The sequence below is a fragment of the Zonotrichia leucophrys genome, chromosome 1 (genome assembly GCF_028769735.1).
Source record: "Zonotrichia leucophrys gambelii isolate GWCS_2022_RI chromosome 1, RI_Zleu_2.0, whole genome shotgun sequence".
NCBI classification, from domain to species: Eukaryota; Metazoa; Chordata; class Aves; order Passeriformes; family Passerellidae; genus Zonotrichia; species Zonotrichia leucophrys.
The window spans coordinates 116,027,695-116,097,009 of record NC_088169.1 but is presented as its reverse complement, the minus strand read 5'-3'; the positions used below and the strand labels follow the sequence as shown (position 1 = coordinate 116,097,009).

At 53.2% G+C, this 69,315-nt stretch overlaps 2 protein-coding genes across 6 annotated transcripts in view; both read right to left on the bottom strand.

Annotated features, from left to right (window-relative positions):
- Nucleotides 1-18,292: 18,292 nt before the first annotated feature.
- Nucleotides 18,293-47,837, bottom strand: SLCO2B1 (solute carrier organic anion transporter family member 2B1). 2 transcript variants are annotated; one of them, XM_064728978.1, is made up of 15 exons: nucleotides 47,714-47,837; nucleotides 40,941-41,012; nucleotides 37,055-37,192; nucleotides 36,803-36,965; nucleotides 35,188-35,415; nucleotides 34,096-34,194; nucleotides 33,604-33,734; nucleotides 28,631-28,739; nucleotides 24,583-24,747; nucleotides 23,301-23,493; nucleotides 22,326-22,482; nucleotides 20,885-21,045; nucleotides 20,353-20,417; nucleotides 19,063-19,183; nucleotides 18,293-18,847 (listed from the first exon to the last, which is right to left on the bottom strand). In XM_064728978.1, the coding sequence occupies exons 2-15, from the start codon at nucleotides 41,007-41,009 to the stop codon at nucleotides 18,673-18,675; spliced, it is 1,974 nt and encodes a 657-aa protein (XP_064585048.1). In that variant the 5' UTR covers nucleotides 41,010-41,012; nucleotides 47,714-47,837; the 3' UTR covers nucleotides 18,293-18,672. The 2 variants fall into 2 exon arrangements, with proteins under 2 accessions (XP_064585048.1, XP_064585039.1); XM_064728969.1 differs by having other exon boundaries at nucleotides 40,941-41,018; nucleotides 47,713-47,804.
- Nucleotides 47,838-58,855: 11,018 nt separating this feature from the next.
- GRIK1 (glutamate ionotropic receptor kainate type subunit 1) overlaps nucleotides 58,856-69,315 on the bottom strand; it is a 97,610-nt gene continuing 87,150 nt past the window's right edge. For 2 of the 4 annotated variants that reach the window (XM_064729002.1, XM_064729020.1), the window contains 3 exons: nucleotides 66,608-66,858; nucleotides 64,481-64,646; nucleotides 59,107-59,234 (listed from right to left, as the gene is read on the bottom strand). In XM_064729002.1, coding sequence (XP_064585072.1) covers nucleotides 64,497-64,646; nucleotides 66,608-66,858 — 401 coding nt within the window. In that variant the 3' untranslated portion in view covers nucleotides 59,107-59,234; nucleotides 64,481-64,496. Of the gene's footprint in view, nucleotides 59,235-64,480; nucleotides 64,647-66,607; nucleotides 66,859-69,315 lie in introns of all 4 variants that reach the window. The other 2 variants (XM_064728992.1, XM_064729011.1) reach the window with 1 other exon arrangement.

Here is a 69,315-nt window from a genome sequence, read left to right as displayed (position 1 = left end):
ACCACTTTTTCAGGGAGAGGAAAACCTCCTAGGGCAGGAATATTGATGGAGTTTGTAAACTCTGTGCTGACCTTTCTCCTTCACGCAGACCTGGGGGCTGAGTCAGGACAATAAATCGGCTGCATCTCCTTCAGGAAGGGAAATGATTACTCATCTCTCCACGATGAAAGGGACTCCGTCCTGAAGCCTGCCCTGTTGGTGATTTGCAGCCCTGCCGTGGAAGGGGAAGGGATTTATGCAGCATAGGGATGCCCCTGTGCCATGTCTGCAAAAGGCATCCAGAGGCCTCTGCATTTCTGCTGGCCATGGAGGGGAGAAACAGAAGCAGGAAAAAAGATCCTGGCTGGGATCTGGAAATCATAGATGGATGAAGCATAGGAAGTGGAGAGCAAGGAAAAGAGGAATTTTGCATCAATCCAGAATAAGCAGGCACAGGAGCAGAGAAAGGGAAGAGAAGCAGGATCTCCATGGAGATTACCAGGGCAGGTTAATTGAATAACACATATTCTCACTGTGTGCGAAGGTTCCTCCCAGCACTGTTGGAAGCCCCAAGAAATGGAAGATGGGCTCCATCAGCCTGGCAGAGCAGGGGCTGGACATGAGGGCTCTTCCAAGGAGATCTTCCCTGGAGCAGAGGCAGAAGTGGGGTTAATGTTCTCCTTGACAGCAAGAACCAAGAGCTTATTTATGATGGACAGCAGCTTAGTGGAGCCATGTCTGGACAGCCCCATAAAGAGCAGAAGTGGTTTGAAAGCCCTGAATGGAAGCCAGTCAGGTTTTTTATATATTTTTTAAAGCCTCATCAGGCTCTAAGTGGAGTTTGGCTTTGGTGCATGGCAGATGGCTCAGGAGATGCTTCTCTGCTCTATACATAGCAATTTTTGACCTAAATCTACTTTTGCCTGTTCTAGAGAAAGCATACGTATTTTGGCTGGTGTGGGAGATCTCCAGAGCAATTCCAGCAATTCCAGGAGAGGTTTCCTGAGAAAGGATGGGGAAAGCCCACTGCCATCCCCTGGCAGGACAATGACCCACCCCAGAGACCATGCCAGGCTGTCTGCAGCCAGCAGAGCCAAGAGCTCTCCCCTCCTGAGGACACCAGTGCAGCTGGGCCAAATTCAATATTGCACCACTGGAACCTCTTTCTGCACCAGCCCAAAGTTTGGGAGCCATTCCTGGGGCGCAGCTCCAGGCCTTGGGAACAACGTGGGCTTGGAGTGTGGCTCCCCAGGAAGAGAATCACGGAATGGTTTGGGGCAGAAGGGACCTTAAAGCCATCCGGTGCCACCCCTGCCATGGGCAGGGACACTGCCACCGTCCCAGGGTGCTCCCAGCCCCATCCAGCCTGGCCTGGCACAGTTCCTGAGGGGAACTGCAGGGTTCATTTGGCCCCACAGCCCCGAGCAGGAGGATGCTGTAGGGGCACCTGCAGGGCTGGGGCTGTGCAGGCAGCAGCTCCTTGCTGTCCCTCGCAGGGTTTCACGCAGCTTTTCCCGAGGCTTAGCGAGGGCCGAGGAGCTGGAGCCGCCGGGGATGCTGTAACACAGGAATCCTTTCAATGTGCTAATGCGGCTGCATTAGCGCTAATGGGCACCGCCACCAGCGGGCTCTCGGGAGGATGCCGAGCGCTGAATTCCGCTAATGCTCCCTTAATCCAGCCAGTCTTTACAAGAGTAATGAAAAGAGCTCCTGTTTACAAATAACCAGGGCAGAGCAGGGGCTCGCAGCCGCTTCTTGCTCTCTGCCCAGGGAGGGAGAGCAGCCCCGGGCTCTGCCTTGCCAAATCCCACCCTCGGAACCAGGAATCACAAGTGTGTCCTGTTAAATAATCAGGTTGCCTAAGCTCGGTCTGATGTACCGGAACAACATTTGCAAAGTGCAAATCCCGCTGTCGGTTACGTAACTGAATTATCCTTCCATATGCCAGACAGCAATTCTACAGTTAATTGATTTTAATCTAATCATTTGTAGCCAGTCACCAGTTTTAATCAACCCTGCCCACCCCCAGCCCGTCGTTTTGCATGAGCCATCTTTCCAGCAATTACTGGTTTTAATTATATGAAAGTCTGGCTATGTTTCATTAATTCTTGTCACATTACCAGGCCTCTCTGTTTCCACATCCAGGGTCCAGCCACCTTGGCACGGTGATCCAGGGCAGCACACAGGAGCATCCTCACTCCTGGAGCTGCTGTGGGGCAATGGAGGTGTCGGGGAGCCCCATGGGGTGGTCCCAGCACCCTTCCTGCCATCCCTCTGCTGGTGCTGGGTCTGGAATAACCCCGGCCATGGGGCTGGAGGGTTTCTGTGTTTCTGTCCTGTCCTGTGCCTCCCAGGAGCCCAAGGAGGGACAGAAACCCCCACGGGCACAGGAGGCCGGGGGAAGGAGCCACAGGCACTCGGAAGGAGATGCCACACATCAATAATGGATGGCCAGCAGGATGGGCTAACGAGGCCTTTCTGCACAACTAATAAAGCAAACAGGAAAAGGCTCCTCCTGTCTGAGGCACCGCCGCCAGCACCAGCGAGTAATCTCGGCTCTGGGGACCACTTGGTGTTTAATCCTCCCTTTCCCCACTCAGGCCTGTTTTATATGGATATGAATTATTGAATCCCGCCAGATTTCCCTGCATTCCAGCTAGCCATGGCCTCTGCTGCTGAGGAATTGGGGCAGCACGGGTAGGGCCCCAGCAGGAAGGGTCTTGTGGGGCATCCTGTGTGTTCATAACCCAGCTGAAGTGATCCATGTGGCAGCAGGAAGGATATTGCCACCTTTGTGCTGGAACTGTGTGGATGACGATCCAATTTAGCACCTCTCCACGTGACGGGAGCATTTTTTACACATTGGTTATGCCGTAGATAAACACTGCGTTAATTATTCATTTATAATTCCTAAGGTTGTCTCTCACAGGGGAAAAATGGAGAATCCTGAGCTGGGTGTTGACATTGCAGGTGGAATCTGAGCCATGGAAGGACTGGGGATGGAGCAAGGTGGGGATAGAGAACATTCCTCCTTTGCAGAGGGAGCTGTCCCTACATCCCAAAGGCAGTGGCTGCCTGCTGCTCTACCTAAATCACAGGAAATTTCCCTTAATGACCCCACTGGAAAGGTGTGGGCTGGAGGTTAAAGCCCAGAGAGGCTGAGACTCAGGCAGGGACAGCGTGGGCAGGGCTGGCTGGACAGCAGAGGGCTCTCCATCCCCTCGGCAAGAGCAGCAGGGCCCGCTGACCTCAGAAACTGCCCGAGGAATTAAATAAACATCGTTGGGGGACAGAGAGGGCGAGAAAGAGAAAAAGAAAGTTGAAAAGTAGAAAGGGCAGAAGAAAGAGAAAAAGAAAAGAGAAATAGAAAGAGGAGAGGATAAAGAAAGAGAAGAAAAGGAAAAGGATAAAGAAAAAGGAAAAAAGAAAAAATATGAAGAAAAAGAAAAGTATAAAGAAAAAAAGGAAAAATAAATAGAAATAGGGAAAAAAAGAGAATAAAAATTAAAAAAATAGAAAAATAGAAAAATAGAAATAGAAATAGAAATAGAAATAGAAATAGAAATAGAAATAGAAATAGAAATAGAAATAGAAATAGAAATAGAAATAGAAAGTTCTGTATGTTTTCCCATGCAGAGAATGTGTCTGCAGGGAGCAGCGCTGTGGTGATGCAGTGCTGGGTCGTCCCCTTCCCACCCCAGGGATTTCTCACCAGTCTGCTTTTGGCTGGAATCTGAGCAGGGGAAGGAGAAAACCCCCTCCCTCGGACGGCTTGGGAAGAACCTGGAAGGTTATTCTGGAATTTCCAGTGGGAGTTGAAGGAGGATGCCAGACCGGGTTCCTCATCCTTCCCATATTCCCCATTGCCAAACAGGGAGGGTGTGCCTTCCCTAAGGCAGGACAGGGACCCCAAAGGATGATGTGATGGGATCGGGTAGGCTCAGGTTCACATCCCTGCACATCCCAGACCCTAAATAAAGCTGTTATAATAAAGCTGTTGATTTATAATAGAGCTGTGGTGGGATCAGGCAGGCTCAGGTGCCTGCCCTGGCAGGAGACACCTTGGGTTATCTCGGCCTGTGCAAAGCAGGGAAGGAAATTGCCAATAAGACCTGGCGGCCCGGGATGCGCTGTGGATATTTCCTGCCTCATTTATGTGTAAATAAGCCCTTTTCTCCGTGACACCGAGCGGGGCTGCGGGCAGGAGCTGATCCTGCAGGAGCTGGGGAGGGCAGATGGAGCCCCGCAGAACAAAGAGCTAATCCCGAGTGACCTGACACATTCCCCGGCACGGAGAACAAGGGGTTGAGCCGGCTGCCGCCGAGCACACCTATTAAACGCGTCCTCTGTGCCATGAATTATGCATCCCCGCATTTCCATTTCCCCACTGCCAGCTCCTTTGATGGAATTCTCCTCGCTGATAAGGATTAAGCCACCTTCTCGTGTGCTCCATCAGCCGGGGTGAGGATGCTGCTCCGAGGTGGGAAATGGGGAGCAAATGCAGGCCAAGGCCGGAGCCGGCTGGGAAAGGCTTGACAGGGGCTGTTTTGCACGAGGTGAGGGTGGGATGGAGGCTGGCACACCTCACCTGCCAGCTCCTCCTCTGAACAGGGTCACACACATATTTCATGAAAAATCCTTTTGTTAGGATCTTTTCTCCTGAGAAGCTGACAAGTTTCAGCTTCTCCCTGTTTTGCTGCTTTGGAATGTGATCTGGAGAACTGTTTACCCAGCATGTGAATTGTTTTTACTTGATGACCAACGACAGCCACCTGTGTTCAGGCTGTGAGCAGTCACAAGTTTTCATTATCGTTCCTTTCTATTCCTTTCAAGTCTTCTGATGCCTCCTTTCTCTATTCTTTTAATATAGTTTTAATATAGGATTTTCTGTTAATATAATATATATATAGTAAAATAATAAATCAGCCTACTGAAACACCAAGATTTTCTCATCTCTTCCCTCGTTCTGGGACCCCTGTGAGCACCACCACAGAGCAGCAGCACCTGGTGCTGGCTGAGGGGCTCTGGAGAATCCAGATCCCATCTCTGTCTCCATCCTTCCTCTTGTCTTTTCCCAGGGGAGAGCAGGCATCCCCACAAACCCACGGCTCTCCTGCTTCAGGAGGAGCCAAGCCTGCCCCCAGAGCACCAGTGAAGGAGCTGAGATGTCACACAGCTCCTGAAGTGTTGGTCAAACACAAACAGCAGAGCTGCTGCTCCCATCCTGGTGACAGGCTTGGACACATTTCTGAGGTGTGTGGTGACCAAAAGCGGGCTCAAGGACAGCACAGCTCTCAGTCCCCCCTGGACACTCAGATGCTGCCAGGACAGGAGTGTTTCCACAGCAGATCCTGCTGCCCAGAGAGCTCTCCACACAGAGAAAGGAGAAATTGGGCTCAGGGTCGGGAAACAGCAGCGAAAGAAAGCACTTTTTGTGGAAAATGGTGCTGCTTTGTGAATTTGGGAGGGGTCTTGTGAGCCAGGTGTTAAGGCTGTGGTGGTAAAGCAGCAAATTCACATCCTGTGTGGGGTGGAGGTGCCCTGCATCCTGGAGCAGCAGGCGCTGGCAGGGCTGGGTGCCCACCCACCCCTGCAAGCGCTCCTCCACGCTGGCAGCTTCCATCCCCACGGCTGTGAACAGCTTTTACTTTGGGTTTTTCCACGGTGTCCAATCTGGAGTAAAGGAAAGAGGCACCAGCTGCCATGAGGCTCTCACAGCATAGAGAAACCGAGGGAAAGAGGGGAGAACAAACAGCTGAATGAGCTCTCCTGGGCTGGGCCTCAGCAGGCCAGGAGGGGAGGCCGCATCCTCTGCCTCCCTACCCCCCCAGAGCAGAGCTCCCAACAGCAGACAGAGCAGGCCCACAAATCTGGAGCTGTGAATCTCTGGGAATGGCTGCCTGGAGCCACATCCACAGCACAGCACCTGCCCTCTGCAGGAAGGATAATCACTCCTTCTTGCCTCCCTGCAGCTGAGGTGCCCTGTTTGTCCCCTCCCTCCGCCCCAGGCCTGTCCTGTTCTGTGTCACTGTCCCTGATGTCACTCCTGGATAAGCACAAGGCAAACAGGAGCACAGCCCCAGCCAGGGCTGATGGGGAGGCAATGTTTGCTCTGCTGTTTGTTTCCTGAGGCCAGGGAAGATGGATGGGAGGGCAGGCGTGCTGCTGACAGCCACCCTTGCCTGGCCAAGCCCCTCTCTGTGCTCAGTGTGGGGGTGAGCACGCAGGGTTTGTCCAGGGCTGGTGACAGCAGAGCCCTCCTGGCCTGACCCCGCCACTGCTGACCCAGAACATCTGAGGGTGCCAGACCCCCTAAATGGGTTATTTTCCTGCTGAATATCAGGTTGCTGAGGCTGGATTTCCCTTAGCCAGGATCCTTTTATTTCACTGGACTTGGTGCCCTCAGAGTGAGCTGCGTAAAGGGGGGAGCAAGCAGAGCCAAGCACAAGGGGTGCTCCTAAACATTCTTGGCTTTCTGCTTAAATACTGGAGGCAAAGTCCTTGCACAGTGTTCAGAAGGAACAAAAATCCCCAAAGCTCTTCAGCGAGCTGTGAGTGGTTTTCAGGCTGTTCTTGGCCTTGCATCCTCGCTCACACCTCCTCAGCCTCTGTGGATGCCTTCACTTTCCACAAACCCCCGTCCTTGACCTCTCCACGATGTTTTCTCTTGGCTGCTGTTATCTGAGGACATTTTCCCCTCCCTTTCATCAGAAATCAGCACAACTGCTCCATGCAGTGTCTCTCAAGTTTACTGTATGTGATGGCACACAGCAGATGGGCTCCATGCCTGCAAAGCTGCCAAGTCCAAGGTCACCAGCCTCATCCTCACAGAAAACGTCTGCGTGGACACGTTCCTCCCCTGCTCCTCAGAGGGCACACAGCCAGGGATGGTGGCAGTGGGAATCTCACAGGGGACACTGGCAGGTTGGCACAGCCACGTGTGGTTTTGTTAGTCCTGAAAGAGCCTGCTGCTCTCCCCCAAAGTGCAGGAAATTCTCCTTAATGAGCCCTCTAGAAAGGTGTGGGTTGGAGTTAAAGCTCACCCAGTGTCACCCCTGCCATGGACAGGGACACCTTCCACTGTCCCAGGCTGCTCCAAGCCACAGCCAGCCTGGCCTGGGACACTGCCAGGGATAGAGCAGCCTCACATTCTCTGGGAAACCCTCTGTGGGAATGCTCTGTGTCTGGTGGTGTCCCCAGAGGAGCCATCCCCATGGGACAGCAGCATGAATCTGCTCCCTCATCTCTGCTTCCTTTCCCCAGCAGCTTTCAGCAAACCAGAGAAGTCAGATGCTATCAGCACCTGCAGCTCTTCTCCTTTGAAGCTCGTTGGTGACTTGGGGAGTGCTAAAAAAAAGGGAACAAGAGGTTAATAAACCTTCCTTTCAGCAGTGTCCATCCCAGTGTCCTCAGCCCTTTCCTGACCCTGCAGAGAGAGGTGGCACCCACTCATCATTCCTCAGCCCTGCTTTGGGCTCCCTCCTCTCTTTCTGGGGGAGGGAGAGGTGGCTGTGTCTTGGAGAAGGGGAGTCACTGCACGGGTGGGTTATGGAAGGGAAATCTGCTCAGCCATCCAGTCTGAGTGTGACAGAGCTGCTGCCCCAAGAGATCTCTGTGCTCTGCATCCAGCATCCAGCAGCCAGACCCGACCTTCCCTCTCCTTTGCACTGCCCAGGCTGTTTCCAGGAGGGCACCTGGGCCCTGGCAGGGACCTGCCATCCATTAATTACCTGGGTGCCTGATGGGTGTCAGCATCCCCAAGGGAGTTGGGAGCAGCGCTGAGAATGATGAAGGGCTGGGAGGCAGTGATTTATTGGTGGGAGATTAAAGGAGTTAAATATGAGAAGCTCAAGTGAGTGATGGCAAAGGAGAGTCTGAAGCCTGTGCAGCGTGGTTTGAAGGGTATGAACACCCAAGAAGAAGGGGTGGAATTGCTGAGATGGGCAATTTCAGGGCAAAAAGCCTTCAGGAAAGCTCAGAGAAAGTGAAGGGAATTGCCCTTTGCCAGCCTGAAGTTATCAGGGTCCACACTTAGAAATCCACCTCTCTAATCTCAATGCAGTGAAGGATTTTTGGCTGTAATCAAGCAGAGACGTTATCAGAAGGGCAGGCACTCAGTTTTCCCCTCAGTGCCCTGAGTTCCTCTGTGCTCAGCACCGTGGCATCCCCTGAGCCCCAGAGAGCCCTCAGGGCATTGTCCTGGTGCCAGCCCAGCTGGTGAGTGCCAGGCAGGGGCACAGGGAGCTAAACCTGCTTTCCCCTGGAGCACTCCACGGTGCTGTCAGAAACTCGCTTGGTCAGAAACTCCAGTTTGTGTGTGCTGCCTGTGCAGAGAGGCGCAGGAAAGCCAGGAGTTATCCAGGCTGGAAAACCCCTCCCTGTGAGCTGCTGAGGCCTGACATGGGTTCTCAGGGTGCTGGTGGGTGCCCCTGGATCCCTGGCAGTGCCCAAGGCCAGGCCGCACACTGGAGCTTGGGGCACCCTGGCACAGTGGGAGGTGTCCCTGCTGCCCGCGGCAATGATTTTGGGAATCAAGGATTCTGCTGCCACGGGAATGATTTTGGCTCCCAAACCCTGTGATCCCATGGAAGCCCTCTCAGGCAGGGCTGTTAAGGATCCAGAGGAGCTGGGGAGGGGCTGTGCTTCCTTCCAGGCGGGATCCCGCTTGGGTGCCCTGCAGAAATGCGGGTTCCCAGCAGTGCTGGCTGTGCTGCCTCACCCGTGCCCCCTCCGTGCCATTGAACACTCAATAAAAACCCTGCTAATGACATCCCCGTGTCACTGGGTGTGGCTGAGGGGCACTGCCAGCCCCTCCAGGGGCTGGGCAATTAAGCATCCTGCTTGGAGCTAATTGCCCCAAACTTCTGAAAGGTTAAAGGAAAAAAAAATGTGTCCAAGTTTTTCTGGTTCTTAATATTTTTTTTCCTTCAAAATGTTCGTACCTTTTAAACCAGTGCTAATGATACATTTTTTTTAATGGACAGCATTTTATCAATACAGACAACTGGGACTGGGATGCCAATTAAAGCCAGGGAGAGAACTGCAGCTGCAGCAGAACACCTGTTTTTTTCCCCAAAAAAATTATGACATCAACTTAATTGCAACTTTCCAATCCATTTTCCCCCCAATTAATCTAAAGTGCTCTATTCTTAGGAGGGTTTTGGAGCTGTGAGAAAGCAAGTCAATAACCTGCTTTCTGACCCTCTGCTAAACTGCTAATGACTTATTTTTTGGTTTTATCTCCATTTTAATGGACGATGGGCGCAGTCAGAAGCTGGTTAGGAAATTTCCCCCAGCTCAAGGAGCATTCCAGTTCCCTTCCCCTCAGGAATTCTCACTGGCAAGCACGGGGAGCAGCTCAGCAGCCTCTTAACCTTTGCTGCCACAATCTCCACGGCAGGGCTGCCTCCATCTCTCAGCTTCTCCAGCTTTTCCAGCTCCTGGATCATTCCCATCACTCTTCCCCGCAGCCTGTGCCATTTATCTCCCTGCTCCCTCGGAGCCTGCAGCAGGAGCAGATCCATCACTGCAGAACTGCTTTCCAAGGAGTGCAGCTCCAGCTGACAGAAGCTCCTGGTGATGGGAAAATTAATCCACAAACACCAGAGGTTTGTGTCCCAAAAGGAGACAGAGGAGTCCTTTTACTTTGCTCCAATAAAGGGAGAGGCCATGGGGCATCCCCTGGGATCTCACATTTTTGGAGGACTCAGCCTCCTTTTTATCCCAATTTCCAGCCACATTTCCCTTCTCTCTTTCCCCATTTCTGAGGTACTTGAGAGGTACAGACTCCCTGATACACCTGATACCAGAGATTGCCCTCTAATATATAACTCTCCCTTTTAATTTTTAATTCTTAAGGAATTCAGGGGTGTTTCTTCCCCTTTGTTTCTTTCATCTTTCCATGTCTAATTTCGTTTATCAGCAAACCCAAAGTTTATTTGTAAAAGCAAATCTCTTTTTCCATTCACCAATCAATGGAATCCTTCCCATCGTTTCTTTTATCTCCCTGTCATGGTTTGAGCTGGGAGCTGGGAATGCTGTCCCTCCCGGCTGTCCTTGCTGTCATTTCAGGCCATGCCTGGAGGCTCCGTGCTCCCCCTTGGCAATGACCTTGTGCATAATTGAACACTGCCATTGTCTCCTCTGGAATGACACCTGCTGTTCTCCTGGCCCCGGATCGCTCCCACTGCTGTCACCTGAGCTGCCCTGGGTGCCCTTGAGATGCTGAAACCGGAGCCAGCAGTGCAGCCCTGGCTGTCAGGGCAGCAGTGCCACTGCTGTGTCCCCTCCTCTCGGTGCCAGCCCTGCAGGGATCACCCAGAGGTCTGGGCACACCTGGGGAGGGCAAATAAAGCCTGGTGGATGGCACAGGGATGGCACAGCTGCTGCCCTGCAGCTTGCAGGAATCCCGGAGTCACTGCCTGCTCTGGCACCTGGGAAAGGCAGGGACACCTTTCCCTGGATCAGGCTGCTCACAGGCTGTCCAGCCTGTCCTTGAACATTTCCAGGGATCCAGGGGCAGCCACCACCTCTCTGCCTCCCCACCCTCAGCATAAAAATCCTCACATCTGCTCTGAATCGTCCCTCTTTTCGTGTTAAGCCTTCCCCCCTTGTCCTCTCACTACAGAAATGTCTGTCCCCATCTTTCTTAAGCCCCCTGAGGTGTGGAAAGGCCAGGAGCACATTGTGCTGTTTCCCAGCAGGATCATGGATGAGAGGATCTCCAAGCCCAGCCCTGGAAGTCCCAGGGACACTGCTGTCACAGGAAGGGAGCCCGAGGAGCTGCGACAGCAGGGACAAAATGAAGATGCTCCCGAGGTGTGATGCACCATTCGTCTGTGCCAGCAGCCCTCACATTTGTCAGAGCTTAAAGAGAGACAGGCACAAGTGAAGCAGGGAAAAAACCCATCAGTGGGAAGCAGTTGGGAGCTGTGGGAACAAAGCAGCTCAGTTTCACTCTCTGCTCACAAAGGAAATCTTCAGAAATCATCAAACTCCAGGGTCTTTTTTTGGTGATGATTCTCTAAATTAATGAGTCTGGAAATGTCATGAGCCTGTGCTGCAGATTATTATTGGGGAGCTGTTTTTCATTAAAACCCCATCGTGTGTTTGAAGGGTTTTTAAAGGGGAGGGAAAGAAAGCTATTTACAGAGTACACCAAATTTTACACTCTTCAGGCTGTTTTAGCTCAAGGCAAAGATTTCTTAGGGTCAAATTTCCATCCAGGTCAAGTTTTGTAGTGCACTGAGAGTACCTTGAAAGCCCCTGTATCATCAGTCAGTGCAAGGCAGCCTCTCAGGGGGCTCCTGAGGATTTTGGATGCAGCTGGAACTATTTATTTGTGGAAATCCCCAGTGTCCCCAGAGCTGGCCTGCCCCAGTGTGGCCCAGTGCCCAGGCCCTGCTGCACCAGGGTTTCTCCTTCTCCTCTCTCCCCACTCACCCACAGCAGAGATATTATTTTCATTCAGAGCAGACCTGCTCAGGGCTGCCTGGAGCCAGCAATGGAAGCAGAAGGAAATCGAATATTTTTATTCCTGCAGTGTCACCAAACCTCCAGCTTCCACCTGGGAGCAATGAGATCAGTGCTAAGGAGTTCACTCAAAGACAAAAAAGTCACCTGAGTTGGAAAAAACCTGTGCAGGATGGAGGATTTACCTGAGCCAGGTTCACCCCTGCAGCCTTTAAGCATCCATTCCCATCCACAGCCATCCAACCAGGAGAGAGCCAGGCTGCTGCTCTGTGTGATTCCTTTGGAAATGAGGAAGATGATGGACCAGAGGAAAGGCTGAGAGGAGTGCACATGTCCTGTGCTCTTCCTAAGGCTGGACCCTCTCTGCTCCCAGGCTTGGCAGAAAGCCTCTCAGGAGGGAATACCACCCCAGGAAGGAATTTCCCCTGCAAGAAGGGAATCTCTCCCCATTCCTCTTGCTCTTCCCTCCGTGCTTGCTCTCTCCCTGCCATTCAATATTTTGGATTTTCCCTGAACCGCTTGCAGAGGTCAGGAATATCCCCGGGTTTCAGCCTGGGGCAGGAGAGCCATCCCCATGCCCCGAGAGGCACAGGGATGTGTCCCTGGCCTTGGAGGAGCTGCAGAGCCACCCCTGGCACTCACAGGGTGCAGCTCCTGCCTTCTTGGAGCACGGCCCTCCACCCAAGTTCTAATGAGAGGTTTTCCTATTTCCCCGGGCTTATTTCAACAACAACAACAAAAAAAGCAATTTCCCAGCCGGTTTTAGTTCTTTTTGATATGCTGCCTTTATCTTTGGTGCTTTGTGGTGCTAAATAGCTGCTGCATTTCACACCAGGAGAGCACAAATCCCTGCATTTCTGCCCCAAAAGGGCAGAAATAAACATGGATGTAGTCACAAGTGAAACCACTCGTTCTATTTTTGTCTCCCTTATCTCTGGCACTCCAACAAGATTTCTCCTGAGCCTTTCTTCTCCTTGATCTCGCGTTTTTCTGTTCCCATCATCTTCTTATCCTCTTTTCTTCCTAGCCCGGGTTTCTGGAGTCTCTGCCTTTTATGCACAAAGCCGGCAGCTCTCTTTAATCAAACACAGCAATTAAGGAGCTCTCAATTACAAGTGTCACCCGTGTCATGGTTTATTCCTGGCTCCGGGACTTGGAGTTCACTTGTTATTGCTGTGTCTGGAGGAGTCTGAGGGGAACCAAGTGCGGGGAGCTGGATGGCAGCTGGCCCCAGGAGCAGCAACCCTAAATCCTTGCTGGGATGTTTCTGTGTCGCTGGGAAGGAGCTGATTCCCAGGGGAGCCACAACAGAAGCATCTCATTTCTTCTTCTTTTTTACATTTTTTTTTAAATTTTTCCCCCTCAGAGTGTAGGAATCCTACACCTTGCTGCTTCCCTTTGTGGAGGAGAAGCGTGGAAGTGGAATTATCATTTATTAATCTCACAGTTAAAGCCCCAGAGCTCTCTCTGCACTAAACCACAGGAATGGGAGGGCGCGGAGGCCACTTGCTGAGGGCTGTGTGACAAAGCCCCCAGGAGCCTGCCTGAAGAGCAGGGAGGAGGCACAGTCAAAAAATCCTCTTCAGGCTCATCCAGCAGCTTTCCCCAAAGCTGGCATGGTCCTGGTGAGCAGGAGGAAGGTCCAGAGAGGAGGAGGGTCCTGTCCCCCGTTCAGTCTGTGCCCCCTGAGCTCCTTGGTGACACTGGTGCCATTTCCCACCCTCCTGGGGTTTGCCTGGCACCCCCTGAAGGTTCCCATTTCTCCCATTCGTCAGGAACGGGGTGGGTGCCAGCAGCACTGAGGGCATGGCCAGGGCTGGCAGAGGGGTGGTGGAGCTGCCCAGGGGATCAGGGTCACCCCTTGGGGATGCTGTTCCCTGCACAGACACCCAGCCTGAGCTGCCACACACTCCCAGCTGGGTTTTAGGCACTGCTCCCTCCTGCATCCTCTGTTCCCACAGCATCTTCTGCAGCGGCTCCCCCGAGGAATGAGGAATGCAGGAAACTTCACAGCTGGGACTTCAGGGATGGACATTCCAGCTGCTAACCACAGCCCTTTTCTTTTAAAGCCCCAGTTTCCTGGAAACTGCAAAGCTGTCACTTCCTTTGGCCTTGCTGTCACGCCAGCAGGGCCCAGAGAAAGCCTTGTGCGCCTGAACAGCCTCAGGCCAGGCGAGGCCAGCCCTGGGACAGCAGGAGGGGACAGTGGGCTGTGGCCCTGCTGCTCCAGGCGTAGGACAGCAATGCAGCAAGAGCCAGTGTGAGACCCTTGGGATAGGAATGGACACTTCCTTTAGTCCAGCTGAATTCCAGTGTTCCCAGTTTGATCTCCACCACCAGTGTCTCCATTTCTCAGCATGCCATCCCCATCCTCCTGGATCTGCTGTTCCTGCACTGCTGTCACACACAGGCAATTCCCATCTCCCAGACCACAGCTTTGGGGATATCTCATTATTGAGCACTCCTGCAGTCCCAGGAAATCAGAAACTGCGGGGGGAAAAGAAAGATGAGCACAGAGAGCCAAACTTCATTTGGAATGGACACATTCAGTGCAGCTGGGACACTGTCAGTGCCCAGTGTGTGATTAGGTCATGGCACTGGGACAAACAGGACATGGGGAGGGTGGAAAGGGAAGCCTTTTTTCACAGCAGGTATGAGAGCAAGAATAATCCAACAGCAAGTTTATCCAGGGGAAGTTACTTTTTCCCGAGTTTGCTCAGAATGTGTGCAGAGCTTGGAACCACCTCAGGTTCTGCTCTCTTCAGCAAATGCCATTCTCACCTGAAAAATGAGGGGAGAGGGATTAGAATCCTTTATCAGTGCTGTGTGGAAGCACTTCTGTCCTTCAGCCCCCTGGAAGCAGCAGATGAGGCTGGGGAGCAGCTCCAGCCCTCATCACCTCTGCAGGATGAAGGATGCTCTTCCCTGGCCACAAACCCTTCAGAACCCTCAGCAGCCAGCTCCTGCAGCTCCACTGCAAGCCCATTAAGCCCCAGAGATGAATTCCATATTTCAGGAGCAATCATTACTCAAGCTGTCTCTAAGCACAGGAGATAATTCCTGATTTACTCTGCTCTGTTTGCTTGGACCTTCGAGAGGGCACAGCTGGAGGAGATGCACTTGGCAATAAGCAGGAAACTTACTCAATTCAGCAACATGGGGAGATAATTTTATGCCTCCAAGTGCAAGGGGTCGTATCTTCCCCTCACAGGACAGGCAGAGAGCTGTGGTGAAAGCCAATTTAATTTAAAGGGACAATATGAACCCAAAACTCTTCTGCTCCATTAGGAGCTGCTGCCACATCCCCTTTCTCCCAGGGCAGACTTTGCACCCCAGCCCCCCTTCCCCTGCCCCACTGTTTTGCTCTTGTAAATCCCAGTATTATCTATTTCACACCATTTCTTCAATCTGCTCTGAAGGATTTGGATTCCAGTCCAAAGCACTCGCATCCGTAAGCAGAAATTTTATTAGCTCCTGCTTCTCTCATCGTCCAAGTAATTAATTAAAATATTGATTAGTCCCAGAGACAGGACAGACCCTGGTGAGATTCTTGTAGATAAATCCTTTTGGGCAGGCAGCAAACTACCTGCAGCTCCTGGGGCTGAAGCTTTCCAATTAAGCCTGGTTTTTCTCCTCTTTTCCTCCCCTCTGCATAATTCCATCTGGCTGGTAATTGGTTTATGGGAACAAGGTGGGACAGGGTCAAAACCCCTCCTTCAGTCAGGAAGGAAGCCTCCCCAGGTGGGACAGGTGCCTGCCTGAGGGAGAAATGAGATGTTTGCTGTGAGATCTGTGTGAGACAGCTCATGACACCTCCATCCCAGTGGCTGCACATGGATGAGTCTCCTCTTCAGCATCTTCCCAGGGACCAGTGCTGGGCTGGGTCTGGATCTGCCTGATTGCTCTGTTTTCCCCTTCTGAGATGCCTGGAAACCTCCAGTTTCTGGGAATTGTGGTTTTAATTGGTGGCGTTTCAGTGATTCCTTGGCTCGTCTTTCCAGTGCTCCTCTGGGAACTTGCCAGGTTTTCCTGAATTCAGTTTGGATTGTTTTCCTTCCTCTCCCCCAGCCTGGGGGCTGGATTGCACCCCCAGCTCTGCCTCAGTCCCAGCCACAGCAATTCTCTGTCTTGTGGCTGCAAACTCAGGGGCAGATCTCAGGATGCCAGAGGCAGCTCCAGTGAGTTTTAGGAGAAACATCCAGTGGGTTTGGATTCATGTTTTGCTGGCCCCCTGCAGACAGCCACAGAATCCACCTGGGACCGTCCCTACCCCTGGAAAACCAGCAGCAAAGCAGGAGAAACCTCTGGGTCTGGCTGCAGCAGTGGCCAGGAGCGCTCCAGGGGGAGATCTGGCTGAGCTGAACACACCAAGGGTGATTTAAAAGCTTCAGCTCTGCTCTTTTTCCAGAGGAACGGGAGTTGTGCCTGGCTCTGAAGCAGCTCTTGGCTCTGTAAGTGTTTTGGGTCCTTCCCTCCAGCTCTAATTCCTCCTCTTGACCCTGCGCAATTCTCGGCAGCCCTAAAGGCACCGTTCTGCCTCCAGGTCTGTGACCCTGGTACCACAAAGTGCTGCATGAAAACATCCAGCGCTCCAGTTCCAGGAAGTCCATGAGTCCTGGCCCAGCTGGATTAGCTCCTGTTAACCCCCCCAGTGCAATTCCTGGCTGGTGCCCAAGCTGTACCCTTCAGAGCTCTGTAAATTCTGCCTCAGGCTGTCTGCAGGGGACACCTCCTCTGGGGAGAGCCTGGCACACGGCTCAGGGTGGCTTTTGCTGCCTCTGCCCCTTCCTTTCTCTGCAGCCCCCCTACCTGCCTGCCCCTTGCTCTGCATCAAACGCTGCTCCTGCTGCTCCCTCGCTGCTGCCAGCCCTTTCATATTCCCTGGGCTTTTTGTGGGAGCAGCCTTTCCAAACTGCCTCTCTTTCATCCTCCCTGGCAAGCCAGTCCCTTTCAACCGTGTTCTTGAAGAGCACAGGGGAGGGGATGGGGAAATGGGGCTTTATTTCTCTTTTTAGAAACTCCAGCCCAAATGGATGGAAATTACCAGAGTAACAAGCCCAGAGCTAAGACACAGCTTGCAGGTGCCTTGGATGGTTATCCCCAGGGATCTCTCCTCTGCAGGTGGGGTAACCCTGGAGGGAAGGAGGAATTCAGGCTGTGCCAGACCCTTCTGTGGTGTGATGGGAGTTTTCCAGGTGGAAAATGAGTGTGCAGCCCTGAGCCCAGCAGTGAGAAGGGGCTGGCAGTGAGCTGGCCAGGCCATCCTGCAGGCCCCTGTGCATCCGTCAGGATCCCAGCCAGGCACACAGGGATGTGCAGCCTGCCTGCCACCTGCAGCAGCACCACAGGCAATTGTGCAACCTGTTTATTTGGGGAAAGGGTTCAGTTGTCTCCTTTCCCCCTCCTTTCTGTAAATGGAACCACTGCTTTAGTGGCTTCAGGGGCTCTCAGAAAGGCTGCACAGCCCTGAGGGGCTCCAGTGGGATGGGGAAGAGAACCACGGAGTGGTTCGGGTTGGAAAGGCCTTAAAGCTCATCCCTGCCATGGGCAAGGACACCTCCCACCACCCCAGGCTGCCCCAAGCCTCATCCAGCCTGGGCTTGCACACTTCCACAGCAAAGAATGGAATCCGTGGCAGATTCCTGGCAAAGCAGGCTGCAGCTCCCCACTTCCCACGCCATGGGAGCAAACTGTGCAGATTGTGCTGCTGTTTGTTTGTTGTGGTGTGGAAAGTACCTTGGAGTACTTGGGATCAGCTGAGCACGGCAGGACAGCGCCTGGGAGCCAAGGCTTGTGCTCAGCCAGGAAAGAACCTTCTTCTCCAGGGATGCCAGGGATTCTTCTCCTTCTTCTCCTGGGCTGCAAGGGGCTGGAACAGCCCATCTCCTCCCTGCTCCTGCCCTAAGAACCTCATCCTGCTGCTTCAGCAACAGGCGCTACCTGGCAGGGCTTTGGGAAAGAGGATAAAGCAAAACTCTCCTGGTTTTGGCTTTCTAAAGGTCAGCAAATGCTACTCGTTCTTCCCTGGGTGGCTGCATCTACACCCCTGCAACGTCCATGCACTTCTCTGACTTCCAGAACCTTCTCTGAAGCCAGACATCGCTTCTTGAACAGGGCTGTAAACTCTCAGCTCGGTGAACACGAGGCACTGCACAAAAATAGGAAAAAAACCCCAACCCAAACCCCTAAAAAATTCCAGTCACCCTCCCAGTCTGCTCTGAGGTAACTGGGTCCCTCAGAAGGGCTGGGCAAACAGTTTGGGGAAACAACTAAATTCAGTCACTTCACCACAGGCCTGCTCCCTTCCCTTCTGTGCACACCCAGCCCTTCCCAGGGGATATCTGCCAGGGTGGCAGCAGGGAGTCAATGTTCCCCTCTGTGTGTTTCTTTTCTGCATGTTTGGGTTGAACTTACAAGTTTTGTTTTCTCTACTAAATTCCATCCTGGAGCCAAAGATGACAAAGCTCCCCAGTGGCTGTGGCTGGGTAACATAATTCACTCCTGGGTGGGAAGGAACCCAGGATGGGAAGAATGCAGGAAACAGAGGCAGCTGAACCGAAATAGGGCCAGGCTGGACTTCCACCCTGTAATTACAGACAGAGCCCCCTTCAGCGAGCCCAGGGCTGGCTACTGCTGGGCTCAGATGGCTTAGCCACAAGCTCTACCCAGTCTGGAGAGGGCTCCAACCTCATCCTCTGATCCTGCAACCCTGGGAAAAACCCTTCTCAAGCTGCAAAACCAGGAATGCACCTGAACTCCCACATGCTTCAAGCATTGACCATCAGAAATGAGTGCTGATAACACAGAAAAAAAGAATTACAAACATCAGTCACAGAGATCTGCAGGTTCAGTACAAAACCATTTATTAAAAATGATTTATTTTAAAAAAACCCACTCTACTAAACCCTTCGTGTTTATGGTTTCTGCTCAGTGTTGGCACCACTGAGAGGGTCAGCAGGAAAAGCTGCTTTGTAGGACACAAACCCAGGAGGCTGCAGAGTCCATGGGTTAAAGAGTGAGGACTAATCCATGTGAAGGAGCAAGCTGCACTCCTGAGGAGGAGAACAATGTGTGGATGGATCCATGCAGTGCAGGCAGAGTCCATCCCATCCAGGACAGCAGGAAGCAGCCCTGGGTCCATCACTCCAAGCATCCACCCCACACAGCTCGGCCGTGGGCTGATTCACCTCCCCAGCACGGACCACAATCCACATTTCACTGTCACACTTTGGATTCCGGGCTCTTTGTGGACTTTCCCGCCAGTTTCTCCTTCTCTGGCTCTGCCTTCGCCTCCTCTGCCTGGCTGGCTTCCCTCTCCTGCTTCCTGAGGATCACGTACACAGCCACGAAGCACAGGAAGGCGCCCACCTCGAAGAAGAACTGCAGTCCCAGATACCTGTGGGCACAGACACAGCAGGTCAGGGCAGTGAGGATGCTCCTGAGAGCTCCAAGCAGCACCCTGGCACTCTGGGGAGGCTGTTCCAGGCACAGCCTCTGCCCCAGAGCAGGGAGCTGTCCTGGAGTCACCCTCCATGGTCAGGGGCAGGGGAGCGTCCCTGGGTGTTCCCAGTGCTTGGCACAGGGTTTATCCTGCTGTCCCTATGTCCCTACCTGTGCCTGAAGAGGGTATTGTCGTAGTATCTGCAGGCTGCCCTGCGCTCGCAGCGCCTCTCCCACAGCACGCAGGTGGTGTCGATGGCGCTGCCGTACAGCACCGGGCCCGGCATCCACGCTGCAACAGCACAGCGTCAGATCGGCCTGCCCTGCCCTCACACACCCCAAAACAGGTACTGGGGCCACGGACACCTCAAAACCATGGCACTGGGGGCAACAGCCCCAGCCATGGCCGCAGAGGCCACAGCCCAAACCCTGGACCTGGGGCCCACAGCCACCCCAGAAACAGCCCTCAGGGCCCACAGCCACCCCAGAAACTGCCCTCAGGGGCCACAGCCACCCCGGAAACTGCCCTCAGGGGCCACAGGCACCCGGAAACAGCCCTCAGGGGCCACAGCCACCCGGAAACTGCCCTCAGGGGCCACAGGCACCCGGAAACTGCCCTCAGGAGCCACAGCCACCCTGGAAACAGGCACCGGGGGCTACAGCCACCCTGAAAACAGGCCACAGCCCGAACCCTGGACCCGGGGCCCACAGCCACCCCAGAAACACAGCCCTCAGGAGGCACAGGCCGAACCACAGCCCCAGGGGCTACCGCCACCCCAAAACCAGGCCTCAGGGCTACAACCACCCCGAAAATAAGCCCCAGGGGCTAAAACCAGTACCCGAAAAGAGGCCTCAGGGGCCACAGGCCGAGCCACAGCCTCAGGTACTACCGCCACACCAAAAACAGGCTTCAGGGGCTACAGCCACCCCAAAATCAGGCCTCAGGGACTACTGCCACCCCAAAAACAAGCCCCAGGGGCTAAAACCACCCTGAAAATAGGCCGCAGGGGCCACAGGCTGAACCACAGCTGCGGAGGCCACAGCCACCCCGAAACCAGGCCTCAGGGGCCACAGCCACCCTGAAAACAGGCTCCAGGGGCCACAGGCTGAACTACAGCCACGGTGGTCACAGCCACCCCAAAAACAGGTCCCAGAGGCCACAAATGCCCCCAAAAATATGGCCCCAGGGGCTACAGCCTGAACCATGGCCCCAGGGGCTACAGCCACCCAAAAAACAAGGACCTGGGGCTCATAGCCTGAAAACCACAGCCCCAGGGGCCACAGCTATCTCAAAAACAGGCCTCAGGGACCGGGGATGGAGCCCTTGGAGCTGCCTTGTCCTGCATCCTCTCCCATGTGCCCCCAGACCCTGCAGGGCAGCATCCTTTCCTGCCCTGGGAAAGCCCTCTCCAAGAGCTGCCATTATTTTCCAGGAGGGTATTTTAACACATTTCAATTTACCTAAAACTCTCAGCAGCATGAACTGTATGCCGACAGCAAATGATTTGTCTTCAGGCTGGATGCTCCTGAAAAACAACATGGAACAAAATGCCCTCTGGCAATCCCTCCAGGATGGATGCTTCCCTCCCTGGCACAGCACCTCGCCCACACACTCGTCCTTCAACCCAGCCTCCAAGGATCCCAGGGAGTTCCCATTCACATCACCAAAGCTGAAGAGGGTTCATTCATTAGGGCTGAACACCATGGCCTTTTCTTGGCCTGAAAATCCTGCCTGGCCCAGAAGAGCTTGGAAGTACCATTCACAGACTAAGACAGAGATTCCCCCATGGCTTTGAGCACCAGCCCCACCAGCCTGGGCTCCCATCTTGGCTGGCTCCATCCTGCTGCCATCTGCAATCTAGGGCTGGTTTAACTCCCATCCAGGGCTGGTTTAGTCCCCAGTACCGCAGCTGGCGAAATCCATCTCCCTGCCCCACAGACCCACTCTGGATGCCCTCTCTGTCTGCCCAGGAGGTGCCCGAGCCGTGCCCACCTGAGGATGAGCATGAAGGAGGGCGTGTGGGAGGTGCTGGCCAGGATGCCAGCCAGGCAGGAGAGCACCACGAAGGGCACGAAGAGGTGGGAGCAGCCGGTGCCACAGGGGCCCGGCCTGGCAGTGCCCACTGCCCCGACGCAGCTGCAGCCCGTGTAGTTCTGCAAAGAGGAGAGACACACCACATCCACAGGCTGCTTCCTGAGGTGGAAGGGAACGCTGCCAGCTGACAGAGCCAAGGAGAGCAGGTAAGGTTTGTCTGGGAATAATTAGCAGCAATTAGCACTCACTACTTTGGGGAGAGCTCAGACAAGTCCAGGGCTCCAGCAGAGCTGGAGAGGGACTGGGGATGAGGGACAGGACACAGGGAATGGCTTTGCAGAGGGCAGGGATGGATGGGATTTTGGGAGGGAATTCCTGGCTGTGCCACCTGTGCCAGGCCCTGTTGTGCTGTGACCCTCTTCACCCCGGGCAGAGCTGCAGCCACAGCCCAGGGCAGTGTTAAATCAAACATGCAAAACCTCGCCTTTGAGAGAGGCTCATAAATATCTAGCACAGCCTTATAGCAAAGGAAAGATGCCTTGTGGTGATGGATGAGGAGTTTCTCCATTTCTCTGTTTTTTAGTCACAATTATCTCTTTTTTGTCTGTTTTAAACAAGAAACCTCTGGGTTGTTTTTTTTGTTTTAAAGAGACCTTTAAATAAAATGAGCATGATATTTTGGTTACCAGAGGGGGTGGCAGTTTGCACAAGAGTGATCCCAGAGGCAGGGACAGCTTGGGGTCTCCCAAAACCTCGTTCCTACAATCCAAGCTCACATGGTGCCCTCTGGGAGGGCTGCAGCAAAGCTGGGCACACAATTGCAGGGTTTTCTGCAGGCTGGGAGGGTTCCTGGAAACCCTGGGACAGGGAAGGCAGCAGGCAATGAGTGCCACAGGTCCCTGTACTGCTGAAAATGGTAAGAAAAGTGTAAAATTTCTAAGAAAGCAAGGGCTGGAAGAGAGAGGCATGGTTGAGGAGGAGAAAAGCAGTTGGAAATGATGTGCTGTACAAAAGGCAGGCGTGGGGGTGCAGGAAAGCACATTTGGGACTGAGTCTGGCAGAAAGCACAAGTGTTATCAAAATGAAGCGCCGCTAATTAACAAAACGCTGCTGCAAACCGCCCAGACAGCTCCCTGCTGCCATCACAGCCTGTGCCAGGAGTGTAGGAACGCCACTCATCCTACACGGGCTGCTAACGACCTGCAGGTCGGGCTTTGAGCGGCAGAGGTTTCCCCGGTGTGTCTGCTGAGCTGCACTGCCAGCAGAACCACCCCCAGCAGGGGAAGGCAGGAGAGAGCAAAGCCCTGCACGGTGACCCCGCACTGCACTGCCCTGTCCCGCAGACACCCAGGGCAGCCCGGGGGGCCGGCAGGGCCAGCTGTGCCCAGCTGTGACTCACCAGCACGGAGCCGTCGGGGCGCAGGGCCAGGCCGCTGCAGCCAGCAGAGCAGGGGGACGTGTACTCCACGCCGTCGGGGCCGCACGCGGGGTTGAAGCCGCGCTCGGGGCAGCGGCACCGCGCGTTGCACGCCAGGGCGTGGTGGCCAGAGCCAGAGCTGGGCACAGGAAAGGGTTAATGCGGGCACGGGGCATCACCCACGTGCATCTCACAGAGAAAAACCAACAGTGTGTGTGCTGGGGTCAGCAAAACCCACCTGATTGCACAAGGAACCCTTCCCAAAGGGAATCCCAGCATCACCCCAAACCTCTGCTCTGCCTGGCAAAGCTTCCCAACCACAGCTGGGCACCAGAGCCACCCACTGCCCTCATACTCGGTCCCAAACCTGGCCTCTGGGGTTCTTACAACACCACACTGTGGGAGGGAGGTTCCCCCTGAGGGCAGGGACCACGGGACACTGAACAGGGAATTCAGAGACCTGGATCCAGCCTCCAGGGCACACAAGGAGCTGCTGCCCACGTTTAGCTGCCGCAGCTTACATGGTGTGATCCCAGGGCTGGCCCCTGCCTGAATTATTCATCCATCACTCTTTCCAAGATGAAAACTTGTGCTGTTTGTGCCAAAACCGTGTTTACTTCGGGTTGCACGCTTGCTCCTCAGTAGGAAATCTCACTGGTGGAACTCTTGTAACCCTGCTCCTAAAACCCTGCTGTTAAAAAGGTTTTAACCCATAGGAGATAAAGCTGAAATGACTCCACCATGTGTGGGATAAGTCACAAAAACGAGCTGTACATTTTCTGCCCTAAACCTGAGGACACAGAGGACTCAGATTTTAGTTTACCTCCACTAGCTGCCTCTCCTGAGGGAACAAACCCATTTCTGGGGATTCTGCCTGGCTCCCACCCCCAGGAATGTGGCTGTGGCTGGGGTGTGCCCGCCCTGGATGCCCCGTGCCCAGCCCAGGAGCTGAGGTACCTGTCCCAGTGGGTGACACCGGCCACCTTCTGCGTGGGGCAGCCCAGGAAGAGCAGGGGAAAGGCGGTGAGCAGGCACAGCAGCATGCCCAGCACACACAGGGCACTGCACTGCCTCAGGGACATCTGGAACCGCTTCAGGATGGCACCGCCCACCACGATCCCCACCATGGCCCCGGGGATGTTCACAGCACCTGGGGAAAGGCAGGCATGCAGTCAGGGAACCTCCAGCACCACCCTGCCCCATCCCCTTCCACCTTCCAGGCTGCTCCAAGCCCATCCAACCTGTTCTTGGGCACTTCCAGGGATGCAGGGGCAGTCACAGGGAACAATTCCCTCCTAACACCCAATCTAAACCCAACCCCTTAGTCCTGTCACTGTACCTTGTTCTCCATCTCTGCTCTGTACCAGTCCCTCCTCACAGCAAAGGCCCAGAGGATTTGCTGTTGGGTTGCTATTTTCCAGCACAGGTGGTTCAGAAGGGACCAAGGTTTTTGCAGGGATTGGTGCAGTAATGCTACCAAAAAGCTTTTCATAAAGATCCCACAGCAAGCTGGCTGCCTCATGGATCCATGGGTGGAAGCTGTCAGGAGCAGTGGAAAGCTGTGCCTCACCCAGCAAAATGTGATTTTTCAGTGTGGACAGGAAGAAGCACCAAATCAGCCTGAGGAGGTTGTTTAATTTCTGTGCAGAGTAGGATTGTGCCCATTTCTGTGGTCACCCTTGTAAAACCCCATTTCCATAAAATCCCATTTACATAAAACCCCCCATTTTTGGGGGGAGAGCAAAGTTCAGCTGGAGACATGCAAAGTGTTTAATTCAGCTGAGAATGCACAGGGAGGTTGCTTTCAGCCCCTCAATGCCCACGCAAGGAAGGAATTTCCAGCTACAGAAAGCTTTTTGATCTGAAAGGAAAAGGCCAAGCGAGACTCAGCGGTGGGAACAAAGGCCAGATAAATTCATCCATGGAACACGGTGCTGACTTGAATGCAGAGGGTAAATCAAGGCTGGGAACAGCTCAGCTGGCACCTCAGGGCAGGACAGCACTGCTTCAGCATTTAACCTTCCTGCTGCATTCAGCCCTGGCTCTGCCAGCCTGTTCTGCTCATTTTGTTCTGATTTATCTGTCCCAGACCTCAGAGGCCTCTTTCCTTGAGGTGCTGTTTGCTCAAAAACATGTTTTAAACACTTCTGAACTCTCTGAGAGGGAGGCTTTGCTCCAGAGGAACTCTTCCCCATTTCTATACGGTTTTTTAAGGAATCCAAAACTCAGCAGCACTTACCAATGATCATGTTGGCCAGGGAGGCTGTGAGGGAGAACTGCCTCTCCAGGAACTTGCCCATGAAGGTTGCCAAGCCAGCCACCATGGCAGAGAGGTTGACCTGAGCCAGCACCACCAGCAGGTACACGGGGTGCCTCAGGTTCCTCAGCAGCACCACGGGGAAACCTGAAAGGACAGGGAGCAAAATTCTGATCAGGGAGCCACAGGAGAGTTGGGGTTGGAGGGCACTGCAAAGCTCATCTCGTTCCGCCCCTCTCCCTGCAGCTTTCTGGCAGGGCTGCTGCTAAAACAAACACAAAAGTAATGGGTAGTCATTACAAGTTAATTTATTTGTTTGCTGCGGTGGCAATTTCAGTGTCCTTTCAGTTTCAATGAACAAATGAAAAGCGAAAAGTGCAACTTTTGATAGCAGGCAAGGAACACTCCAGCAAACTGCCCTAGGGCTGAACCCTTGAGCAGGAGAGGTGTGCAGCCTGCTGAGCACAGGGGGTGCCCCGTGCTGCCAGCTGGGAGCTGCCACTGTCCCTGCTGGAGTGCTGTCCCCTCCCTGCACACCCCAGAGCCCCTCTCTGCTCTGCTGCTGCTGCTCCCCCTGTGCCTCCCCCTGCCACTGTCCCTGCTGGAGCGATGTCCCCTCCCTGCACACCCCAGAGCCCCTCTCTGCTCCTGCTGCTGCTGCTCCTCCTGTGCCTCCCCCTGCCACTGTCCCTGCTGGAGTGCTGTCCCCTCCCTGCACACCCCAGAGCCCCTCTCTGCTCTGCTGCTGCTGCTCCCCCTGTGCCTCCCCCTGCTCGGGCTGGCAGCAAAGGGCAACTTCCAAACAAACTGCTGATGAGTGTCCCAGATGAGGGCCAGGGCAGCCAATATGCTGGAGCAGAGATAAGGAATTAGCAGCGAGGATTAATGCAGAGGACTGCCATCAATTAATGGGGCTAATTCACAGCACTGACAAACAAGAGGGACAATCTTTCTATCTGCTCCAGCAAAGTGGTGCTGGGGACATCTCCCTGGGGCTTGTCTGGGAGCTGGCCCCAGATGGGGACGGGTTTTGGCTGTCCTAAATCTTCTGTGAAGAGCAAAAGGACTCTCTGAGGGTGCAGTGGGGTCCCCCATGTCCCCAGCTCCCCTTCCAGCTCAGCACTCTGCCCTCAGGTCAGGCAAGCAACCAAAAATCATAGGGAGCTACAGAAGCAAGTCCTTGGAGGGGCCCAGGCATACAGAGAATGGACAAGGACCCTGGAATGCTGACCCTCTGCAGGCTGGCAGGCAGCAGGGAGGGAAGGAGCTGCATTACACCACTGTGAACCCAATGCAGGAGATGGTTTTGCTCTCAACTACCACTAAAGGTCCTGATTTTTGAAGAGTATTCCCTGAATTCCTTAGCCGTGCTGCAGATGGGAAACCTCCGCTTGCTGGCTGAAAAATCTCCTGAGAGCCAATCCAGCCTTTTGTGGGGATCTTCCACCAAAAAGTTCTTTTCCCTGGAGGTCTCTGGTCTTTGTAATTAAGCCACACCCCTTCTGTCACCCCAAATCAGAGGTGAAAAGCTGAGCAGGTCCACACTTCATGGTGGGAGCAGCAAGATTTCCATCCTCTGCAATCCCTAATTGGATCCTCCTCACAGCTCGAGAGAAGCAGCTGGGCAGACAGGGAAAGCAAGTGGAAACTTTAAAATAATAAACAAAAAACATCCTTGAAACTGCCTTTGGGGACCATAAGGGAAACAAACGAGTCACGAGTGCAGCGCTCCAATTGCTTTGAAGATCACCTTCAATGGGCTAATTCCCAGTATGTGCAGCAGAATCTGCACATCCTCCCAGGTGTTTCCAACAGAAGCCTGGAAATTAGCAATGGAAATGACTTCAGGCAAGCGAAATCCTACATTTTCCATTACTGCAGGAAGACCTGATGCTGCAGCAGGAGCAATTTGGGAGGAGTTTGTGAGTGTGAGGAGCAGGGTGCAAGCTGGTGCCACACAGAGTGTCTGTGCCAGAGCCAACAGCAGTGCCCAGCTCTGAGTCCAGGCAGAGCTCCACGCTGGGCTGAGTGTCCCCAGAGCCTGGCCTGACCCTCACCCTGCACACAGCCCCGTCCTGGTGCTGCTGCTGGGCTGGCAAAGCCCTCCCTGCCCCGACAGAGCCTCCAGGGCTCTGCACCTGCCCCTCCCAGCCTGCCCAGGGCGCTCAGGGGCTCCCAGGAGGTCCTTGTGGGGTGGATGGGTTCCAGTCCACCCTTGCTCTGCTTGCAGGACACGGCAGAAGTTGCCACAAGAGTGATTTTGCTCTCTGAGTATCCCCAAAGCAACAGATGACATGGCAAAGGCATTTCCTTCTCCACAGTCATGGAATGGTTTGGGTTGGGAGGGACCTTAAAGCCAATCCAGTGCCATCCCTGCCATGGCAGGGACATCTTCCACTGCCCCAGGGTGCTCCCAGCCCCGTCCAGCCTGGCCTGGGGCACTTCCAAGGAGATTCAGGCTGGAGAATCTCATCTCCAAAGGCTGCTTTAATATATTATAATGCAGAAAATAATAGTAAAAAGAGAAACGGAGAGAGGAAACAAAACCAGCAGGAGAGTGGTGAAATGGGAAGGAAATTGTCTTTCCAGTGACTTGCAGATGAGTCAGCCCTGAAGTCTTTGGGCTTCACCCAGATTGTCCCAGGTCCCCATCACACACTACCTGCCACCCCTTCCTGGCTCTAAAAAGAGTTTTGTATGAGAGATCCCGGTGATTTCAGCAAGGCTGCTCTCCTGACATAAACCAGACACTTCATTTATTTCAGAGCTGGGCTTTGGGGGATAAATCCTGAGAAATAATGGATTTATTAGCACAGCCCTGACACAGCAACGCTGATTCCAGCCCCGCACCGAAGCTACAGCCAGAGCAGGGAGCTCATTTTGATTCGTGTTTGGGAGGCACAGAGCAGAGGGTTGGTGTGAAAATCCCATCTGAGCACCATCAATCTGCTCCCACGCAGCCTCTCCCAGCACACAGGTTTCTAAATGACAGTGCCACAGGGTCAGGGAGGGAAAGAACCCCCGAGTGCCTGCTCTAATTGAGCATTAGGCTGACAGCAAGCAGGAGGAAAGCCTGCCCACGCCTGCCTGGCTGAGCCTGCCCTGTGCTGACCTTCAGAACACGGAGAATTTGCAATAAATTGATGGGATAATAGTTGGGAAATATGGAGGAAGCTGACACGGAGTGTCTTCAGAGGGTCACTGCTCTTAAGTGGCTGCCAAAGTGCAGAGTATTTAAAATACCCAAACATCCCAAGCACTAGCAGATGCCTCCACAGACTGAAGCCCAGCTGATCCCCTTCAGCATAAAGAGCCCACTCATTTCCAAACAATTTAATTGCACTGGGTTCAGATCTCCTTATGGGTTTTAAGTGCCCAGACCCTGGCTCCAGGCAGCGCTGGCCACCCTCAGTGGGACAGGAGTCAGCCTGCCTTGGACAGCATCTCCAGCCTTGCAGGAGGGAGTCTGATGAGGATTTTGGGGGAGAAGTTGCCAGTGCTGCTGTGGGACTGATTCCTGATTCCATGGGCTGAGCAGCCCCCAAACCCCTCTGACCAAAGGGCTCTGTCCCTTCCCACAGCTCTGCTCCAGCCCCACAGCCAGCACCCCTCCTTCCTGCCTGCATTTGGGCTCTGGTGAGACTTTGGCCTCTGATTCCCACTGCTCACATGAGCCATAGATCACAGAGTCACAGAGGGATTTGGGTTGGAAGGGACCTTAAAGCCCACCCCTTTCCACCTCCTGCCATGGCAGGGACACCTTTCACTGTGCCAGGTTGCTCCAAGCCCTGTCCAGCCTGGCCTGGGGCACTGCCAGGGAAGGAATGTGCCACTCAGAGTGACCAAGGCCGGGTGCTTTGGCTGGCAGGAGGTGCAGCAGGGCAGGGCGGGCAGGGAGCAGAGGGCTTAAAGGCAGCCCTGAGCCTAAGGTGCTGATCCAGGGGCTGGGCTGAGCCCAGGGGAGCATCCCTGCAGCCCTGGCACGGCCCAGTGGGAGCTGCTGTCTGTGCAGGGGTGCTGGCTCACTTACGTCTGATGAACTCCATCAGGGAGAGGCTCTCCGTGTGCTGGGACCTCGGCCTGAGCTGGCTCAGCATGTCCTCCTTCTTCTTGCTGCTTCTGTCCTCCCCTCTCACCACCTGGGGACACACCAGAGGCTGTCACTGCACACGCCATGCCACAGCTTCCCCTGCCCTGGCCTTTCTCTCCCACACCTGACACACAGCAGCCCAGCATGGCCACCCCTGTGGTGTCCAGCTGCGCTCCCTGCCCACACCAGGGCACAGAATGCCAAAGGGGCACTGCAGGGTGTGCTCTGATCCCAAAGGGGCACTGCAGGGTGTGCTCTGATCCCAAAGGGGCACTGCTGGGTGTGCTCTGACCCCAAAGGAGCTGCAGGGTGTGCTCTGATCCCAAAGGAGCACTGCTGGGTGTGCTCTGATCCCAAAGGAGCTGCTGGGTGTGCTCTGATCCCAAAGGGGCACTGCTGGGTGTGCTCTGACCCCAAAGGAGCTGCAGGGTGTGCTCTGACCCCAAAGGGGCACTGCTGGGTGTGCTCTGACCCCAAAGGAGCTGCAGGGTGTGCTCTGACCCCAAAGGGGCACTGCAGGGTGTGCTCTGACCCCAAAGGGGCACTGCTGGGTGTGCTCTGATCCCAAAGGGGCACTGCAGGGTGTGCTCTGACCCCAAAGGAGCTGCAGGGGAGCCCCAGGAGCAGGCTGGGATGCCACTGGAGCTGCTGGGACACTGGCACTGACAGGAGCTGTGCTGCTGTGCCTGGCAGGGCTCGGGGCAGTGAGGTTTCAGGGGAAGCCACAGAGTGTTTGCAGCTCTGCCACCCCATCAGCTGAGCAGCCCTGACCCGAGCTGGGCAAATGAGTTCATTGAGCAGCAATTAGAGAGCTGTAATGGACAGGAGGAAACGGCAGCTCTTGGGCTGAAACCTCTGCTCTGAGATGAGAGTGCTCATTAAACAGCAGCGAGGTCACAGTGTCTGTGCTGGGGCTGCCACCTGCCCTCTTTGAGGGCAGAAGCAATGAACTCCTTTCCTGTTTTGAATTGCTGCAGCTCAGGCTTTCATACATTTTTCAAATGCAAAGATAAAACCCCTTTCACTTTTCAACTGCCTTTCAGGGGCTCTTCTCTGCTCTGAAACTGCAGCGTTTTCCAAAAATACATTCAAGCTGCTCCTTCCTCAGCTTCCAGCTGTTTGTACTTGTGAGAGTCAACAGTCTGCACGTCCAGACAAAACCCAGCTCCCCCCAGCTCCCCGCAGTCCCCAGGCTGGGATGTCCCTGTGTGTGACCCTTGCAGGGCCCGTTTCCGTGCCTCGGCTGCGTGCACACGGAGCAAAGCCCTCACAGAGGGGGGCAGCTCCTCTCCCTGCGCTGCCTTGGCCCTGGCATGGTGTTTTGCTGTCTGAAAGGATCAGGAAATACATTCCTGTGGGCTGAAGGAAAGCAGGGGCAGAAGGAAAAGCAGGAATCCTGCCTGCTTGCTGTGGATGATGCTGGAATGGTGCAGCTGCACCATCAGAGATGCCCAAGCCCTGAGGAGGATGCTGTGCCTCTGCCACGGGGGATTTTGGCATTGTCACAGCAGAAATTTGTCAGGCTGGAGCTGGAAGGTGCAGTAACACGAGCTGGCTGCTCAGCCCTGCCCCAGCATCTTGCCAAGGAGAAACAAACTCAGCTTGCAAAATGCCCCCACACTTGGATCTTCCTGGATGAATCCTTAAAGGACTCAGCTCCTTGCTGCCACTCGTTGCATCTCATATTTTTGCAGTCAGATTTTATCTGCATTTTTATCTGCCCCTGGAGCCCTGAAGTGTCCAGGTTGGACACTGGGGCTTGGGGCACCCAGGGACAGTGGGAGGTGTCCCTGTCCATGGCAGGGGTGGCTTTAGGGTCCCTGTAACCCAACCATGCCATGACTCCATGAGTCCACTGGCATCACTGCCACCCTCAGGGGGCTGCAGGAGGCATACAGGCTTTTGGGGAAGGAGGATGAAGCTGCCTCACACTCTGCATCAGGAACAGCCTGACCTTGGCCTGGGGACATCCCCCATCTCCCTGCACAGACAGGAATGAGCCTGGGCATGGCTGAGCAGGGCTCTGCAGAGAGGAAAATGCAAGCAGCTCTCCCTGGCAGCTCCGGCTCTCCCCACCTGCTCTGCACCTGTGAGAAGGGCAGCCAGAGGTGCCAGCAGGCTGGCTAGATCCAAATGCACCCCTGGAAACAGGGATAAATGACCTGCTCTGTGACAGAGAGGTTCTCTTTGTTTATTTTGAGGTTTCTGCAGAGTTTCCCTCTGGCTGGGAACAGAACCTGGCACTCCCAGCTCGCTGAAAAGTAAGGTCAGAGAAGTTATTTTCACATTAGACAAACAAAGTGTAAAGCCTCACTGCTTGGGAAAGAGTTATTTTCCTTTTGACAAGGTCAGGCTCCCTACAAACACCTCATTATGCCTCTTCCAGCAGGTGAGGGTCCCTCCAGGGACCCTATTTCCAGGAGTGCTAAAATAACCAGCTGAGGGGCACCTTGCTCCCACCACAGGGGAGGATTATTTTTAGCTGCTGTTTGTGCCTGCCTTTAGAGCTCCCTGGGGAAAGTCCAGCTGTGGAGAGCAGGATTCCTGCAGCCTGTCCTGCCACTTGGCCCTCTTTGTTCCTCAGACCGTGCCCTGGAAGTGTCTGTTTTGTCTCTGAGAGTAGCTTTGCCCCTTTCAGCCCCTTTTTGTGTCACCCTCAGAGCTGCAGGACAGGCAGAGCCCGTGTGCCAGGAATTTTGGAATATTGTGACAACACTGCTGCCTGCCCTGGGATGCAGCAACACCAGCAGATGGCAAAGCACGAGCTAAACTGTGGCCACACAGCAGCTGGAGAGTGCTGGGAGTTCCTCACAGGAACAGGACACAACTCCAAGGAATGGTCTGGGCCCATGGAGAGAGGATTAAACTGGAATTACTGGGGAAAAAGCTGCTCTTGACTGAAACCAGTTTGTCCAGTATAAGAGCCCCGTCCTCTCATCCCCTTCCTGAGATCATGACAACCTCATGGCTTTGCCATGGTCAGCCCTCAAGAGGATTGTTCAGGATACTTCAGTGCTAGAAACCCACTGGCAAGCAGCAAAGCAGAGAAATAAAAATGTTCTGGGTTTGGAGCGACTAATTTAGGAGAAAAAGATCAAAAGAGCAGTCCCACACTATCATTAATGTTAACACCAGCCATTCCAGGGACTTCAAAGGAAGAATTCATCAGGAAAAGGTGAAGCTGCAGCGTGGAATAAAACATGTGGATGTGTCTTGGCTGGCGGGAGGAGGCAGCTCAGTCCCCAGAGGCACAGAGGGCTCAGTGACACCCAGGGTTTGCTGCACTGCCCACTGGGGAGGGTGGGCACGAGTGGGATCCCAGCTGGGGCTGCAGAGCTCCTCCTGCAGAGAGCTGTGCTTTTCCAGGCTGTGCCTGAAGGGATGTGCTGTGGGCAGGACAGCACACACACACAGGAAAACACCCATTTCCAGCACAGCTTGGAGTGTGAGCTCCTGCAGCTCACATGTGTTACCCAGAACAGCACGTGGCAAACTTTCTGCAGGGCTTTTTATTTTAACATTTTTAGGCAGGGCCCCTTGCTAGTGCTGATACCCCCACAGGACAGGCGTGGCTGCCCTAGTGCCTCTCGTTCTGCAAGGAGGGCAGAATTTGGTTATTTGCTGTATCTTCCTACTATTATTTTTAGCCGTCAGCAGATTCCAAGAACTTTCTGAGGGAGATGTAAAAATGGGGGAAATCCAAGAATTCAAGAAATTCACATGCTGCAGAGGGACACGTGGGTGCTCAGCCATGTGGGATGCTCCCTACAGATCCCAGCCAGCAGAGCAGGGTGAGATCTTCCTGCTCCTTTTAAAATCAATAGCCTGCTCCCCCTTAAACCCTTCCAAGCTGCTCAGAGTGCAGCACTTGCCAGGAAGTGCAGCTGTGTTAGCTGGAAGTGCATTAGCTTCTCTCGAGAGGCGTTTATGAAATTAATATTCCCATCAGCCCTAATGAAGAACTTTTCCCTAAGATGAGCCCCGAGCCTGCTGGCCCAGGCCTTTCCCAAGGCTCGAGGGCAGCCCAGAGTGCAGGAGCAGCAATCAGGCACGCTGCATTTGGGGTCACCCCCCTCCTGCCATGCACAGGCACCCCATCACCTCACAGCTCACATCAGCCAGCAGCAGTACATCACTGCCCCATCACCTCACAGCTCCTGTCAGCAGCAGTGCATCACTGCCCCCCAAGCTGAGCTGGCAGAACAGGTCAGGGAAGCCCCAGTCTGCACTGATTCCTGTGGAGACTCAGGCAGTGTCAGGAGAAATGAAGGATTGCTCTGCACAGACTTGTTCAGACAGGGAGGTTTCGACGCTGTCTCGAGGTGCAGCACACGTGGAGGGCACTGACACACCTCCAGCACGGCCCGGAGGAGCACAGCTTCACCTCCTGAGCATGTCCCAGCAGCTCCAGCCACATCCCAGCCCTCAGAAACAGCTCCTCTGCCAGCACAGCTCGTTGTGCTCTGCTGCTCCCGAGGCGCTGCCACGCACAGCCGGGACGCTTGGGATGCTCCTGAGCTGTGTCAGGCCCTGGGGAGCAGCCCTGGACTGCTCAGACACCCCTGGGGAGCAGCCCTGGACTGCTCAGACACCCCTGAGGAGCAGCTCTGGACTGCTCAGACACTCCCTGCCCTGCTCCCCAGCTCTGCTGGAGAAGAGCTGTCCTCATCTGCCAGGAGCCCACTGATGGAATTTGAACTCCCCCTCCAAAATTAGTGATTTCTCCCGGACAAAAGCTGCCAGGATGGACAAAGCTGGTGCCCTTTGCCTCCCCTGGCAAACCTCTGCTAAACATGAGAGTCTGGGGCTGCATCCTCCCCTCGCCAAGGCACAGGACTCTCAGTGGTTCTGGCTCCCGAGGCTGGCATTTCAGCCCCACCGAGGTGTGTGTGTGTGTGCAGAACCTCTCCTACCTCTTTAGGCATTTCCCGTGGGAAGAAGAAGTATGGCAGGGCACACAGGGCCACCAGGCTGGCAGCCACCAGGAAGCCGAGCCACCAGGCCCCCACCCAGCGCGGGTCCTTGTTGGTGAGCTGCACCTCAGCTGCAAGAGGAGAGGAGAGGGGCATCAGACAGTGCTGGCACAAAGCAGGGACCCCAGTGCACCAAAGGCTGGCCCCTGCCACCCCCAGCACCAACCAGCCCCAAGGTGGTGGCTCCCAGCCCTGGGACCATCAGTCCTGGGGCCTGGGCAGCGTTTGTCCCCATCATCCCACCACTAAATCACATTTCATGGTCTCTGCCCCATTTCATTGCTGCCCCCAGGGCGTCCAAAGAGCCCCTTTGGATGGAGACAGCAGGCACAGGGATGTGCTGGATGCCCACTCTGCCCCACTGGCAGGGACAGAACAGAGAACCCCCAGGGGGCTGGAATCCCCTCTTCTCCCAAAGCTGTGGTGCCTCACCTGAGGTGACTTTGTCGATGTCCACGTAGAACCTGAGCATGGCAGAGCCCAGCATGAAGGCCACCCCCGGCCCCACGACGGTCAGGGAGAACAGGATTCCTGCGGGACACGAGAGCAGGGAGGGCTCAGCCTGGGCAAGGGGCCTGGGGGACACAGGAGCCTCAGGCTGGGACCAGGCTCTGCTGCACCTGCCTCCAGCACAGCCCATTGCCCTGGCAGCTTTCCCATCTCCAGGAGCAACAGCCCCATGCTCCCCACCTTCCTTTCCCACGTGGAATTCCCTTTGGCTCAGACCTCTCCTGACACTCAGCCTCCTAGAAGGCCTGCAGTACTCCCAGGAACAGGAGGTGCCCCTTGGCATCAGTAATCCAGGGAACACCAACTTTTACAAGGGGAAGGAGATAAAAGTTATCAGTGAACTCTTCTCTGTGAATTGCTGATAAAAGAAATCCACACATGTAAGATTCAACTCCTACCTTACATGTGAGAGGTTTGGATCATCTATCTACCAGAACAAAACTTGACGCTGTGCTTCCTTTTTTCAGCAGTAATGACCTGCTTTTGATCTACCTTTGCTGCTCCATTCAGTTCAAGGCTGTGACAGGTAACAGCTGGGAAAACTGGAAGGAGCTGCAAGGACCACCTTGTCCATCCCAGCACCCTGGGACACCCCTGTGGGCCTGTGCCCAAGCTGTTCTCCAGCAGCCCCTCTGCTGAAGGGTACCCTTCCCTCTCCCAGGTGGGTAATACTGCTTTCTTTGGTTTGTTTGGTTTGGTTTGGTTTTTTTGGCTTTGCTGACAGCTAAACAGAGTCCCCACTGCTGCCCCTTAAACCCACAGCTGCCACTTGTGAACACAGAGATCAGGCTGTCCCTCTGGTCCTTCCTGAAGCCTCTTTGGAGGAGGATATGGAGTTTTTGCCATCCTCAGGCCAAACCCCCAGCTTCTGCCCCAAACGGTGTTTCCCAGCTCTCCTGCTGCCTGCCCAAGCCTGAAGCACATAAACCCTTTCTGCAGAATCCTTCCTGGCCGTGGGCAGAGCAGAAGGGCTGTAATGAACCCTGCTCTCATTAATGCCCGGAACAGCCTCACCCAGGTAGAGGGGGGAGTTCCTGTGGCTGGCGAAGTCGTCGATGTAGGAGATGCCGAAGGGCTGGATGGGCACGCCGCCGATGCCCAGCAGGGCCTGGGCCACGAACATCACCAGCAGCACCTCGTGGTTCTCCCTGGAGCCGTGGGGAGGGCAGCTGGCATCGCTCAGGTTGGCCCCAGCGCCCGGGGCCCCGGGCTGGCACAGGTCCGTGGTGTTGCTGAAGGTGCCTGGGGTGACAAGGGGACAGCCCTGAGGAGCTGGGTCTGCAGGAAGGATTCTTCATTTAGGCACTGGAAGGCTCTGAGCTCTCCCTGCAGCCTTCTCCAGAACACCCCCAGCTCTGGATCTGCTCCAGCAACTCCACGTCCTTATCTCGGTCCTTGTCTTATCCTTATCCTGGTCTTAGATGGCAGGTGAAAGAAAACACAAAGAAGTGCAAAGATCGCTGCACTGGTGTTTACAGAGACAGGATCATGAGCCAGGAAAGCCTTCAAGGCTTTTCCTCCATCAAAGGTCACTCCAGGACCTTTGACAGACCGCCCAATACAGGTACCTGAGCAAACCTGCAGATTTTGTGAGCAGCTACCCAGGAAATGAGAGCTCGTTTTCCTCAGAAGAGGAAAGGGCTGATTCCAGCAGCCTCATCTTCCTCAGAACCCCAGGCAAGGGGGTGCTGGTGCTGACAGCAGGATTTCCATGGTTATGCCCCAGATCCTGTGGAATTCCAAGTACTTGGACACGGGCCCACCTGCAGCAGCACTGCTGAAACACCAACTCAGTGTTTCCAAGCTGGGGTTGCAGCTGGCCCCTGCTTGCAGCCAGCAATGGTTCACCTATTCAGCCTTCCTTTGGTCTCTGCAGTTGCCTGAACCAGCTGCTCTCCCTCTGGTGAGCCAAACATGTTTAGTGGAGGCTTCTAGAAGGTTTGCTGGAGCTTCATGGCAGGGACTGGGGAGGTAGCAAGTTACTTGTTTTCTCCTTTCTTTCTGTTCCCATCCCTTCATTTTCCTTAGGGAGAAAATCCCAACCCCACCCTGTCCTGTTCCCTCCATGAGTGATTTAAACCCTTTCTCAAGGGAGGCTGATATTCCCATGGGGTCTGAAACCTCAAGGACAGCCCAGCTAGACCAGGGAAGGCAGGTGAGGCTGGATGTGCAGCAAACAAGGGGAATCAGAGGCACAGCCTGCATTTTGATTGTTTTCCTGCCCTTTCCCATGGTTCCCACATCGCCCTGGCTCTGCTTTCCACCAGTAGCTGTTGCCTCTCAGGGCTGAGATGATTTCATTCTCAGAAAAATAAAATTTCCTGAGGACAAGCCAACAGCTTGGAGCTCCCTGTGCCTGGAGGGAAGGGCATTTCACAACAGCTCCCAGTGCCAGGGGGCAGGCATAGGTGGGATGTTGGGAAGGAATTGCTCCCTGTGAGGGTGGCTGCCAGGGAAGCCGTGGCTGCCCCTGGATCCCTGGGCTGGTGGAAGGTGTCTCTGCCATGGCAGGGGTGGAACGAGATGATCTTTATGGTGTTTTCCACACGAACCATCCTGTCATTCTGCTATTTGCTCCTGCTGTCCCAGGGCCCAGGGCAGGTTCCTGAGCAGGTTCCTGAGCACTCACTGGCCACGGAGCGGTCGTACTCGTAGGGCCCGGTGAGGAAGTGTGGCAGGGCCATGAGGAAGCCGGCCAGGGACACCAGCAGGGCCCCGCAGCCGATGAGGCGCGGCCGGTGCACGCGGCTGCCCAGGTAGCTGACAAAGACGATCAGCAGCGTGTTCCCAACCTGCAGGGACAGAGCAGCGCTGCGTCCCGGGCAGGGCAGCACGGGGACAGCGCCCAGGGGCACGGGGACACGGCTGGGGACACGCTCACCTCATTGAAGGAGGCCAGCAGCCCCGAGGTCTGGCTGGAGAGGCCGTAGCGGCGCTCGATGGTGGAGATGGAGCTCTTCAGGTAGCCCGAGACCAGGAGCTGGGAGAGCTGCAGCAGCCCATGGCAGAACACAAAGAACTGCCAACACAGAGATGGAACCCCCAGCAGGGTCACCCAGAGCTGCAGCACAACCAACTGCATCCCCCCCAGAAAGGCACCATTATCCAACCTAATCCTCTGACCACAAGCCCTGGAAATATCACCCCTGCTCTGCCAGCAGTGAAATCTCCTGAGATCAGGCCAGAACCACGGAATTGACCCCTGCCAAAGGTCACAGCAGGGTCAGTATCTGCGAGGAGGCTGTAATTTCTTAGCCTAGAAGTGGTTTTGGACAAACACAAGGCTTCAGCTGGGATGATCCCTGTTTGTGTTGGCCCTGTCCCTCGGATGCAGCAGCAGAAGGGAGGTTGCACAACACCCAGGGGCAGACAGCCATCCCAGTGCTGGCAGCTCTTCTGGGACAGGAACGAGCCCTGCCAAACACACCAGCAAACAACTCATGGAGAAAGTCAGGAGCTCAGGGACAAGAATTCAGGCTGCTTTCCTTTCCCTCTCTCAAAGCCCTAGATGTAAAACACATCTCCTTTGGAAAATGTGATGGCTCTATTCCACTTCCAGACTGAAGCCACCTCCCTCCTGGTGCCTTGTGGCTCTGCCAGGCACCCCTCCAGCCCCCGAAGGAGCTCAGATATCCAGCCCAAACAGCCTCAGGACACGGCCCACCCATCTCCCTGTGGGACAGGCTGGATGCCCTGGCTCCTTCCAGAGCTGCTGCCCCCAGCCTGGGCTGGTGCCCAAACCCTTGGGGCACTGCTCCTGCTCCGTGTGTTTCGCAGCAGCTCCCACCATGGAGAAACTGCTGAGCCTGGCCTGGATTTCTGGATTTCTGCTGCATCTCGTTCTGATCCAGGCCTCAATGAGGTCACTGCCATAGTGGGCTGCTCTGACAGCCAAGGCAGCAGCCCCAGCACAGAGAGGGGGAAGGTCAAACCCCTGGGAAGGGCAGGGCTGGGCTGAGGTCACTGCACACCAGGACAGCATCCAGGACCCCCCCTTCCAGGCTCATGTCACCACTGAGGGCTGCAACGTGTCTGGGCAGGGCAAGTGTCACCCAGCCAAAGGAAAGCGTCCCCAGTCAGCTTTGCTGAACTCCTGCGTTCCTCCCAGTCACTGCCCGTGTCCAGGCTCTGCTTCCTGAGCACATCAGCTCAGAGGGAAAGGCTGGAACCAGAGCTGCTCATTGCAGGCATCCACAGCATCCCCCTGAGCATCCAGATCCTGGAACTGCAGGGCTTTACAGAGCTGCCCAGCGCTGCCCTGCATCCTCTGCAGCTCAAAGTGCATTGGCAATCTGGTATTTCAGGAGAGATGGCCCTGCAGTGGCTTGGACAAGGACCCCAGTCTTGCCTCCAGGGGCTCTTGGCTCTCAGGCATCCATTTTTTGGCAGGAAAAGAAAGAGCAGCCTTTGCTTGGCCTTTGGATCCGCTGGACTGGTGGGACTGATGTGGTGCCCAGCAGGTGACCTGGACTGGCAGACACCAGGCTTTTCCCAAGGCCTTTTCCCCAGCAGCAGGACACACCATGGACACCAGGAGCAGCCCCAGGGCTGAGCTGTGCTTGTAGAGCCTTCCCTCAATCCATGGAATTAAACAGCTCAGAGAACCCAAACCACTGCTGCTCCCACCCACATGTGCAAGGGAACAGAGAAACACCCTCCATCCTAGGCAGCCAGCAAATCACAGGGTTGGGAATGAAACACCAGTAGTTCCTCTCCTGGTGGTGTGGAAAAAGCCCTTTTCCAAGGGCTGCCTGTGTTTGCAGGGTGGATGGAGCAGCTTGGCAGCAAACTCTGCCCTGAGGGCTCCCAGCTGACAGCAACACATCCCACCACGCTCCCTCCTCGTGCCTGGGACGTTCTGGGGCTCTTTCCAGAGAGGGTTTGTGCCTCAGCACGTGGCACAGGCACACTGGGCTGAGCTCATGGCAAATGGCTCTGGCAGGAAACAGCTGGAACCAGTTTGGCTTGGCCTGTGGCTGGGAGGGGGCTTAAATCCCATCCAGTGCCACCCCTGCCATGGCAGGGACAGCTCCCACTGTGCCAGTCCCATCCAGCCTGGTGCTGGGCACTGCCAGGCATCCAGGGGCCTCCCTACCCTCCCAGGGAACAACTCCTTCCCAATATCCCATCTAAATCACAGTGCTCCTTGAAGCCAAGCAGGGCAGGTTTTGGTTACGTCCCCCAGCTGCATTTGGACATGTGGTCATGGTTTTTGTGACACGCTCTCTGGAGATATAAATACCCATAAAAACTGCAGTGCTGTGATTTTTGGTCCTCCGGCCACTTCAAACACATCCAACCACATTGTGCAACGGTTCTGTGGCTCTGCAAGAGCCATTCAAACCCTGGGCTGCAAGTTTTGTTCTCTGAGGAAGTCATTTAGAAACCGGACAGGGCGGCCTGACTTCTTGAAAAATAAGCCCAGGAGAAAAGGGGAAAACATCCTGTGCTGAGGACAATTGTGCTCTTGGTGACAAGAGCTTCCTCCACATCTGCCCGTGGCAGGGCTTGCAACAGGAGGGTCTGTAAGGTCCCCCAACCCAAACCAGTCTGGGATTTTGGGATCTACCTTCACAGATACAGCAAAATACAGCTTGATTCTGCTGGCTTTGCCCCTCAATGGTTCAATCTTTGAACCCTTGAAAATATCTTCTCATGGAAAAATCAGCAGGGCCATAATTCTAGAGATAACCTTGCTGGGGAGTAAAGAAGAACCAAGCAAAGCCCAGCAGATAAAAAGCAGCTGAATGGGCTGAAAGAGGACTGGGGAGGAGCCTCAGGCCATGCTCTGTGTCTCCAGCCTCTGTGCAGGCTCTGCCTCAGTGACTCACTTTGCTCCTGCCACAGAAGGAGGGTGAGGAAATGCACCAGCATTTGTAGAAAAACCCTCAAAACCCCAAATCTTGCCCACAAAAGGGACAGAGAAGTCTTTAAATCCAACTGTCATGTTGTGCACTCTGGCCTGGTGAGAGTCCCTAATGAGCCAGGTAATTGGCTTCCAACTGCCCTGAATGTTGTGATGCACTGTGATAGGGCTGCCACTACTGGTAACAGGGAATTACCGAGCCAGAAGGGAACCAAGCAGATGTTTCAAGACACAGGGAACCATTCCAGGTGCAGCCTGTGGTTCTGCAGAGCTCCTCAAGCCCTCACATGGTGGGCCTGGGCTTGCACTGAATCTAGGAGGACCCAGGACTTAGAAGAAAGGCTTCCCACTGACAGAGCCAGGGCTAGATGGGCTCTTGGGCAGGAATTGTTCCCTGCACAGGGTGCCCAGAGCAGCTGTGGCTGCCCCTGGCAGTGCCCAAGGCCAGGTTGGACAGGGCTTGGAGCAGCCTGGGACAGTGGAAGGTGTCCCTGCCATGGCAGGGGTGGCACTGGATGGGCTTTAAGGTCCCTCCAACCCATCCCATCCCATCCCATCCCATCCCATCCCATCCCATCCCATCCCATCCCATCCCATCCCATCCCATCCCATCCCATCCCATCCCATCCCATCCCATCCCATCCCATCCCATCCCATCCCATCGTGTGATTCTCTGGAGGAGCAGGGAGTTAATAAACCTGCACTGAAACATCACAGCCCCACTGGCTCTGGAATGGAAACACCTCCACACCAAAGGCACCTGTGCCCTGGGAAACCCAGGGGGCATTTCCCAAGCACACCTGGTGCCCATAAATCCTCCCAGTGCCCTCTGCAGGGGGCTGAGCTGCTGTTTCCCAGCCCGGGGAGCCGAGGGGGTGCTGGGGAGGCAGGGGGTGTTTACCTTGATGCTGAGAAAGGGGCTCCTGCAGAGCCTGCTGCGGGCCACGTCGGGCTGGCTGCTCCCCGTCATGCCGTCAGCCTGTCAGGGATAAATCATCAGCACAATGCTCCTGGCTGGGCCTCAGCTCCCCCCTGCCCAGCAAAGCCCTGCCAAACACCCCCGCAGCGGGCACACGGGTCTCCCCGGCAGGCACCGATTGTTCCTGCCTTCCCTTTGCTCGGGGCACTTGGATTCTGCACAGCGACAAGGCAGCCTGCAAAATGTGGAACCCCAGAGGCTGCGAGGTGAAACGCTGCTCAGCAGGGCCAAGGACAACATTATGCAACACTTCTGGGGCCGGTGTGACTTGTTATCAATGGCCCGGGTGATGGGGCACCCTCAGCCGCTGCCAGCAGCAAACTCTGCCAGGGCAGCTGGCAAAGCTGATGGCTGTGCTGCCATCCAGAGGCTCCTCAGCTGCCTGGAGAAGTGCGAATCGAAGGGGAGCAGTGGGCTGCACAAATGGCTTTCCAGAGGGATCCCACGGGCTGCACAAATGGCTTTCCAGAGGGATCCCACGGGCTGCAGAACCCCAGAAGTTCTAGGGGATGCAAAGTCCTGGCCCTGCCCTGCCCAGCACTCTGCATCGCTCTGCAGGGATCTGTCCAGGCTCGGGGGCAGCAGCTCCTTGCTCAGCAAGCCCTTCCCATCCCTCCCTGTGCTGGGCACTGCTGGATTAAAGCCCTGCATCCCTGCGCATCGCATTGCCACCGCGGCGTTCCCGCATCTCCCCTGGAACTGCCCCTCCAGGCTCGCTTCTGGACCCTCAGCCATCACCTAAACGCGACCATGCAATGGAATTCCAGCCCGCGGGGAGCCAGCAGCCCCTCCTGCCCGCAGGTCTGCTTGCCTCCTCCCCAGGGACCCGCGATGGCTTTGTTGGGTTTCAGCGGCCAGGCTTCCTGCTCAGGAAGATGCATTGTTCCCAGGCACGCTAGAGCCATTAGGCTTTAACTTGTTGTTCAGCACATTCTAATAGATGTTTTCATCTCGGCAGCAAATGGGGTGAAAGGCTTCCCATTATTGTTGTGTGTAATTCTATTTCCCCCGTGATGAGAGGCAAAGGAGCGGGGACCCGCAGCCTCAAACTAATTAACAAAATGCAGGGCTTGATGTAACTTCTCGCAGGAGGAGCCTGCCCGTGCTGTGGCGTTCACAAACCCTGAGAGGTGAATTCCAGAGGGGACCTGCACGAGTTCTGAGTGCCCCAACAGCCTCTGCAGAACGCGATTGCTGCCCTCAGCCCGTGCTGAGAGAGACTGCTGTAACAAATCCAGCCTGGGATCAATACAGGGGGTTTGAGCCTCGATGGAAGCAGGCAGGAAAAACTGCCGGGCCCCTGGAGGTCTGGCTCAGCAGCGCTGGGGCAGAGGCACCTGCCTGGCTCCAGCCCTGATCAATTATTGACAGCCCCGGGCTTGCTGCTGCTGCTGCTGCCCCTGGGGTGCTCAGGGGGCAGGAAAAGGGTGGAACAGCAAAGGCAGGAGCCCAAAGGAGCCGGGATTTCCAGGGATGGGAACGCTCATGGAGCTGGAAGCAGGCTCCGTGTCCTCTAATGCCTTTGTCCCTCATTAGACCTGCAAACCACAAATCCAGAATGCACTCTGTCATCCTTTCCAGCTCTCCTTTACATGTGTGGAGGAAGGAGGGAGGGCGGCTGACCCCGGGCAGTGCTCAGCAGAGACCTCAAACACCAGGGTTTGCCAGCAGATCAGACTGAGCACAAACCCCTGCCCTCAGATCCCACCCAGCTCCTCTCCCTTAGGAAGGAAACCAAACAGAAAAGTACTTTGATCCTGCTGAGAGGACATCAAATAAAGAGGGAGATAAGGCCTAACTGATTCAAATGAAAAAAGAAGAAAGGAAGGAAAGGAAGGAAAGGAAGGAAAGGAAGGAAAGGAAGGAAAGGAAGGAAAGGAAGGAAGGAAGGAAGGAAGGAAGGAAGGAAGGAAGGAAGGAAGGAAGGAAGGAAGGAAGGAAGGAAGGAAGGAAGGAAGGAAGGAAGGAAGGAAGGAAGGAAGGAAGGAAGGAAGGAAGGAAGGAAGGGAGGAAGGAAGGAAGGAAGGAAGGAAGGAAGGAAGGAAGGAAGGAAGGAAGGAAGGAAGGAAGGAAGGAAGGAAGGAAGGAAGGAAGGAAGGAAGGAAGGAAGGAAGGAAGGAAGGAAGGAAGGAAGGAAGGAAGGAAGGAAGGAAGGAAGGAAGGAAGGCTGTTCAGAGTGTTGCAGATCCATCAGCTGCTGTTATTCCTTCAGCTACAGGTGCAGGGTTTGTCCTCAAAGCCCAGTTTTCTTCCCACTTCTGTCCTGGGTCAGTGCATCCCTCAGAAAGGCCTGGCATGGCAATCCCAGGGATCTGAGCTCAGCCTCACACCAAGGGATGCCACTAAAATCCTGCCAGGAATGCCAGCCTCGCCTGCCTGGCACCCCCTCCCTGCTGGGGACAGTGACTGCAGGGAGCTGCAGGCTGGGAATAACCCCCATCTGTGCAGGGAAGGATCCCTTGGCTTGGGAGGGACCTTAAAACTCACCCAGTGCCACCCCTGCCATAGCAGGGACACCTTCACTGTCCCAGCTGCTCCCAGGCGTGTCCAGCCTGGCCTGGGACACTGCAGGGATCCAGGGGCAGCCACAGGGAGGAATTCCCTTCCCAAATCCCATCTCATCCTGCCCTCTGGCAGTGGGAAGCTTTCCCTGTCCTGTCACTGCCTATATCTGGGACAATCTCCCAGACCATTTGCAGCACTGATTAAGATGCTCCACTTGTCCCCAGGCTGCCTCTGCTTTGACACCAGGGCAGCAGAAACGCCCCAAACCTCTCAGGGAGCTGCAGCAGGGTCTGGGCTGGGTGCTCAGCACCCTGTCCCATTCCCCAGGCCATTTCTCCTCCCAAAGCCTTCATCAGCAGCTGCTCCCCTGGGCTGAGCAAGGAGAGGCACACAGAGCGTGGGCTCAGCAGAGCGTGAGTAAATAACAGCCAATGTAACACAGCAAATTAAACCCCAGCAGGGCACTGGAAATGCCAGCAAATATTCCAGAATCTGTCTTCCTTCTGCTGAACAATTCTGCCTCTGGAGGCTGGAAGGGTGTCAGGGTGTGTATTTATGAGGGGGGTAATTTGTGTATTTATGTGCCTGGGCTGAAGGGGAAGCTGGCTTGGAAAATGTGGGTGCAGAGATGCTTTATAACACAACAGAAGGGAAAAGCAGTGGACACACAGCATGGAAAAAGACAGGGAACAAAAAGGGATGCAGGGATGTGCCCGAGAGCTGCTCCTGCCTTTCACCATGTGGCAAAAAGAAATGAGATGGGCCCAGCTCAGTGACTCTGTGTAATGAGAAACGGGCCACAGATGACAGAAACCTTACAAGAAATTAGAATAGGAAAGCATTGCTGGAGGTTAAAAATTAGAGGCGCAAGGAAAGCTGGTGTTGGAACACATGACGTGCAAGCACAGCAATGAGGGAGGGGCTCAGCCCTGCCCTGGTACCCCTCTGCCTGGGGATGATGGAGCCCTGCTCCCCAGGCGTGTGCTGTGTGCTGAGGCCTCCCAGAGCTGCCTGCCGCTCCCTGGCACCCAGGCTGAGGGGGCTCCTGCGGGGTGACCAGCAGCACTGTTAAACTGCTCCTGCCCCGTTCCTCCCGCCTTCCTGTGGGGCTCCAGGCTTTGGGGGGTCTGCCACACCAGGACTTCCCAGTTTTGCCCATTTTGCTCCTCCCCTCCACGGTTCCATGCAGAATTTTGAGCACAGAAGTCACCCCTGTGTTCTGGATGGAGGCAGGTGCTGAATACACCCCCTGGTCTGGGAGGGACAGATGTGGCTGTGCTGCAGGGAAGCCTTGTCCTGCACCCACTTTCTATCTTAGCACCTCCTCTGTGCCTGGCAGGCAAACCCTTCCTGCCTCGAGCAGCTCCAGCCCTGGGTGGGAGTCAAAGTGCTGAAGGAAGGATGAGGAGCCCAATTCCAGCAGGAATCTGCCTTTCCACAGGCTGCAGGCAGTGCTTGGCTCTGTGGACAAACACCTGCCAAGAGAAGCCTGAAGGGAAGAGATCCCAAACCACAGCTTCCCCCGTTTGGGCTTTCATACTCCATAAATACCTTCCTGATGTTTTTTCCCCTCTGTACTTCACTGCTGCTCGGACAGGAGTGAAAACTGAGAAAAACACAGATTTTCTGCTGAGTTCCTCTGAAAGCTGTGAGAGTTTGCAGTGTAAGGAACAGCTGGAGGAAACGGGCAGAGCCAGAGTGGCTCCAGGGACACAGACACCTCCGGTGAGAAAAATGAGCTTTTTGAAGGGGAAGCTGTTGCAAAACAAGGAGCAAGAGCCCCTGCAATGGCCCCGTGCCTCGAGCACACATCCTGAGTGGAAACCCCAGCAGCTCCCTGGAGCTGAGACCTCCTGGAGCAAACCAGAGCTTGTTTGCTATTTATTATCTGTAACTTCTGACAAAAGAAATCCCAACAAGTCCAGCTCCTCCATCTGCACTCATGGTCTGCCCAGGACCACAGATCTGCTCCTCACACTGAGTATTCCATGAGGAGCAGCTGCACCCCAATCCTGAACATTTATTTCCAAGGGACATTCCAGGGCAGCTCTTTACCCCCTCCACACTAACCCAGGGGCTACCAACCAGAGCATCCCCAAATTTTGGAGGTGGCCAGTAAAACTTGCTTCACCAGGAGCTGGGAATGATGCTGGCCACCTGCAAGCAACAGGGAGGGATGGATGGATGATGGATGGATGGATGGATGGATGGATGGATGGATGGATGGATGGATGGATGGATGGATGATGGATGGATGGATGGATGGATGGATGGATGGATGGAGGGATGGATGGATGGATGGATGGATGGATGGATGGATGGATGGATGGATGATGGATGGATGGATGGATGGATGGATGGATGGATGGATGGATGATGGATGGATGGATGGATGGATGGATGGATGGATGATGGATGGATGGATGGAGGAGCAGGGAAATGCTGCTGCCCGGAAAGGGAACTGAGCAGAGCTTAGGAGAAGTGAGAAAATTCCTTAGCCAGCAAGAGAGGAGCTGGCTGTGAACAGCAGATGAAACACTGTGGGGGGGACAGACCTGGTGACATTTCTGGGTGCTGATGGACAAGGAGCAAGTGCTGGAGTGAAGCCCCAGCCCGGAGCAGCTGGTGGGGGCTGGAGCTGGCACAGGAAAAGGAGGAAACGCTGGTATTTTGGGGAACTACCCAGTGTCCTTCTCCCATTATTTAACATTGGTGGACTGCACTGTCATCTGTACACTTGGAGGGACCAAGAAAGTCCAGTGCAAATGGAATTATCTTCCTGAGGTGCCCAGACGTGCAGCTGGAGGCACAGCTGGCCCCAGCCGGGCTGCCTGACAGCAACAAGCCCTTTCCTGCATCCCTGGGCGTGATCGTGTCCTGGGCTTTCTCCAGCCCTGCGCTCGCTCTCGGTTTTCCCTGGATGGCGCCTCAGAGCCTTGTGGTGTCCCAATCGTGTCTCAAGGCAGGAATTCCCCTTGCCGTCTGCTCTGCCTCCCACACTGCCTGCACTTCCCTGGAAAAACACCTTTCCAAAGCCTGCCGTGCCAATGGCAGGTGCTGAGGGGGGAAATAGAGCTCCCAGGCCATCCCCCAAAGCCACACCATGGCTCAAGACACCCAATATTTAACCTACTCCAGCCAGGGCACATGTGGCAGGTCCAGGGCAGGGCATGGGACAGAGCAGCATCCCTAGGGAAGCACTGGGAGCACACTGGGAGCCAGGAACCGCGGAGGAACCGGGGCTGGGAGCACACTGGGAGCCAGGAACCGCGGAGGAACCGGGGCTCTGTCCCACTGTCCCAAGCTGCTCCCAGCCCAGTCCAACCTGGCCTGGAGCACCGCCAGGGATCCAGGAGCAGCCAGTGTTTTTGGGACAGGCAGTGCATCCCCTCCTGGCACAGGGGTATCCTTGCCCTTGGGTGCCCATCTCCAGAGATGGGATCAGAGCGGCAGCCCCCACACAGGAGGGGACAGAGCCCACCCAGCCCTTGTCCCCATGCCCAGCAGGGACACCTGACAGAGCAGCAGGTGTGGCCAGCCCCAGCCCAACCCTGAAATCCGTGCTCCGGGGAGGACAGGCTGTTCCCAGGGCTGGCTCCCGGGGGATGTGCCCGTCCCAAAGGCTTGAGGGGACACGGCAGCTCCCCGTTTGCAGGAGCCAGCAGGAACACAACCTCCTGCTGCTCCCAGCGCCCTGCAGCCGGGGAAAGCTCGGCGGGAGCAGCTCAGCACTGAGCCCAGAGCCTCCCATGACTCTGGGGCTGCAGGACCAGCGCTCCTCCCTGCTGGAGAGGCTCGGCCAGGCTCCCTGTGCCAGCCGGGCACGGGTCAGATCCACGCTGCCTGGCCCCTTCCCAAGATCCCGGCTGCAAACAGGCAGTGCTTTTGTAGGAGAAGTGAATCCACGGGAGAAAGCCAGCGGGGCAGCAGCGGGAAAATGGGAAAATTCCCTGCAGCGCGAGAAATAAGTGGGAAAAGAAAAGACCCTCAGATAAACAAGCACAAGCAGAGAGGGAGCGACAGAGCACACGTGCAGAGGCTGGCGCGGAGCAGGCACGGCGGCACTCCTCTTTGCGCCCCTGAAGCTGCTCCCAGCGCAGCAGAGCCCTGCCGGAGCACAGAGCTCCCCTTGGCAGAGCCCGGGGGCAGCGCAGCCATCGTGCCCCGGCGGGCAGCCCTGCACACTCACCCGCGGGGCTCTCCCGATGCTCGCTCACCGCCGGCAGCCGGGCTGTCCCTCTGCCGCCGCCGCCGGGGCCATTCGGGCAGGTCCTGCCCGCCCGGGGGTGGGCATGGCTCTGCGGAGGTGGGGCTTCTTCCTACGCGCGCACTTTTAGCGGCGGAGCAAATCCCAATTTTGCAATCCCGTTCCATAGGGTTTCATGTATTCCTGTGCTTTCCTGCAGTCCCAGGGTGCCAGAGTGTGCGGTTTGCTGAGCCAGGGCTTTGCCAGCTGCGTACTCAGCCCCAGTCCCAACTGGGCTCGGCTTTCCCTCCAGCTCCAGTCCCCTCTCCCCTCCCTGCAAGGATCCCGTTCCTCCAGGGCACTTTCCTTGCGTTCATTTTCTCAATTTGCTTCATCGGCGGGGTATTTTTTCTATAAATTTTGAAGCCGTGGTGTAATCCTGGTATTTGGGAAAGGGAAACTTTGTTTATCTAACCCTGGACTATTTATTTTCAAGGTCTCCCCAGCACTCTCTTGCTCTGAGCCCTGAGGCTTTTCCAGATGAGAGCAAACAGGCAGCCCCATCCCTGCCTGCCCTCTGGCAGTGGGAGCCATTCCCTGTGTCCTGTCCCTCCAGGCTTTGTCCCCAGTCCCTCTCCAGGTTTCCTAGAGTCCCTTTATGCCCTAGAAGGGCTCTGAGCTCTCCCTGGAGCTTCTCCTCTCCAGGTGAGCACCCCCAGCTCTGCCAGCAGACAGGTGCACAAACACAGGCGAGCTCTGCCGGGGCAAATTCCCGCTTGGAATCCATAAAGCTGCAGCCACAAGCAGCTCCTGGCTATCCCAGCTCCGAGGGGGACATTTCCCCTCTCAGGGTGGTGGGGAGGCAGAGAAGGGCACAGACCTTTCCCTCCTGGCATTTCTCGGGCTCTGAGGATGGGACAGCCCGCAGGACATGCAGGGCAGAGGCACCTGATGTTTCCCTAGGGAAGATCATCTGCTTCCTGTGCACCAGCTCATTACACAGTAATTAAACCCCCTTTATTGGCTCTGGCAGCGCAGGAGGGTTTGGCTGGGCAGGACACAGCCACACCAGCGTGTCCCACAGCACCCGAGTGACCCCGAGCTGGGCTGCCCCTGCAGAGGGAAGGAACCTCACCGGCCCCAGAGGCTCTCCAGGCTGCAGGAAGGCATTCACAGATGGAAACAAATATTATTAATGTTTTACCGCTGCACAGCTCCTTCCTGTGCACAGAGCATCCCCCGGGACCCCGGAATGGGGGGATGTGGGGCTGGGAGGGGGCAGTAACCCGGGGAAGAGGAGAGTGTGCAGGGCAGCATGAGGCAGCCGCCCCAAAGAGCCCCGACACGGGATCCTGCAGGCAGGGAAAGGGAGAGGCGGGAATGTCCCGCTGCGATATTCCATGGGAGAAGAGCACCATCTATGGACTCAGCTCTCGCTCCGAGCTGCTCGGGGCTCCGCAGCTGCTGCGGCTGCTGCTCCATCCCACGGCCAGGGGGTGCCCAGAGCGCCTCGTCCCTGCTCCAGCTCCAGCTCCGGGACACGCCCTGGGATGCTCCCGAGGGATGCCCATCCATCCCGGGCAGGCTGGACAGGGCTTGGAGCCACCTGGGGCGGTGGAAGTGTAAAACCCCCCAGCCCAGCCCGATCCCAAAAAGCCCTGGTGTGTTCAGAGCAGGGCGGTGCTGGTCCTGGTGCCTCTGGAGCCTCTGGTGTCCTGCCTGCTGCTGCCGCTCTCTGGCCAAGAGATTTCCCGCTGCTCCTTCGGCTTTTAGGTCATTCAGGGCTTTGGTCTCCGAATGTTGGGATGTGCAGCCCCCGAGTGCCTCCCCAAAGGGTAATTCTTGTTACAGCAGGCAGGGGCTGGGGCAGGCGAGGGGGATGAGTGCTCTGGGGGATGTGCAGGGAGGAGAATTCCTTGGAACACTGGGGAGCAGCTCGCAGGAAATGATAGCAGCACTTACTGGTGCAAAGAGATTGCCAAATCTCACCGCTGAGATCAGGGATGTGCACTGATGATGGAATCCAGGCTTCCAGCCTGGAAAATTAGGGATCCCACAACTGCCCAGGCTCTGCTGCTTTTTCCAAGTGTGCTCTGGCTCAAGGCTTCAGCTGGGGTTGGAGAGGAGCAGCTCAGTGTCCTGGGTGGGAAATGGGACCTGTGGCCGCTTGTGGGCTGATCCTTTTCTGCCTGTGGGACTGGAAAAACCAGCTGGGTTAGGGCTGGGGTTTCACATCTGGCCTCTGCTGATGCCAGCCCAATGGCGGGATGCAAATGTTTGGAGTTGTGCAGAAATTGTTTGCAGAGCTGGGATTTAAATTGGGGCTGGTGGTAATCAGCTGCCTTGCCTCTATGAATTTTGGGGCTGCCTTCTGAATCCCTGCTTGGATCCTGCCTTTTGGTGTCTGTATTTGTAATGCTTGCAGAGGACAACAGGAAAGGGTCATCAGAACTAAAGTGAATAACTTGTCCTCTCTGCTTAATGAAAAATCCCAAACCACCACCAAAGGAAATAAGACCAGGATGTGTCAAATTCTGGGAAATGGGAATTGGGAAATCACAGGATTTCCACAGCAAGAAGAGAATTTTCCATTATTTTCTTAACCAAAAAAAGAAAAAGAAAAAATTTCTGTGTTTTTTTAATGACGGTTTAATTTTTTGGAACAGCCTGGTCTGGTGGAGGTGTCCCAGCCCGTTCCTTCCCAGTTGGAACCGCAGATGGCAGCACGACCCTGGGATTGCTGCCTCGCTGCTCCTACGGGACAGCAGCGCCATCCCAACGCCTTGCCTTGAAAACCCCGAGAAACCCAGCGGGAAACCGAATTTAAACTATTTGCGGACAAATAGGGCAAAACAAAAGGCAAAGTGCCGCGTCCTGCATGTGAATGCACGTTTAAGCACTTTTAATATTAAATGTGCTAATAGTTCAAGGAGCTTCTATTGCTTCTGTCTAAAGGAGAAGAGGTTTTAAAATTTGGAAGAAAAGATTTGCCATTACCCCTTTTACACAGCATCACTTCCAGCTCTGAGCTGGTGCCATGACACGCTGCCTACAAAGAATTAGGGGAGATAAAATAGTAATAATGTAATGATACAATAATACAATAATTATTATAACTTAGATGTTGAATTGTCTCATTTTGCTGAGAAGCTGCAGTGGGATCTGTGACACTAACGCTGTGCCAGATTGACTGAGTGTATTTAAAAAAGAATGAAGAAATTCCAAGCTAGTATTTATCTGCTTACACAGATAAAATACTTGTCAACTCAGCAACACACAGGTGCTGGCAGGAACTTATCCTTTATTTGTTATCCATCAGTTTAAAAACCCCCACACTTGTTAGTTCACATCTGTGTGGCTTTTCCCCCCACATTGTTACAGAAAATGCAGTTATCTTTTTACAAAACTCTTCAAATACCCTCAGCAATAAAAGTACTTTGAGGGTTATTAATGTGATTGAAAAATTACAAGCTAGACTGGAAAGCAGCTCTTTGTTGGAACAATAAGTGGGAAAGTCTTTGTTCTTGAGGTATTAAAATGCAAATGCTAAAAGCAAGAGGGTAGTGGTGTCATAAAAAGAAAATCATTATCTCAAAGGTGATTATTGCTTTACAGTTGTGAGTAATTTCCAAGTACTTCACATGCTTTTTCTCACTAATGGAAAACGACCTGTGTATGACTCCAATCACAAAAACAGCTTTGAAAAATCCTTTATTTAAGCCATCCAAAAATTATTTCTGCTCCATCTTAAAACCAAACAGTTCTGCTTCAAACGAGGGAGTGCATTTTACACCAGGCTGTGAAACCGTGGGGATACAGCCTGAAACCTGGGTGGAACCAGGCATGAGACAAGGCAGCAGCACATCCATCCTGCTTTTCTCCTGCTCCCGGGATAGGTCTGTGACCCCAGAAATGCTCTTTGCTCGCTGGATTACCCTGTGGAGCTCTTCACGGGGAACAACATTTGTCCCTGGAGTGCCCCAGGAAGGGCTGGAGGTGGCACCCAGGTGGGCATGGGGCACAGCTGGGGCTCAGGGCTCTGTTCCAGCCTCAGGCATTCTGGGATCCCAGGATCCATTCCCATGGCCTGGTTTTGCTTCCAGGGTCACAAATTTGCGATCTCTCCATCAAAACCCTGCTGTGCCAGGGACCAGAGCATCCGTGGCAGTTTGGGTTTGTCCTCCCAGGGAGATGCAATTTGAGATGTTCCAACTTCCAGGGAAAACGCCGTGGGGAGAAATGTGATTTTCTGGAGCTGAATTGGTGATTCAGAGCCACCTTCTGCAGGTGGCCCTGGTGGGAGCTGGAGATCCTGCCCCAAAGATCCAACTCTTGGGTTCTGTTTTCACATCAGAAACCAAAGTGCAGCAGGATTGCGTAGTAGGATTCAGGACTCTCCTGTTCACCAGAACACAATTTATGGTGTGTGTGTGTGTGTGTGTGTATGCCCTCTTTGCTGATATCCTCCTGCTCGTTTTCATCCTTTAAAAAAATTTTATTTTGTGCTATTCAGACAATATGAAAAACATGGAGAAGTGGTGCAACATTACTCCCCACAGATTTTAAAATTACTTCTAACAGGTTTTAAAATGATGACTTAATCATTTCAGGGATGTTTCTTAAAAGTTTCCTAATCTTCCTCAAGGCAGGGAGGAAGATCTCATCTTAATCCTTGTACTCTGTGAGTAACATTTGTGTTGCAAAGGCTCTGCACAAAGTCAGGGTGTCCACAGCCACACTGGAAACATTCTTTTTATTCACTGAGCAGTTTTTTCCTGTGTTTATTTGCTGGTCTGTATAGCAAATGTGTTTTTCCTTCTGACCTTTCCCTGCTCCTCTCAATAAACCCCCAGATAATTTTTGTTGCTCTGTCCAGCTGTGTGTGCTCTGTAAGGAAACAATCCAGATTAAGAAAAGTTTAATTCTGGCTCACTGGCAGCAAACTAAGTTGAAAACAGTTCAAAACTCCTACTGAACTTTGGGAAATTACTTTTCCATAGACTCTGCCCCTATTTAAGTCATTTGAATAATTCAGGAACAGATAAAGCAGGATAGCCAGCAGTAACAATGAGTAAATAAAGTGTTTCCAGGACTACCACGGAAAGTGGAGGGAATTGAAAATGAATTGTGGAATGTTTTAAAAGAAACAGGCCCTGATGGATTTTAACTCTTTGCTGAAGAGACAGAAGTGTTCCTGCTCTCTGCCAGAGGATATTTATGGGGTTTCCTTTGTCTCCCCAGGCCTCTCCCAGGTCTGGGTGCCTCTGGGGGCAGGAGAAGGCGCAGGGCAGCTCCAGCTGTGTGCCAGAGGCAGCTCAGGGCCTCTAATCCCCAGGCTGTACACACAAGATTAAAGATCCGCCCCGAGTTCTGATTAAGAACGCAAAGTTAAGAGATTAAATACCAGGAAGCCAAATTAAAGAGCTTTGAGGAAATCTCTGAACTCATCAAAGTTCCAAATTTCTAAGCTGTCATTACAACACAGGATTAGTGCAAAGCTTCCCTACCCTGATTTGATGTCCTTCCCTGGACAATGTGATTTATTCCCCTGTGCTCCCATAAACCCAGCTATTGTCTTGTCTGCAGAGCTCAGCCCACCTGGATCCCCGGGGGCTTTCCTGGCGTCCCAGCCCTGCCCCACTTAGCCTGGGGCCCACCATGGTGAGCCTCCTTTGTGCTGCCCTGCTTGGTGCCCCTGGGAAGTGCTCTGAGGCACCACAGCCTGGCCTGAAGGAATAAACACATCCCGGGGAATGAACACATCCCAGGGAATAAACACATCCCAATGAATGCATAAATAAATAAATACATGCCCCTTCCTTCCCACCTCTGGCCAGACAGACCCCAAAGACCTGGGAAATGAGTGGGATGAGGCCACTGAGATACCTGAAAATGAGCCCAAAAGTCCAGAATTGATCTTCACACCTTTCCAGAGCCAGTTCTACCCAGGTTCTATCCAGGGTTTTCTATCCAGGGACCAGCTGAAGCAAAGAACTGCTCTGAAAACACATCCTGCAAGCTGCCACACTTGGTTATTTAAAGCTGCTGCTGTAGTGCATTAAAGTAAATGTCCCCCTGCTTTTCAGGATAATAAATCTTGTCCTTCCCATTTTTCATTTATGGAATTGGGATGTCTCAGCCACATTAAGATTGTGCTTTCCAGGGCTTTTTCCACAAAAGATAACTTAATAACGTTGCTAAATGCTGTGCTAATTAAAGCTTTCACTTGAAGTTACTCTCCCTTGTAAGACACTGTGCCAAGTGAGCCATTTCCAAATTTGCATCTCAAGCTTAGAACTTTTTCTAAGAGTTAAGCACACAATTCCAGGCTTTTTGAACCCACTTTTTAACTTTCCCACATCCCTATGCAGAATGCCTTATCCAGAACATCAAATTAAAATGTTAAATTATGGAGAGTTCTTTTTATTTTTAAAGAAAAATTGGAACTTTTGTTCTTCATTGAATTTTATTATCCTCCTTTACAAGTGCAGTTACTATTAGTGGTTATTTAGTGTAGTTATTATTAATAGTTAATTAGTGTGGCCATTATTAATGGTTACTTGGTGTAGTTATTACCAGTGTAATTTTACTCCTAAAAGCCATATCAGAGCGAAGCTTTCCATGCTCTGGAATTACTGGAATGGCTGCAGACACAGCTACACGTGTGGTGCCACCAACAAAAGGGGCCTGATCCAACAAGTGCCCAATCCTGCCCAGTGCTTCAGTGCCCGGAGCTTTAATTCCAGAGGCTGTGGCTCTGAGTCACTGCGTGCATTTGTGGCTGCATTAAAAGGCTGCTCACGTTCTCCCAGTTAAACTAAATTACTATTATTTCCTTCTCCTGCTCCGTCCCCCATCCAACTGTTGTTGTTTAATTAAGGATAGCGTGCTGCTCTTCAGTGGGTGTTTGTTTATAGCCTGATGAATGTCAGGAATATGCTCTGCTGGGAAGTCTTTTAGCTGGGAATACTCAGGTCCTTTTAACCACTACTGCATCCGTAAAAAGAAAAATTGTTTTAAAATCTCCTTTTCTGATGACTTTAAAATATTTTCATTATTAATTTAAAGGGAATGAGAAGTTCAAATTGTGCTTTTTACAACAGCCTTATTCTTGGCTTTTTCCCCCCTTTTGTTTGTTATGGTTACTTGCTGGCAATCTGCATGTTTTGAACCTGGAGAGGAAAAGTGCACTTGTGATTTACAAGAATAGAGAATCTGTACAAGCTATTGCCTGCGGACACATTTATTTTTACCGGTTGTGAAGAGCACCTTTTCCAAAGCCAGCTCAGGCAGCAGCCTCTCCTCGGGGCCCCTGGGTGTCCTGGGGCCTTCAGCAGGCACAGCTGGGGCTCCAGTCAGAGCCAGCAGCATCCAGGTTTTCCACTGCATGGCAAAATATCTGGTTGTGGTGTTGTTGGGTTTTTTGATTGGTTGGTTGGTTGATTTGATTGATTGGGTGTTTTTTTGTTGTGGTTTTTTTTTTTTTTTGGTGGGGCTTTTTTGTTGTTGTGGGTTTTGGTTTGGCCTTTTTAATTTTTTTTAGTTTTGGTTTTGGTTTTTTATTATTTTTTTGCATGGGGCTTTGTGGTTAAACACAGGCATTTTACATCAGCTTTGCCACGGAAGATTTTACGTTGCTTTGCCCTTTCCCATGTATGGAGAAAAAGATTTCATGGCCCTTTACAAAAGTCAGTGCAGCTGCCGTGCTTAAATCACCTTAAAAATAAAGAAAAAACAAATTGGGAAGGTGTCTAAATGCCTTTACTTTTTCAATTTTGTTATTATTATTTAGGGAATTAAATAAGGAGAAGACAAATTAGTTCAGAAATTCCCCAGGGACTTTGCCACTGCCAAGTGTGGTTCTTGGCTCTGCCAGCGATGACCTTGGGTGCTGAACACTCTGGAATGGGCCGCTGTGCAATTTCCACCAGTGGAAATTCCTGGGAATGGCTTCCCTCTGCTTTCGCTTGCCCTTTCTGCCTGGAGGGGTGGGAGGTGCCAGCTGCCTGCTTGGCTCTGCATTCACTCCTGAGCAGGGCTCAGCTTCATGGAGCTGAGCTGAGCTCAGCCTGGGCAGGCTTTCCCTGCCACCAGCACTGCAGGGAGAGCTCACTTTGAGGGCTGGAATAAATGATGAGTGCCTGAGAAGCTGATAGGAGAGACAAGCACGTTTTCATTCTCTCTGAGCAACCTGGGGGTTTTAATGCATAGCTCTCTTAATGAAAAGCTGTAAATTCATGCTTCTCTCAGAGGTGGAGCAGCCTGCAGGTTCAGAGTGCTGAATTTCTAAGAGGCTGTTATCAATCACAGTCCTTCTGGTTTAGCCAAACTACGACAGAAAACCTGGGGAGGAATCTCTTTGCCATGAAATTCACAGAGCAGGTTTTCAGCTTGGTGGGAAGTCACACTCCTATCCATAACTATTGCCTCTGGGACTTTATCTAAGTGTACAAATCCAGGGCCATCCAGCTCTTTCAGGGCTTTCTTGGGCCATTGGTTGAGGTGCAAAACCTAATTTGGCTCCATCTCTTTATGGGATTAGATTTCTGACCCAAGCACCCTATTTCTTCCCTTCATCTGCATTTGACCTGAGCAACAGCAACAAAAAAATAGTTACAAATTCTTTATTTCCTTAATATCCAAAGAAAAACCCTTACAGGGATATCTACATCTCTGTTTTTGTGTGGGGGAACTGAGGGTCCTCTCAGGACTCCTTTCAGTTCAGTTTTCTGGCTTCTCTGTGTAGGACATTGGAATATATTTAGAAAGAGCAGAAGAGGTCCTGTATGTGTGTGTGTATTTATACATACATAAAAAATGATTGTGCTATTTCCAAGAGCACTGGAAGGTCAGATTTGAAGGGGAAATCCCCTTTACAACCCTTAACTCCCAAGGTGCCATTGGATTTCCTAAACAAAAAGCAAACCCCAACACTGCCTGAGTTGAATAAACATTGATCATCTATTAATATCAAGACTGGTATGTCTTGCTGCTGCTTTGGCTCTGGATCAGCATCATAATTCATTAGCATTTTGAAATAGCTCTGCAGAGTGGGTGATGCTCAAACCTGTACCTGAAAAATCTCCCCAGATGTCTCCAGAGAGGATCTGGGAGGTGAGGAAAGCAGAAAAAATCAGCCAAGATGGATGCAGGAAGTTCAGCCCCTCATTTTGCCCACTTTCTATGCATTTTGCATCAATCAAAGGCCACATTTTAAGTCTGTGTTAGATCATCAAATAGCTCTTTTCAGAATGTCAGCAATTTGCTTCCCAAATAGCCTGCCAAATATGTAATCAATTGCAAATGGGATGCAGATTGTCCTGGAAACTTTGGGGAATTGTTCACCTCAGCTAAATGCAGGTAACACTTTAGGTCACTTCCTGCACTTGTCTTGGCTGAATTAGCCTGGACAAAACTTTGATTGGAATAACTGCAGAAATGTGCAGAGATGAAGCTGAAACCCAAATAAATAATGAATGCAGCCCTCCTGTTGAATGGCTCTTCCCTAGCACTGGGTCTCATTAAAATCAATAGAAGGAGCACAGAACAAAAGGCCATGTGTTTACTGAGTTTAGCCTGTAGATAATGAAGTGGCAAATAGGTCACGCTGCTTAGGAATTTATTTAAAGCAATTTTGTTTTGATAATGCCAGCTGTCACCAAGTGCTGCTCACAGGGATGGTCTCCCACTTAATTTTTCTTCCTACCTGAGCAAGCCTTGACCCTTGGAATACCAGCTCTGGGTGCACAGTGCAGCTCTGGGCAGGGGGCTGGAGGTGTGGGCACTGGGCATGGTAAGAGGAGAAAATGGAAAAGGGAATTTAGCCATCCATAGCCGGGCAAGTTCACTGTCTTTAATTCCATAGCCAGATGAGCTTTACACATGGCTTTAAAACACTGCCCTGCTGAAAGGATTGCAGCTCCTGAGCTCCAGGTGTGCACTGAAATGAGGAGATTACTTTGGGGTCTAGAGGAGAGCAAAGATCCCCTTGCAGGGCTCAGTCTCAGCTGGGATGGCATTTCTGTCTGGAGAGAGGGAGGTGATCATTTGGGAAAAGCGGGGACAGTGACAGCATGCTGGAAAAGATTTCCTCAAGCCTCAGAGCATCCCCTAGGGATGCTCAGAGCGATTTAATCAGCAGGGAAAGATTATTTAATCAATCATGAACCTGGGGTTGAATTTTTTAAAGAGAAGTAATTTTCAGTTCATTCTGAAAGGGAGCAGGAAACAAGTGTGTCTGACAGAAAGCTGTCCTGGCTGGGGACAGCCTGTGGTGACATCCGTGCCAAGGGGAGCCTGTGTCAAACAGGTGTGAGCTGGGTCCTTGTGCTCCTGAAGCAGCAGAGCCTCTGCATTCGGTCATTCTTGCCGAGGGGCAGGTTCAGGGTGTGTGTGGTGCCTGCGGGAGATGAGGGGCAGCCCCAGCCCCTCTGGGTGCAGGATCCCCGGCAGGGTTTGGGGGATGGAGCTGCTGGGCCATCCCTGTGCCCCGAGCAGAGCCCAGGCTGTGCCTCTGAGCAGGGCATTCATCTCCAGGCAAGCCCTGCTGCACAGCAGAACGCTGGATTAGCAGTTAGGAGCCCTGGCGATTAGAGAGATTAACTGCTAAACACATCGCTCCTTCCGGGGCCGAGCCTCCCCTTTCATTTGGAGCCGGTAGCCCGTTAAAATTACTGCTCTGGCAATTAGGAGAGCACGAACTCGCTGACCTGCACTGGGGTTGTGCTTTAGGAGAACCTTGCTAGCAGAATTTCTGCCTGTTTGCTTGTTAGGCAGCACACTTTCCTTCCTCCGGACACTTAATGTGTTGCCTTCTCAGAAGATGCTGCTGTATTGCAAGGAAAAAGACCAAGCAGCTCCAAGCCCCATCCAACCTGGCCTTGGACACTTCCAGGGACCCTGTGCCAGGGCATCCCCACACTCACAGGGAGGAATTCCTTCCCAATATCCCATCCATCCATCCCTGCCCTCTGGCAGTGGGAAGTTCATTCCCCCTTGGGCCCAATCAGCCCAATGAGGACTTCAGCTTTCCTAACCTCTAACCAGGCTTCTCTGAAAATGGGACTTGTTGGGATACAGGGAGAAGGTCACTGCAGTCAGGGAAAAGAAAAGTTTCACTCCCAGATTCTTGGAAAAAAGAACCCTGTCAGTTGTTTATTTATTTATTTAGAAAGCACATACAGCGATGCTCGGGGAGGGGACGGAGATGCAGACCAGGTGAGCAGAGAAATCCAGCCCAGAGGAAGAGCCAGACACCTCCTGGAGGGTCGGTGGTACATCAGTCTAGGCGAGATTAAAAGAAGGAGCCATGGGGAGCCTCTGAGGAGCGGGAGCTGGCGTCCCCTCGGGCGGGCTGGCTCTGTCCTGGCTCACGCCATGGTCTCCTTCCTCAGCGTGCGCCGCTGCTGGCACGTCAGGATGCTCGGGAAGGACGACTTCCCCTTCGTCCTCGACCTCTTCTTCAGCTTCTTCTGGTGCTTGAGGGAGATGCCCAGCTCCTCCATGATGGCATTGAAAGAAAGACACTGTGGGGAGAGGGGATGGAATTAAACGTTTCCCACAGGGAGAGCCCGGCCAGAGCTGGGCCTGGCCCTCACGGAGCCCTCAGGTGAGGGCAGAGCCCAACCTGGGCCATTGCGGAACCCTCAGGTGAGGGCAGAGCTCAACCTGGGCCCTCACAGAGCCCTCAGGTGAGGGCAGAGCCCAACCTGCGCCATTGCGGAACCCTCAGGTGAGGGCAGAGCCCAACCTGCGCCATTGCGGAACCCTCAGGTGAGGGCAGAGCCCAACCTGGACCCTCACAGAACCCTCAGGTGAGGGCAGAGCCCAACCTGGGCCCTCACAGAGCCCTCAGGTGAGGGCAGAGCCCAACCGGGGCCCTCACAGAGCCCTCAGGTGAGGGCAGAGCTCAACCGCGGCCCTCACGGAGCCCTCAGCGCTTGGACTGGGCCCTCACGGAGCCCTCAGGTGAGCCAGGGCTCGGCCTCAGAAGATCCAGCTGGGAAAAAATTCCTGGACACAACAGGTGACTGCAGGGGTTTTTCCCTAACTCATCTTCCAGTGACTTTCGTGTAACTTTGGCTCAACTAAAGACATTGATGGACGTTTCTGAAATTCCCCACAGGCGCGTCCGCCATGTTTTGGTGGCCTCGCATCACTTACCCTTTCTCGGTTGGCCCTGGCCTTACAAAAGAAAAGATCTTGTTTTAAACACCATATACTTTAGTCACAAAAGAACCACGAGCATGCTGGAGGAAACAAAGAAGAGTTTTTTTAAGGTTTCTTTGTGACTTAGTTATTTTTCCCTCATGAAATGAACGGACATTTCTCAAATATAGCGCAGGCCTCAATCTTCGTCTTTTCTTTGGAAAGAACCTTTTCAAATATCATGTGGTGAAGAAAGGAGATAATTACCACAAGAATAAGGGAGATGAATGGCTTGGAAAGAAAGAAGAGATCTTCATTCTTCCCACCATCACAACATTAACAAAGACATCTGGGGTAAGTGGAAACATATTTTAAAATTCACAGCTGGAATAATTATGTACAACAGAAAGAAACAGAAGTAGCCTTTAAGTGGAAGTATCTGGCTTTGCTAAAAACCCCCCCAATAATTGTTCTGTGCAAATATACATGAATAGATGATTTATATATAAAATTGAATGATGGCAGCAGGGGGAAACTAAGCTTTAAGCCCCTTACTTTATAAATAAATAAAGTGTGTGACTGGGTCACACGGGAGCGAGCTCCCGTGCTCAGTGTGGGTGTGAATTTTGGGTCCTGTGTGTGCCCCCTCGTCCTGCGGGCTGAGCTGCACGCAGCTGAGATCCCAGATTCACAGCCCAACATTCTCCTTCCCTGAGGTGCTTCATGTTTGTTCATCGGCGGTTCCGAGGTCAGTTAAACTGCTGTTAATTGGCGCCGCTGCCCAGAGTCAATGGCACAGCCAGGGCGGTGCCTGCTGTCCTTTCAAACGGCAGCCGTGGTGTGCAGGCCTCCGCTGCTGCCATTGTCATTTAAATGCGCTCCCTCTGTGGATATAAACCCGGCATCCCGGCTCTCCTTCCCCCGGCAGCAGCAGCAGGAGCCGGAATGCTCCCGACCCTTCCTGCGCGCTCCTGGAGAGCTGCACCGCTCATCCCCAAACCTATGAACCCAAAGGCTCTGAGCGGATTACTGCTCTCTGTGGTCTCAGCTTTAACTGGTTTCAAAGTCTGAATTACAAAGTGAATCCAGAGGTCCGTGGTAACTAAGGTCCTATTAACCCCTGGTAGGATCCATCAGTCTTTTATTTTCCTTCCCTGTGTTTCTCACTAGCCTCCTAATGTGTTGTATTTAATCCTGGCCATTACTCCCTGCAGAGTGCAGACAGGGATGATTTCTGCAGGTGAAAGAGTGCATTTTACTGCCTTGTTAATAGGCTGGTACTTTAATTTTCCAATGGGATTCCTGTTACTCAGACTGTGCAATAACCACAACGCCTTTCACATTCATCTCCACAAAACACCCCCCTGAAGTTCATTTTGCATGTGCAGACAGATACACAGAACATTTTGCTGGGAGGTTTTAATATCTGATCTGTGGAGTGCCCAATGGCTCCACTTCCAACTGCTTTGAATTTTAAAATAATTATATCAGGAAGACTCCAAGGTATTCTTAGGAAAAAGTGGTGCACAGCCTCAGCCAGAATGGTGTGGGGTTTGTAGGAAAGCCATGGACAAGGAACACACCCCAACACCTCTGAGCCCAAGTCCTCTGAGCAGCACCTGCACAGCAGCCTTCAAAAAGGGGATGTTGACATTAAAATTCGATTAAAAAGGGAAATATACTGTTCTTTTGTCTCATAGTCAGGTGGCCAGACTGAATTGCTTTAAAACCCCCTTTTTCCCATGCTGGTCAGTCCACTGCTGAGGTCTGCCCAGAACAAGAGCAGAGTGGGCACAGATCAATCCCTTTTACAACTTCATTATGAATTTAACATTTTGCTTTCAGCCAGTTTAACTTTCTCATTCTGGCAGTGTCAAAGTGCTGCCGGCCATGGCATGTGAAAGGAAATGTCATCCTTTAAAAAACAGACTAGGTTCTGCTCTCTGTGTGATGGGGGACTCTTTCTCTGTGCCCTTTGGTCGTTCCAGCGGCTGCTAAAGCTTGGTCATGAAGCTCCCAAATCCTTCCTTACACTCCCATGCAGAGGTCTGTGCTAAGCTTTAGGAGAATTACAGACTCAGAATGAAAAAACAAATAAATAAATAAATAGCATAAAATAAAGTAGAAACAATGAAAAAAAAAAAGAGTTGTAGTCAGGATTTATCAATCTGTTGCTTCTGCTGCTGGGCTGCCACTGAGGACAAGGCATTTTATTAACTCCTTGCAAAACCAACCAAGTAGCAATAAAGCAGCAACCCAAACCCCAGGGTGTGGTGGAAGTGCTGAGAAGTGTGAAAATCAAAGGACGTGGGGCAGATTTCATTCTGGAAGGACTCCTGAGCAGCTCAGGGACAGAGGAGGAAGTGCAGAAGTCAGGATTTTTCTCCTGCACCCATAGCTGGGACACTGACCTGTGCCTTGTGCTGAAAGAAAATGGATTTATTTTTGCACAGAAGGAAAAATATCTGAAAGAGTTTCTTTTAGTGAGCAAACTGCTGCTGGGGCACATTGAGTATTCTGTCACACAGATGGCATGAGGAGAGGCATATTCTGGTGGCATGAGGAGATCCCCAAATTAACTCCTTTAGCCTGCCAGAGTCTATTGAGCAGTGACTGTCAAAGCAGTGTGACAGTAACCCGGGGATTCATTTAACTCTTCCCCGCTTACAGAAGCTGCTCCTTTGTGCTCTGTTCACAAGGAAAGCCAGAAAAGCTGCTTGCTGCTCACCTGAGCACCAGTGATGGTTTTTGATAGCTGTTTTTGCAGCTGGGATGGGGCTCTGTCGGGGATAGCAGGCACTGCTCTGGCATTCCCCAGGGAGCTGCTGCCAGCCCGGGGGGCTGTGTGTGGGACAGCTAAACCCAGGGAACGATGCTGCACTGCCAGCAGGGCTGTGGGACTGACAGCTGGGACAGTGTTTACCCAGCAAGTGACAGGAACGCTCTGGATCCGGCACTAATCTAAGGAACAATTACTGAACCGGTCCAAGCTGCAACCCTGAGGATTTCTTGCATGGAGCAGTGATGGAGATAAACACATTAGGCATCTTCCTTCTCCTCTGAGAGCTGAGAAGAGCTGAATTTAATTAGCTTTAAGTCTCTTCTACTGGGAAGCTGCAAATAAAAAGTGTTTTCTTAAATCAGGTATTCAGAGGACCTAATTCAGGTCTTTGCTGGCAAGAGGGAGCATTTTATGGAGAGCCAAAGCTTTCAAGGCCCCATTCAAACCAGTTAAGAGACCATTCTGAGCAAGACAATTTCTTGCAGCATCTGGAGTGCAGCATAAACTCCCCCCCTGGGTGGGCAGGGGAGAATGGGAGCAGCTGAGCTGTGAGCAGCAGAGCTTTGTCACAAAGCACCGGCACCGGGACAGGGCTGAGAGGAGCTCGGGGCACTGCTTGCTCTGCCTGCCCTCAGCAGCAGGCACACAGACACCGTGCAAGGGGGAGCGCTTGGCTGTGAAGGAATCCCCTCCAGCAAGGGCCCTGACTGCACAGGGGGCAGAAATGGCCCCAGGAAAGCAGAACAGTAACTTGTCTGATGAGCTGAAAACGCGAAATAGGGCTGAGGGGAGGGAGATGAACCAGTGACACTGATGGGAATCTGGGATACAATGGAACACAGGTAACAGGGTTTAGGAACACTGGGGTGTGCCACAGTTCATGACATCCCTCGAGCTGGCATTTCTGTGCACTTTGTGTATCTCAGATTGTTAACATATGTTTTTTTGGTGGCAAAACCACATGCAGTCCACTGTCCCCTTCCCTGTCAGCCCCTGGCTGGCTGAGGGCTGGAGGAAATCCAAGTGTTGTGGTCCCGGGGTGTAAAACACATCCAGTGCCAGCCTCCTGCACAGAACGTGCCACCGGGGTGCAATATGCAAAGCAATGCCAGGGCTTGGCTGTCTGGGGTAAACTGATGCCCGACTTTCCCACAAAGGAGTTTCTCTGTTACAAATGAACCTCGTGAATTGCTCAGACTAGACAATGGGCTTGCTCTATTAATGCTCTGTGTGGGTGTTGCCTGAGGGTGCTCCTGTTGAAAATGTCCTTAATGGCTACATGGCATAAAATTTAACTGATGGGTCTGACTTTGTGCTACGATGGTTACTAGCAGGCTTGGAGTAATGCATTTTAAATGGAGGAATTAAAATTCATTAAATATTGACACAGGGCATAGGAGATGCCAGCTCACCATCTCTGCAGCTCGTAACAGGGGCTCAGGAAGTTAATGGAGCCCTGCAGGGTGTTCGGGAGGTTCCTGAATTCAGAGCTGCCTGAATTCAGAGCTGCCTGGCCCACTCGCAGCAGAGACCAGGCTGGATGCTCCTCCCTGCTCTCAGTAACGAGGCTGCCACTGCTCAGCTCGGCTGGGGAGGAGATGAAAAGGAGGCAAATCATTTTCTTACCTGAAGCAGGTGAATTACCCCAGGAAACGACAAGGTGACAATTGCACATGAGAGGCTGTGACAATTCTGAAAGGCTAGCACGCTCCGCAGAGCTCCCTGCTGGGGGTGTGATTATTTCCTGCGACACCATTTAAAGTGCCCCATTTCGGGCTTTGGCAGTTCGCTCTAGACCACTCAGCCCCTGCGTTAACCCTGCGTGAGCTCCCCCGGACACACCTTGCTCCTCTCCTGACTACACCGTGTGGATCGAGGGCTGCGCTCGGATCCCCCGCTCCTCCCGGATTAACTTGCCACAGTCTAACTCCGTGGATAAGGTGGTGCCAGAGGTGGAGTTGGACGGGTGGGGTTGCTTACACTGCAGTCCGTAAAAGAAACAAAAGGCCTTGCATGCAAGAGAAGAGAAATGGAGAAAGTAAATAAATGAACGAGGCAAAACTGAAAACAAGCATGAGAATGATTCAAAAGCCATTTAAATCAAAAGAGACTCAACTCATGGGAACAGAAAAGTCACAGATTGTGTTCAACAATGCTTTGGATTAGCTTAGTGATAACACACCCGGCACAGCATTTCCCATCTAAGCTGCTTATCTCACCAGGGAAAAGAGAAAACAATCCCAGAGAAACCAGAGAGAAGCACTGGAATCGCTGCTATTGTGCTCTCGGTGAAATTGCCTTTGGAAAAGAGGCTGGATGTGCCACATGAACTCACTTGATGATTCTAATTATTAAGCAACACCTTGCTGAGCAGCAGCAGTGCAGGTGCAGAAATGGGGGTGTGCACACGTGTGTGCAACCCCGAATTGTGTTATTCACCCACTTATTGCTCAGTAAATTAACACCCCTGGCCCAAAGCTTTAGGTCTGCTTTAGTCCTGCCTTCAGGGAGGCACTGCCTTGCACAGACTCCTGCAAAGTTTCCAGGCTATTCTGCACCATGTTAGCACTTAAACTAAACATTTTAATTATACTAAATATTTTAATTAGCTGCAACTGTTCTCCAAAATGTATTTGAATAAACGATCTCCGGAGACAGGAACAAAACAAAGATACCAATACATTTTTTATGCATTTTGTGCTAAAATGGGCTAAAGTACTAATTAGAAAGCTGCAATGTGTGCAAATACATTAATCCTTTATCTCTGACTTATCCCAAACTAGGGACCCTTTGATTGGCATGTCCTGGGGTTGCTCCATGAGCTGCATCTGTTTTTTGTGGACAGTGACGCTGCTTTTGATGCAAACTGCACCTCCCAGATCGAGCTCAAAATGTTCCCTTCTCCTCCCACTCATCCCTGCTGCCCTCGGGGACGGTCTTTGCCTCAGCAGTCACTCCTGGCATTTATGTCACCACCCTTGTAGGATAACACCTTGGATGGGGAGGGGGAATCCTCCATGGAAAAGCCTTTCCCACCTCAAAGAGCAAAGGGAACTTAACCCACTTTGAGGTGGGCGCCTCACATCTGGGAGCCTGGAGTGAGGAAATGGGAACCTTTGGGGACTCAGGGTCACCCCCTGGTCCTGCAGGTGGGGTCCCCTTGTCCCTCGGGAAAGTCCTGCTGGAGAGAAAAGGAGCCAAAAGGGGTCGAGCAGGGTCCAGGACAGAGCAGGACAAACTGGCCCGGGGCAGGAGGGGCTGGCTGACAGCTTAGGAACACTGCCAGCTCCTGCCCAGCCCTGCCTCCTTCACAGGGCTGGTGGCTCTAGAAAGGGGTTTTAAGCATTGATCCCTTCTCACAAAATGCTCTAAGGCTCAAGGTGTGATTTACACACAGCATTTCCTTTGTTTTCCTCTGCCCTTTTAAATTGCTCATTACACTTCAGCGGAGCTATCACCAGAACTTCTTTGGCTCCACAATCTTACTTTACAGTGGCATCCATCACCTCTCAGTAGATCTCCCTGCTTTGAAGTGCATCCTTCAGCACAAGTGGTAAACCCCTGGCTTTGAAAAAAGATGCTTTCTAGGGCAAGAGGAAAATGACTCTTGGGATTTGGATGTGCTTTCCTTGTGATAATGCCATATAAATGACCCAACAGCCCAGTTGTCTTTTATTCCTTTCCAATGTAATTTATGCTGGAAGTCCTGAAGTCCAAGCAGAAACTGTTTGAAAATTAATTGCCCTTGTTCTGCACTGCCCTGCTAAGCAGCACTAATTGGACCGTGGGTGAGGCACTTCCCTGTCGTTATTAATAAATTATTTGCCATTAGAGCCGGGGCTGCCTGGTGGGAGCTCAGCGGCGGGAAATGCACGCTCCATCCCGGAGGTGTGTGCTGCTGAGCCCGGCCGTGGGCACTCACCTGCTCGATGGAGCAGGGCAGGGGCACTCACTCACTCCCTCACTCACCTGCTCGATGTCGCTGTTCTTGCGCGACTTGTAGATGAACTCTCCGATGGCCACGAACACGGAGAGCACCAGCCCCGCCGCCAGCACGATGAAGATGCCCCCGATGTTCTCCACGCCGAGGGCGCTGGCTTCCTTGCTGTCCTCCTCGGGGCAGCCGTTGCCTCGCCACCACTTCTCCTTCATCATGTGCAGCTTGCCCTCCTCCTGCAGCTGCAGGATGGCGATGGTGATCTTGTCCCTGTACGGGGACCCTGCAAGGGGACAGCGAGGCCTGGCTGTGCCACCATCTGAGGCAGCAGCCTCCCTTGTCACAGGGGGGATTACTCCAGCTGGAAAGGGAATCTCTGTTGGTGTCTGCCCTGGGGACTGGGAAGCAGAAGGTTGCACTGCTGCAGTTATTTGAGAATTCATGATAATTTTAGGGTCTCCTAGGGAGGTTTGTTTAAGCCTTGGCAGTGGGTTTTCTTGCCAAGGCATTCCTCCACATCATATTTGAATATTGCTGTGAGCACTCGTTGAGAATTTCCGCTTTGCATCCCTTCTATTGACTTCAGCATCTGTTGGTTTCTCCTGCTGCCTGTAAATGAGGGCTGCCTCAGAGGAGCCCACAGCCACTCAGACACCTTCTCTTCTCATTTACACTCACAGCTCCACCTCAGCTACCTACAGCTTGTAAGAACACTGTGTGGACAAGTTCTTTTTATTTTGATTTGCAACAATAGCAGCCCTGCAAGCTGAAAATAGGAACAATTTCATGCTTTTGGTTTGCAGGCCACCATTTGCTAAATGATGTGTGTGCAGGCTCTGCAGCTTTATGGGCTGGGCAGTGTCTGGCGAGGAGTGGGGTCACACTGGGTGGCTCAGTCTGCTTAGATTTGCTCACACTGCTCAGCCTCTCCATCTTCCAAACTCCTGCAGCCTGTGTTTGTGAGAGAGACTTTGTGGGACCAGGATTTTGTGATAGCAAGGAGGGGGCCTTGCTAGAATGACTCTGTGATTCTGTGAGATGCTGTTCGGCTCCAAAGGCACATGTGTGCTCCCAAATCCTGCCCTGCTGGATTCCCTACAGCTGGAAACAGTCGGAGTCTGGGCTGAAATGCAGAGCTGAAAGCCCTGCAGCTATTTCTTTCCCCTTTCCCCTCCTTTAGCAGCACATTAATAGGACATGGAAGGACAGGACACTGGGGAATGGCTTCCCACTGCCAGAAGGCAGGATTAGGTGGGATATTGGAAAGAAGTTCTCCCCTGTGAGGGTGGGCAGGCCCTGGCACAGGGTGCCCAGAGCAGCTGTGGCTGCCCCTGGTCCCTGCAAGTGTCCAAAGCCAGGTTGGATGGCACTTGGAGCAGCCTGGGATAGTGGAAGGTGTCCCTGCCCATGGCAGGGGTGGCACTGGATGGGCTTCAATCCAGTCCCTCCCAATCCAGGCAGTTCTGTGATTCTCAGATTTTCTTCAACCTCTATTTTACCAAAGTCACATTTTGCTGCACATTAGAGATGTTGCAAACTCAGCTCCATGAAGGCAAACCAAGCTTTAAGGCAGATTGTGTGCCAGAATGGAAGGGATCACATGGCACTTCAGAAAAATCTCACTGAGGCACCACTCCTCATGCACTGAAATAGCCTCAGAAATTTGGCCCCACAGCTTCAGTTCTGCTCCTTATTTTGCTGTGCAGGACATTGTTAAAAACCTTGTCCCACGGATGCATGTCCCCCTCTCTGCTCTCCATCTCCTTCATCCCCCAGCCCTGTCTGAGGAGAGCAGCGTGAGGAACATTGCGGCTCCTCATTTGTTGTGCCAGCACTCAGCTGCTGCTGGGGCAGAGCACTGCCAGCACTGGGCCATGCTGTGCCCACAGCTGCCAGGAGACATGTGTCACACTATCCCAAATCCATCTGGGAAGCCAGAGACCAGCACTGCTGCAGGCAGCCAGCTCTGAGAGGAAAACGTGCCCGCTGTAAGAATGGATGAGTTGTGTGCTTGCTGTTAAAGACCCAAAAATAACAGCACAGAAAACAGGCCAGAAACACCTCCAAAAACTGGCTTTGCACAGAGGAGTGAATTATTACCCCTGGAAACAGCAGTGCCTGGAGAAGAGAGAGCAGAATTGTTTGTGCCTTGTCCCCTGCAATGTGTGAGGCTGCAGGACTCATCCATTTCCCCTGTCTGGAAGGACACAGCTGGGAGCTAAAGTGGAGCAGCCAGAGTCACAGCACAGGATTTGTGGGGCTGTTCATTCCTTCTTGTGTTGTTTATGTTGCCATCAGGATTACCACAATTCATCTGGAGGGTAACAGGCACCTCTAGATTTCTGCACTGGCTTTTAGAGTTTGTCAAGAGTGCCTGGAGAGCTGCACTGGTGGTGGTTTATTGGTGAGCTCTACCACCACCCACAAATCCATCTCCACGCCTCTTTAAATATTCAGCACATTACTTATGGCCTCTGAGCTGTTAACAAACCTCTTAGGCCAAGAAATACATTTGTCTACTTTCTCAGCAGTCTCCCAAGGAACTGGGAAGAGCTTTAGTGTTAGAATTACCTGCACCAGCCTGGCACTGATCCTGGAGTTACATATCACAGAATTCCAGAATCATTGAGGGTGGAAGGGAACTGAGAGCACTGAGTCCAGCCTGTGCCCAGTGCCCACCTTGTCCCCAGCCCAGAGCACTGAGTGCCACACCCAGGCCTTTCTGACACCTCCAGGGATG

Coding starts and splice junctions, on each gene's coding strand:
- SLCO2B1 (XM_064728978.1), bottom strand. CDS start 41,009: ATGACGGGGAGCAGCCAGCCCGACGTGGCCCGCAGCAGGCTCTGCAGG. Junction 34,195..35,187: donor GAACTCCCCCCTCTACCTGG/GTGAGGCTGTTC, acceptor CGTGTCCCGCAG/GAATCCTGTTCTCCCTGACC. Junction 19,184..20,352: donor CATGCTGCTGAGAGTTTTAG/GTAAATTGAAAT, acceptor GTGCTGTTGCAG/CGTGGATGCCGGGCCCGGTG.